Source organism: Notothenia rossii (genome assembly GCF_949606895.1).
Source record: "Notothenia rossii genome assembly, chromosome: 2".
Classification (NCBI taxonomy): Eukaryota; Metazoa; Chordata; class Actinopteri; order Perciformes; family Nototheniidae; genus Notothenia; species Notothenia rossii.
In genome coordinates this window covers 32,247,317-32,318,883 of record NC_136904.1, presented here as the reverse complement: position 1 = coordinate 32,318,883, position 71,567 = coordinate 32,247,317, and the positions used below count along the sequence as shown (strand labels likewise).

Here is a 71,567-nt window from a genome sequence, read left to right as displayed (position 1 = left end):
ATAAGATAATGAGTGGGGCCTCAGCAACCTGCTGAGGGAAAGCTCAAGTTCCCGTCCTGATTACATGGCAGCGGCACGACTGGCTGCAAAGCTCTCTGAGGAGCTGGCTGCAAAAATCCAAGATGGAGAACGACACTGTTTGTCCAACTTCATCATAGTGAATAGAGAGACTTAGCTGCAGTTCATGATCATTTCCACTGTATGAAATGGTGTTTAACAGGTTTAATGTACTACAGAATCAACAAACGAAGCCTAAATGAACAGCGCTTGTGCAATTTTGTAATCCATTGTTTATTGGTCTGACGACGATAACTCTGATGGCAACAACCAATATTCCAAATACTCCTTTGTTTCAAGCAACGGTCATTGTTTTGAGTCTGATAAACAATTTGAGACACAAGAATGGAGTTGAAGTTGAGACAATAATATCAAAGGTGTTCATCCTTTTGAGAACCATCGTATTTTATTGTTTTATTATGTAATGTTCTTTGTGCAGTAACATTGACCTAATTCCATTATAATTCATGTCCCAAGATAACAAATGATACAATAAAGCCCAGTCAACAGGTAACATGGTATGCCACTGCTCCTACACATGTCAGTATAGTAAGAATAGATGTCAGAGTTCAGAATCTGAATTTTTTCAACTTATGAATTATATATTGTATATATTATAATTACAAATGTCTACTTTACTAAGCAAAAAACTAGGTGTAAGCAAGGTTTAAACATATTCCGTTCCTCACACAACTTTGGTCCCTGTTCATGTGAACAACAAAGAGCACAGAAGAAGAGAAAAAATAGCAGCAGCTTTTCTCTTTTTGTATGTGCATAGGACGGACCAGCAAAAACTTATATAATCAGGCCTTGATAGGCAATCGCCGTAGTTATGTGCATAAAATGGAAGAAAATAGACTCGGAACCTGGAAAAATATGTTTAGGGTTGCTAAAAATGGCTAAGAAATGACTTGTTAAGAAGCTTATATTCTGTCAGATGTTGGAAACAATAGAAACAGACTGCTTGTCCAACATAAACCTCAGCGAGGATGAAGTTTGTTTGCAGTTACAGTTCATCATTAGAAATCCATAACCATTTTGGCCGTTTGATCATAGACTTGGTAGCTAATTAACCAACCAATATATTTACCCTGTACTGATTCAAATGTGTCATCAATTCATTTTATACTCTCTTATTAGTATACACATCGCTCGCCTGCAGACTGCACATGTGGAGGAACAACAGACTGTTTAATATCTCATCAGACATCCTAATACACAAGCTTCCCCCTCCTCTCCTGTGCTGCCATGAAGCGTGCTCGCCGTATGTCAGCACCCTGAGCCCCATGACGCCCCGGCTAGTCCACACTCTCACTCCCTGACATGTGCCACCGCTCGCTAATCCTCCTCTGATGCTCCTCTCTGCAGCATCACACTCAAAACAATAAATGACCACTGCGCTGACCTCAGAGGGCAACTGGCCCTCACTGCATCTTCCGTGTTCCCCCTATGTTAGGCCATATTGGTTTTCTATAAAATGACAATGAATAAACAGGAGCTTATTAGACGATTATCTTATAGCAAAGCAGGGAACATAGGGGTGGACCCTTTATACTGCATCTGCTGCCCCATGGAAATACATTATTTTCTTCAGGATTATAACAGTTGGAGATTTGGATTTTTGAAGATAATATGGTTCAAAAAGAGAGGATGTGGATATCATTTTAATTATGCCTGAGCCGATTAGATAACAATATGATGCATTTAGTAAAGGCGGGAAAAAAGTGTGCCAGACAAGGCATCTGTTTGAACTAGGGGATGTAAGCTTTGCATTTCATTTGCATGAGTCATAACGAGCAGCATCTGTGTTATTCAAAGATAAATCTATTGGTAATATTGGTCGGCTTAAGGGCTACTATTGATGGCACAACCAAGGTTTCATGGGCGACTCAAAGTTATTAATGCAATCAATTACATACATGTTTTAAGTAGAGCTGGATTATTGGACCTGCAGCAACCAGTGAGTTCAGTATGAGGGGTTGAATATCAAGACTTTGGTGTGGCAAAACTGTTTTATTAAACTATTATATCCAAAAGCACAGAACAACAATAGGAAATTCATGAGGATCTCACAAACCAATTTAGATTCAAAATGTCCCCTAGAAAACTATGTAAACTGTATACATCTTGTATAAAATAATTCCACTTTATAGCCTTTAAATAACATCCTAAAAATGTTTTCTGAAAGGTTCCAATGATATTTGACTTCATATATTGTACTGCTGGATTCTCTCTCTGAATTGTAGAAGCAACACAAATTAGATAGGTGGATAAAATTACTAAAATATTTCACTTAAGAGCAGTAGAGTAAATGTATTTCATCACTGCAGACAACATAACCATACAGAGGTAAATCACTGATCTTTTTTGGGACATATGGTAAAAAATGACAATACTGAGGACAATACTGTTACCATGCTGCTTCTGTTCAACAGTGAAACTGTTCCTACGTTTATTTTACTGAGGTAAATCTTAAATCTTATGATATTTGCACAGGCAATTGATTTCCTCCCTCTAATTATTATTTGGATGGCAGATGGCGGGTCCGTGGTAATCCCAGCTGCCCATTGGCCTGACCCCGAGCACTCCACCCACCTCCTCCCTAACCAACATGCAGCACCCCCACCCCCCGAAATCTTAACGAACCCGCTGAGCCGCAGGGCCAAAGAGCTGCTTTAAACTGGAGTATTGGCTGTGTCAGCGGTCAGTAGATGAGCCGGAGGGTGAGGGGATGAGTGAGGTATTAGAGGCCCATTAAAGCTTGGTTCTATTGTTAATGGAAATATGTATTGTAAACACTGTAACTGTACACTCCAGAGTCTCACAAAGAAAACATTACCAATTTATTTTACTGTTTAAAAATAAACAAAAAAAGAAAAAACTATTTAAAAAATGACTTGCAATGAGGATGTTTTTGTAAATTACCAAAATAAATGTCAAGACTCGGGAAATTGTGGAAAGGTAGGACCCAAATGCAGACTACAAAAAGGGTAAAAGTCTATAAACAAAAGCGAGCTTTATTACAAAAGCCGATGACGAAAAAACATGACGTGAAACACAACGAAAGCACAAGGAAAAAACATTACTGAAAGACTGACCGTGACTGACATGAAGGGAGACAGGAAAATTAAACAATGAACCGACATGGAGCACAGGGGAAGACAAGACTAAATACAAAGAAGGGTGATCACAGGACAAGACACAGCTGGGCAGGGGAGGCAGAAACACAAGGGCAACAGGTGAACACAATCAGACAATCAGACACAGGAGGGCAAACACAGAGACAGGAATCAACAGACAAGACAGGGGGTGAACACTTTTCAAAATAAAACAGGAAACCAAAGACAGACAAAACACAACACAGACAGACCGTGACAATAAATCAACTTATTTTCATCACATGTTTGTAGTACTTTACATTTTTGGACAGCTTTTTAGTTTTTATTGATGTTTTGATCTTAAATGTCAAACAATAGAACAAAAGCATATCACATATCACCATAACTAAACTCAAAGCGCTATTTATTTTTGGAAAAAAAAATCGATCATTTATATTAAAGAAATGCAAATGTATGGTCCACCCTTCATGTTCATTGTACTGTATGACTGCAGATAATCTCTGTTAACCAATTACTTCTGTTTACAAGCAACATACACCAACAATAAATTGCTATATTTTCAAAATTAAGTTTTGAAAATGACCACAGAGGAAGTGTGACACCTCTTAAACTACAGTACACCTTTACTGTACGTGTTAAAACAAAGCATTGATTGTAGTTTACAGAAATGTATCAATGCTCTTTTCAATTGCCTCATTTGCTATAATCTTCTTGCTTCCTCTGCGTTTTCACGGGGGCCCTACGCTAATCTAGAATCATCTGAACTAATCCACCGCAGCAGCAGTGGTCGAGGTGTATTAGTTATTTGACTGATAGCCATCTGCCAGACCTGTGTCTAATTAGTTTGATTTACTCAACCAATGTGTAATCTGAATTTTTAGGTGAAAATAGGTGTTGAAGTAACTTCAATCTGCATCCTCCAAGCAAAACCACAACAAATGTGTATTTATTCACATTAATAAAACAAAGTATCCAAAGTTAACAGATTTGTTTTAAATGACAAGGGGCAAAATTACTTTTGTTCATAATGAAAAACAAAAAAAGATTTAAATATTAATATATTCTCTGTTATGAAAGGTGGGTTTGGCTAATAATTAAGTAAGGCAAATTTGCTTATCATATGAGAGTTTTTATGTGCCATCGGTCATTTTTCTTTCTTTTGTATGCCTTAAATGCGAACAGCGCTATACATAAATAGAAGTGACAGTAAACAAAACAATGCTGGCAGCAGCAGTTGGCTGCAAAGTGTCCGTGGATGTCCTAAACAAACCGCGGGGCCCTGAGCTGCATCAAGAGGCTCAGCCGAGGTCCAATCTGACATTTATCTCTCCGGGCCGTTCTGCTGATGGCAGCACAATGTCGCTTTATGAAGCAGCTGTTTACTGTCAGAGATCTAGGTCATGACAGAGAGAGCTCCTGCCAACAGTTTACTCACAGACTGCACAGTACATCTGGAAGACCCTGAACGATACAGAGGGGACATTTTCAAGAGGGGCTGACTGTTGTAAATAAAAAAAATGTTTTTTTTTCATTTTTTTTAAACGGTTATTTCAACAACAAACAGTCGTAACCTACAGGAAATGCTCTTAATATTTTTATATCTATAAGAATAACCCTTAAAAAAACCTCTCCGTGTTGGCATTCCAGTGATAGTTCATCTGTGCGGGATGATGAGAGACGTGGAAGATGAAGGTCTGCTGCCAGAGCTGTTCACCTGACACACCTGACACACAGCTAAGAGGCTCAGCAGCCACAATCAGATCCCAAAGGCAGCTTTATCACCCTGTTACACACACACTCGCTCGCTCACACACACACACACACACACACACACACACACACACACACACACACACACACACACACACACACACACACACACACACACACACACACACACACACACACACACACACACACACACACACACACACACACACACACACACACACACACACACACACACACTGATGCAGGCCTGATGTGAGAACCCACCACACAGCAGTCGTCAGCACTGGCCAGATCATATTTAACACCCTCCTCATCTCCACCCTCCTCAGTGTGTGTGTGTGTGTGTGTGTGTGTGTGTGTGTGTGTGTGTGTGTGTGTGTGTGTGTGTGTGTGTGTGTGTGTGTGTGTGTGTGTGTGTGTGTGTGTGTGTGTGTGTGTGTGTGTGTGTGTGTGTGTGTGTGTGTGTGTGTGTGTATTCCTATTATCCTCTTTCATATTTGGGGCCTGCGAGGTCACTGAGTGAGGGCGATTATATAACCAGGTGTTGTTCGGTGTGAACAACAAATGTGATTCAAGGAGGCTCCAACAAACGTGGTCAACATTTAATAGCGTTTTACGGTTTGAGCTTCTGAGAATAGAAACAATGATGTTTCACCTGAAAATAAATTGTAGTTGTTGTCAATCAATACTCATCCTAATACTTACAAAACTACGTTTGTACATCCAAATGTTGGTGATTTTTAATGTTTTAGATAAACTTAGATAAAGAAAAGATCTACTCGAGTGCCAAAAGTCAAGCTACATAAATCTTTTACAACATGTTTGATTATAATACAGTGTCTATCCATCTGTGTACAATTGCTTAAAGCTTCAAAGATAATTTGATATTCATTAACCAACAAAAGGAAATAAAAATGTTTAACAATTGCCACAATCGTCATTAAAAAAATGCTATTTAATCTAATCACAATGACAATTTTATAGATATGTTTCAGCTACGAAAGAATATATAATTTTCAAAAATAATTATTTGACATTAAACAAACAAATGATAAAGTAACATAACAAATATCACTAATTAGAAATCAGAAATGTTTAATAATTTCATTGTTTCTTGACAGTAAAACATTGGAATGAACCATAACCAAAATATTTAATGATGGGGGTTATTATCAAGTCATAGCCAGTACTTTAGTAAATGTAATTAGTTAGATTCCACCACTCTCTATCAGCGTTTGCTTCTTTACTATAGATGCACACCTGTTGATGGAGGTTTGTGTTTGTTTTGCAAAGACTCGTACATCAGATACTCAATAATGTCATTACGTAACACTAACACCTCTAATCATTCTTTGAATCCTAATATAACACTGCTCCTGGGCTAATCTCTTTGTGTTAATCTATGGCCTGCTCATGTAAGCAAGTCTTGGCGTAAAACTTGATATACCACAGCTTATTATTATTATTATTATTATTATTATTATGTAAACCGTCATAATGCTGCGATCGGCATGGCCAGCAGGCTACAGTCTGAGGCTTCTTCTGAACATAGAGAGCAGATCTGATCTGCAGCTCTACACCGTCACACTCCTGAGACAACAAAAAACAGGAAACCAATGCTTGTTTGTTGTTGTTGATGTATCCAAGCATGTATGTGTTCCACTTTTTATGTCTTTCATTCTTCAATATTTTCAATAGGATTTGTCGTTGTTTGTAAGTGAGGAAAGATATCAGTGAAATGTGGAGAAGACCAAGGAATAAGTGATCTGTTTTTGTGAGGATCCAAGTTTATCATGAAGGATTTTTTAATAGGATAGTGATTTATTTTCTTCTAATGAACTTAAAACTGCAATCTGTCTCTTTATTGCTAATTATTCCATTAATGTACAAGGCTATCAAGAACTAGATGCAGATTGACATGAGCAATATTGTTTTTAGGCAGTGGTCTGGTGACACAAAATATGACGCTGACCCAGTCACGTACGCTCATGATCGGCAGTGGCAGCTAAGCGGTTTCAAACAATGGAAATAGTTGCAAATTAGCTTAATGGGCCAGTATTTAGGGTGATCCATCAGCAGAATTAGGAATATAATATTCATCACTATGTTTTTATCTATATATAATCAGATTAAAATAATAAATTGTGTGTTTTCTTTAGAATAACCCTCTTTCGCTGAGTCCATCATGTTGCACTCCATGTTCTACAGAAGCCAAAAAGGAACAAACCAAAGGCTATAAAGGAAGCCTTTTGTTTGTTTAATTTTTTAGGTGAAGATTCTTCTAAAGTAGAGTTATAATTAGTATGGCCTCTGGGCAAAATAAAGGTCCAGCAGGAAGATGTTGTTCTGCATTTGTATTTGCAGTCTTGTATATGGACGGCTGCCAAATATCCCAAGCTGAGCATGAAGCATGAGTTGAAATGCAACGTCTTAAAGTAACTCTAAACATTTTGGATTTACCCAAGCCAACTCATGACTGATCATCAACCTAAAAGGTTGAGTGCTACCTGCATGGGAAAGAGCTGCAGGAAAGCTTCTTGTGAATGTCGCATATCCTAAAATGTTAACACCCCCCATCCTTGTTTATTTTGTGTGATTATGACCAAGGTTAATAATGGAGGGGTTGCAAACCTTAACCCTCACCCTGTTTGCATATCTCACATTATTTTAGTGAATAGTACATGTGATTTCAATAAATAATAAAGCAATAAGGCTATCACTCTTGAGATAATCAAAGGCACCACCAGCACATTATAAGTAAATTAAAGCTGCATAATTCATGAAGAAGAGATAAGCTGGACATGAGCAGGTTAGTTGGTTCTGATCTAAATGTTGATTCTGAGGCCTTTTATCTTTTGGCAATAAAAGGACCTGTAATAGACAGTGTGATGGCAATACGGTCTGTTTTAAAACTTTAAAGGGGTGTTCCCTTTCTTGTAGTGTGTTGTGTGTTATATCTTTGTTCATGTAAATGGTCCGCAAAGGCTAAAATCCCAAAGGGAGTTTCTCTAACACACTCTCCCCCCCTGCCTGAAACGCCTCCATTGGATTCCTTTGTTTACTCCCGTAAGATAGTGACATCACAACGTAACACTCGCGCATCTATTGGCTAGCGCTCCAACACATTACACGTGATAAGCCAAGGGGCGGGGCATCTCTAAGAGGTTGACCAATCATAACAGAGTCGGCCATCCAACCAATTAGAGCAGACTGGGCTCTGTTTTCAGAGGGGGCAGGGGGTAAAAAGAGGTGCTGCAGCACAGGCAGTATGAGAAAGATCAAGAGCTTTTTGAACATTAAAGCATGGATCAAGCTTGTGGGGACTGATGTTGCGCTCTCCGACCATTCCTGTGTTTTCTTTGAGAGCTCTATTACCGTGCATACAACTGTTAAGAAAGAGGTAACCGCTAGACGTCACTTAACTGAAAATGCAGAGGAAATGTTTGCCCAGATGTTTACTCCCTCAATTGTCCATGCTATCTTTTCAGTAAATGAGCTAGTTGATCATTTTAATTCTAAAATAACAAATGTCATGGATACCATCGCTCCCATTAAAATAAAGGAAGTATCTGGCAAGAAAATATCTGCAGAAAAGCCATGACAGTGAGAACAGCAAAAACTGAGTGCAGAAAAGCTGAACGCAGGTGGAGAAAATCAAATCTCCAGGTTCACTTGGAAATATATAAAGAGAAACTCGGTTTCGATAATCAGGAAATAAAAAAGGCACGACAGTCTTTCTTCTCTGACATCATTACCAAAAAGAAAAACAACTCACGTGCCTTGTTTGCTACAGTCAACAGACTAACAAACCCCCCAGTGTCGATAGCCTCAGAATTTCTATCCACCAGGGCCTGCAATGTTTTTGCCTCCTTCTTCACTGACAAAATCATGCAAATTAGACAGGCAGTCAGTGCCACTGCATCAGGTACAGCAAATGTGTTGTCCCTATGTTCACCTAAAGCCAATTCAGACACCATGTCACAATTCCGTCTGATAAATGCTAAAGACCTGGAAGACATTATCCAACATCTGAAATACTCCCCCTGTAGCCTCGACATCATCCCGACAGGATTTTTCAAAACTGTTTTTCATTGCTTGGCCTCAGATATACTACACATAGTAAACAAGTCTCTTCAATCAGGGGTATTTCCACAGGCCCTGAAAATTGCAATAATTAAACCGCTCCTAAAAAAGCATAACCTAGACAAAACCATAATGAATAATTACAGGCCAATATCAAACCTTCCCTTTTTAAGCAAATTGATTGAAAAAGCAGTTTTTCAACAGTTGAGTAATTTCATGTTTTTAACTGACGGTTTTGATGTGTTTCAGTCGGGCTTTCGACCTAACCACAGCACTGAGACTTCACTTGTTAAAGAGCATCTTGCAGGTTTTAATTTTTTCTACATTTATGCTTAAACTTGCTTGAAAATTACAATTAAAAAAGTGAATGCAGGATTTGATATGTTTTACGAGACATAAGGGCAGGAATTCAGAGGGAAAGGAGCAATTTTGAGCTCTGCTCTTAAAAACGGCTTTTTTTTAAGGTCATACGTCAAACGCGTCATATTACATCACACAGGGGACACATCTCCGCTCTCTGACCGCGGGTATAGTAGAGTTGCGTTGAGTAGAGTGGTTGTGTTTTAAGGAGCTGGTATTTTTCGGTAGTTTTACATTGTATTTCACCATTTGTAATCATGGTGCAGTATTGTGTTTGTGCAGGTTGCACAAATACCAGCCTGTCAGGACATCGAGTCCACAGTAAAAAGGACCGGAGCTAGCGTTCGTTCCTGGGTGCGTTGTGCATCCACCTCCCTGCAGCACATACTCTCCACAGCTTTATCAGGAAACTGTATTACTTCTCTCTCTCCCCCCCTTCGCTGCTCTCTCTCTCTCCCCTCCGGTACACGGCAACGTAAGACATAGTGTCGAGTTTCATTAGGTAACGCTGTGGTGGCTGTACTGCTCCAGCCGTCTCCTTTGTCTTTCCCCCTGTCTGTGTTGTTTGTGTGTGCGTGGTGGCTGTCACTCCTGGCTCCCGGCTCAACCTCCACTCACCTGCTGCAATCAGCTGTGCACCCTCCCCGACTACACACCTGCTTTCCATCAAGCCATTTACAACGACATATCAACGGAGGCTCCGCGACCTTTCTCCGCCAGATCGTCAAGTATCAGCCGTATCTCGCGTCTCTCCTCCGGTACACAGCACCGTAGTGTGGAGTTGCATTAGGTAACGCGAGATACGGCTGATACTTGCGCATTAGTTTCTGTTATGGATCAGTATCAACAGTCCTGCCAGTAACGTTACTATATTGTCAATGCTACTTTAGTTATAGCGTGATATATGAGAGCTAACTTTACAATGTTGTGATGTGACGTTAGCTAACATTCTGTAGCTAACGCCGGTCACTCACCAAGATAGCTGCCCAGTTCTCCACTGGTTCTCCTCACACCACAGCTCAATTTCTCTCCGATGGCCGTTATTTCTTCTAATCCTTGGCTGCTCCTGGTCTCTTGGACGCCTAGCAGGCTCATAATTATAAGGTTGTGGTCCGTCATATGCATTCGAATATTCATGTTCAACTTCTTCTGTGTCTCCTGTGTCGAAACTAGCATTGGGATCCATGTTTATTAATACGTTACACCGGCCGCTCTCCCCCTTGTGTCCCCCGTGTTACGTCACACGCGGGAGTTCACGTGCCGAGGCTTTTTTATGCGGAAGTGAACATTTCTTACAAAAACGACGCCAGATGTCACTGTAGTGTATATTTCTGTATATTTAAAAAAAAATCTAGTGTATTGATCATTTTCCTACACATTTATTCACAGGTGTCTTTAACCTGGAAGTTGCTCTTTAAGGTCTTAAATGACATCCATTTGAACACAGACAGTGGCAGAATATCAGTGTTAGTATTATTAGATTTGATACTGTTGACCACAACATATTGTTAGACCGTCTTTAAAACTGGGTGGTAGTTTCAGCAACAGCTCTAAACTGGTTTAGCTCCTACTTAAAGGACAGAACAAACTTTGTCTCAATAGGCAATTACAAATCAACCCTGATAAATATGTCATGCGGGGTTCCTCAAGGCTCCATCTTAGGACCTTTGCTTGCTACCTCTGGCTGAAATTATTAAAAAGAGCGATCTAAGCTATCACATCTATGCAGAAGACACCCAAATTTATTTTAAAATTACAACGGGAGACTACTCTCCGATTAGAACACTGAGCAAGTGCATTGAGCACATCACTAACTGGATGACTCAGAACTTTCTCCAATTAAACAAACAAAAAACTGAGATCATTGTTTTTGGAGCAAAGAAGGACCGATTAAAAGTAATCACAGAGCTTCAATCGGCAGACTACAAAGTAACTCACAAAGCAAGAAATCTGGGTGTAGTGATGGACTCAGACCTGCATTTTAACAGTCACATTACAACAGTTATTAGGTCTGCATACTACCACCTGAAGAATATATCAAGGATTAAAAAACTAATGTCTCAACAGGATTCAGAAAAACTTGTCCATGCTTTTATTTTCAGTAGACTCGACTACTGCAATAGTGTATTCACAGGGCTCACTAAAAAATCTATCAGAAAGCTGCAGCTGATTCAGAACGCTGCTGCTCGAGTTCTCACTGACACTAGAAAAGTGGATCACATCACTCCGGTTCTGAGATCATTACACTGGCTTCCAGTCTGCCAAAGAATTGATTTTAAAATACTACTGCTAGTTTTTAAATCACTAAATGGCTTAGGACCGAGATATATATAGACGACCTACTCCATCACTATGAAGCATCCAGCAGTCTCAGGTCTTCTCGGTCGGGTCTGCTCTCTGTTCCGAGAATAACAACTAAACATGGAAAATCAGCTTTTAGTTATTATGCCCCAACAATTTGGAACAAACTGCCTAAATCATGCACGTCCGCCGAAAATCTTCCTATTTTTAAATCCCGACCAAAAACGCACCTATTTGCCGCTGCTTTTAATTGAGCTGCCCATACTCAGACTACAGTATGCCTTTTCATTCATGTATTCTGTACCTGCTGTGTTTATTTATTTAATTTATTTCATTACCTTTGCTTATTATGCCTGTTTTTAAATGCCTTTTTAATAATGTATTTATGCTGTATTTGTTCTTAAATGTATTTTGCTTTTAATCTGTAAAGCACTTTGAATTGCCAAATGCTGAAAAGTGCTATATAAATAAAATTGCCTTGCCTTGCCTTGCCTTGCCTTGCCTTGCCTTGCCTTGCCTTGCCTTGCCTTGCCTCGCCTTGCCTCGCCTTGCCTCGCCTTGCCTCGCCTTGCCTCGCCTTGCCTCGCCTTGCCTCGCCTTGCCTCGCCTTGCCTCGCCTTGCCTCGCCTTGCCTCGCCTTGCCTCGCCTTGCCTCGCCTTGCCTCGCCTTGCCTCGCCTTGAGACATGTTGCAGTAGAGCAGTGGTTCTCAAACGTTTTCTGTCAGGCCCCCCCTTTGGAGAAAAAAAAAATCGGTCCCCCCAACACAAATAGTCACGCTCAGTGGTGGTGACAGGGATTTATTTTGGGGGTGCTGTGGGGTAGCTTGACGTTTCATAGAGGGTGCTCAAACATTTAGGGTTTCCCATTAATGTACCGGTCGATCTTTCAAATTATGATTATTTTTTTAAAAATCTTTTTTAAAACATTTTTTATAACCATTTTCCCTCCTGGTCTCTCGCGCGCCCCCCTGGCATGCCTCTGCGCCCCCTCTGCGCCCCCCCCCAAATTAACCTGCAAATTAGCATGATATGTCCTCTTTAAGTTTAACCACTGTGACATATTATCATCATAAATATAGAATAGTAGAGTTAAAGGTGGGGTAGGTAAGTTTGAGAAACCGGCTCGAGATACACTTTTTGTTATATTGCATGGAATGCTCTTAACATTCCGATAGCAATGAATATCTTAAGTGCTTTGACAAAAAATCCAGAGCAAAATTTCATCTGTGGAAGCCGTGGCGCCGTAAAAAGCACGACCAATCATTTTAGCCAGCCCGGCTAAAATAACTGGATGGCCTACCTGCCTGTCAGCCTTCCATCTGTGCACAAACTTATCTCGTGCCCTCATTGGTCATGTGCGCGTTCGTGTGTGTTGGAGGAGGGGCTCTGTAAGGTAGTGGCAGATTTTTTCCGGCTGTGTAATTTCAAATTCTAGCGCACTCAAGCTGTTTTTTTCCAAAATTACCTACTCCACCTTTAACTGACTGTTTTAAGATTGTATCCTAATGATAGCATTGCAACCATGCAGGATGCATTCAGGGAACTATAGCCTACAGGTTTGTAGTTGAGATAAAAATAAAGGTTGAGTTCGAAGATGGGTGGGTTCCAAGCAAGTGCAATCGAGGGTATAGAAATTGGAAGCCCCCTTCCCCCTCACACACTTAAACCCACTGGACAGATTAAGCATCTTGACTGACGTGATCTTGGTATTTGAGTATTCTACGTTGCAACCAATTTTTAAATCAAACACATTTTTTTGCAAAAATGTAAAAACTCTAAATCCTATGATGATGATAAATTAAGATTAAATTAAGATGTGAGTGTATCTAACGTGTTTCTTGGCTCTCCTTTTAAACATGAATGACTCCATATCCTGGATGGTAATCAGTGTGTAATTAGGTGAATCCTCGCAGAGAGCCTGCAGAAACACTGACCTCGCAAGCCTAATTAACTGGTAAATCTTACAAAGGTCAACAGTGTGTTGGCCAAGGATGAAGAGAGTAGCCACCATATGGCCAAAGATGACGACAAGAAGTGTGTCTTTACTGCTCTTTTAATCTTTTGAGCTAATTGTGTTTCTTCCCCCCCTGTCTTCTGGTGACTCCGGCTGGTGCCCAGGCAGACAAAATGTGGTCACACTCTAATCTACTACTTAACTGCTTTCCACTTTGTTTTTTCCAATTATGTTCAGGCCTTGTTAAGGTGGAGCTGGAAGTCTCTGGCATCAAAATTAATTTGGCCCTTAGAGTACATTTGATACTTTAGCAGCAATATATAATAATAATAATAAATAATAATCCTTATATTTATTATAGCACTTTATCAATGACTCAAAGCGCTTTACAAATACACATTACATATACAGATCATACATACATGTAATGGTCATCTACTGTGGACAATACCCACAGGAGCAAGTTCAGGTGAAGTGTCTTGCCCAAGGATATATGAGTTCAAGTGTTCTTAAAGTCAGTTTGAATGTTTTCATTCAAATATATTCAAATGTAAAATAACCAATTGTACACAACAATATTTGAGTGTGTAATGTGTTGCTCACGGTAAGGATTTGGAAAAAAAGTTCACAATCCCGCCCCCAAAGATACTTTGAATTATTAATAAAAAATATATATGAAAATCAATTTCTTAATATTTAGTTTATTTATGAATGTTTTCAATTGTGTTGTTTTACATATTATTTCAATCGTTTAATGTTGTGGGTGGTTGCAGTTTGTTCGAGCTCTACCCTCTTTTTTTGTCTCTTTTATGTAATTCTTTTGGGTTTTTCAACAGCAGGCGCATGTGTTCTAAAAACATTCAGTGATAAACCCACCACCTGCCATGAGCTAAGTACTTTGTTGAAGAAATTGAAACATTTAGGGGCAATAAACAGACATACATTTTTTAAGGAATATGACTCCAAGTGCATTTTATCAATGATGACTTTATAACACGATGATATGTCAGATGTTGTGTCTTGAGCTTGCTCTTCCGTGAAAACTCAATCAACACTTTTAAGCGTTCATGTGTCAGTCATGGGTTATTAACAAGCACAGAACAAACAGCAAACAGAAAAACAACAACAGTTCAGATGCCAGCTCACAGATGTCACAAACATGGCAGCTTGTGTCCCCTTTAGATTGAGATCACTCAACTGTGGCAAGAAACAAACGATTAAAATCGAACACAGAAAGTTGCTTTTGAGGGCGATCATGCTGTCAAAAGCAGCAGAATGACACCTGCTTTGCATTTATGAACTGAAAGATTTTCGTTTTGATAGAGATCCTCTGTGACTCTTCTCTGGTTTGTAATGCACAATTGAGTCTTTTTTAAGGCTTGTTTGTTCTGTTTTGAGGCCTTTCTTTTCTAAATCACAGCAATATTGTACTGTGCTTCTCAATTTGCTCTAAATTGACATTTTAGCAAGCAACCAGCCGAATTAATTTAAATTTGATTACACAGCTGCGTGTTTCATATTCTCTGGTCCAGTCTCCCGCATGCTGCAGCCTCAAACCGAGGCCTATGTTAATGCCATATGATTATTCTAGCTTTTTAATAATAAATAGGAGGCCCTGACGAATGAGCTAAACGAATGTCCGCTCAAACATCAGCCATTGAAAACTCTATTATTCCCCCTATGACCTTCCCAGCTAGACATTTTTGGTTCTAAAAACATTCTGAGAATGTTAAAGTCATTGTTCTAAGAAGGTTTTCAGCAGAAAGTTTTCGTTTGGTTGCCAGAACGTTCTTCTGAAAGGTAGGATAACGTTCTCTAAAAACATTCTTAAAATGTTTGGTGATAACAGTGTTAGAACATTATGCCCTCCTATTCTTAAAACGTTTTCAGCGGGAAGTTTTTGTTTGGTTCCCAGAACGTTCTTTTGAAAGGTAGGATAACGTTCTCTAAAAACATTCTTAAAATGTTTGGTGATAACCTTCTTAAAATGTCTTTGAAAACATTGTTAGAGCATTATGCCCTACTGTTCTTAAAGCGTTTTCAGCAGAAACTTTTATTTTGGTTCAGAGAATGTTCTTCTGAAAGGTAGGATAACGTTCTCTAAAAACATTCTTTAAATGTTTTTGAAAACATTGTTAGAACATTATGCCCTACTGTTCTTAAAACCTTTTCAGCAGAAGCTTTTATTTTGGTTCCCAGAATGTTCTTCTGAAAGGTAGGATAATGTTCTCTAAAAACATTCTTAAAATGTTTTTGCTAACATTGTTAGAACATTATGCCCTACTGTTCTTAAAACCTTTTCAGCAGAAGCTTTTATTTTGGTTCCCAGAATGTTCTTCTGAAAGGTAGGATAACGTTCTCTAAAAACATTCTTACAATTTTTTTGATAACATTGTTAGAACATTATGCCCTACTGTTCTTAAAACATTTTCAGCTGCAAGTTAGATTTTTTATGTTGCCAGAATGTTATTATTTTAGAGAAGGATAACATGGTTTATGTTAAAGAAAGTATGCAAATGTTCTGTGGTAACAATTTAATAAAATATGTTTACATTATTAGAACATAAAGACATAATATTCCTGTAATTGTTCAACTCAAAATTCCTGGGTAAGTGGACTGACCACTGTGGTCATTAGGAAGATTATGATAGTTTACTTAACTATTGGAATTTGACTATTAACACATGTAAAAGGATGACTCGGAATCAGCTGGTGAAAGTAACATTTGTTTATTAGAAAATGGGAGCTGGGAGTGGAGGTTGGTTATGGCAGCAGTGGGAAACAGTTGTTCCAGGGTGGGTAGAGAGGCCTGGCTGGTCTCAGGAGTGTGGCAGGCCTTGGATTCCTCCTGGAAGAGACACAAAAATGAGTGTGAGGCAAAAGCAGGCAAGGTTGTCAAAGAATATGCTGGCAAAAAGCTAGAGCGGCACGCAACAAACCGTTCACGGCAACAATCCGGCAGGGAATGAGTGCAGGCTGCAGGTTTTCATAGTGTGGCTGATGAGCAGGTTGCAGGTGTGGTTGATTGGAGATTGCTCCCAGCCGTGTAGAGCAGACCAGCAGGCAGGTGGGGGGGGGGGGGGGGGGGGGGGGGAGGGCACTAACCCACTAACAGGGGTTTCAGGGACGGGCAGTGATAGTCGGTCCATTCTTCTATATGTCTGTCTTTGGTTTTCTAAGTGTTATTTGATCCATATGACAATAGAGATATGTGCATAAACAACAAAAACACTTGGGGTATAATGTTCGAACAATGTTATCACCAAACATTTTAAGAATGTTTTTAGAGAACGTTATCCTACCTTTCAGAAGTACATTCTAGGAACCAAAATAAAACTTCTCGATGAAACCATTCCTAGAACAATGAATGGTAACATTCTCAGAATGTTTTTAGAACCAACAATGTCTAGCTCGGAACTCAGACATGCCTACGCAAACATGCAATATCATGAATTACGTGCTTGTTTTTTTCTAAAAACGAAAATGTGGTGACATCCGATTTCTTTTAAACATCCTTTTCAAACAAATAAAGCGCACTACAAATAAATCTGACGTTGACCATGACTCTGTTAATATTTCGCATCACAGGAACATTTTATTAAAAAAATTACCTCCTGAAAACATTATCCAAATGTTGCTTTCAAAATGTTCTTCTTTGGTTTTCATGTAACATTGAGGGACCGTTTTATAAAGAACATCTTTAATGTGTTACCCAACAACGTCCAAAACACATCCTGAGAATGTTGCAGGCAAAAGGTTCCACCTTTGCTGACTTATCACATTAAAGGAACATTTTATAAAACACTTTGTCATCTCAGGCCTCAATAACATCCTGAAAACATTTGCAGAATGTTGCTTGGAGAATGTTCTTCATTTGTTATAATGTAACATTAAAGGAACATTTTATAAAACCCTTTATGTCATCTCAGGCCTCAATAACATCGTGACATTTTTTGCAGAATGTTGCTTTGAAAATGTTCTTCATTTGTTATAATGTAACATTGAGGGAACGTTTTATAAAGAACATCTTTAATGTGTTACACAACAATGTCCAAAATACATCCTTAGAATGTTGCAGGCAAAACTTTCCACCTTTGCTGACTTATCACATTAAAGGAACATTTTATAAAACACTTTTTCATCTCAGGCCTCAATAATATCCTGAAAACATTTTCAGAATGTTGCTTGGAGAATGTTCTTCATTTGTTATCATGTAACATTGAGGGAACGTTTTATAAAGAACATCTTTAATGTGTTACCCAACAACGTCCAAAACACATCCTTAGAATGTTGGAGGCAAAACGTTCCACCTTTGCTGACTTATCACATTAAAGGAACATTTTATAAAACACTTTGCCATCTCAGGCCTCAATAACATCCTCAAAACATCCTCTGAATGTTTCAGTTAAAACGTTATGTCTTAGTTAACCTTAAACCTTATAGGAACATTATTTGAAAAAATAAACATCCTAAAAAGGTTCTTTGAACATCAGATTAAAACGTTTCTTTAAAACCTTATTAGAACCAATAGGTAACGTTAGCCAAAGTTGTGAGAACGTTCCCCGCTAAATGGGTTTTTTTCTTTTGGCAGCCAAAAGGAAATGGGTGATTTTCAGTTCAGAGAGAACGGGAGTTAATGGTCAGCTTCTCGGCAAACACTGGGGGTCATTATGAATGGGAGGCAATCACACAGATCAAATATACAGCAGTATGAAATGGAGCTGGTATTTGGAGTCAAAAAAAGAGGGGAATACAAATTGAAGAGGTTCGTACATATAATAATGTGCTCCTCGTGTAATCATCCCTTAAATGCAGATACCGAAGAGGAGCGTTGACTGAATGTCCTCGTGGACGGAGGAGACACGAGGAGACAGAGCTGCATGGGAACTGCTCTAAAGTTACAACTCTTCCAGCAGACGGTTTGAGGAGTCTTCACTGTTGCTGTTTTTTATTCTGTTGTTGTTTGCAGACACAATCAAAATCCGATCAGCACCAATGTTCTTGCAATGTGACTGATTGATCCAGATGAACAGTAAAGATTAAGAGGATGACAAATAGGCATGCTGCTTACACAGCGCATGGGGCTAATCCTCCCCCTGCAACCCCCCCAAGGGCTCCCTTTTGAAGAGCTGCCCCCGAGGAAGCACCCGCAGAGAGTGACGGACCCCGGCGGCCACACACAACCTGTTGATGTGCAACAAGTGTGAGCTCCAGCTCATGACAGGACCCCAGCCCACCTGCAGCCCCACATCAGAGGCTCAAACCACTATCTACCAACTGGACACCACTGGAGGCCTGACAACTTTTTCAAAACACACAAAAAGGGCTTGAAGTTTTTGTGTGTCAATCCTGGAAATTGTATCTTGAAAACTTCATAGAAGAGGACTTTTTTGCAACCTGTTTTGCATCTCCATTTGCTCCTGGAGACAGTTTTAAGAAAGACATGATGGAGGATCACCAATTGAAGATCCCCATGATGTCGTCCTCCTCCCCAAGTGAGTCTTCTGGGAGCGGCGGTACAGACGACAGCAGAGCAGGTAAGAGTTTCACATTTATGTAGTGATTAACTTATGTAGTGATTAACATTCATCTTTTTACTTTTTTATTCCAAGAATCTATGATTTGACGTCACACATGGCTAAACGGTAATTAATTAACAAACATTAATTTTACACAAATCTACTTAATCAATTTAGAACAAGGCAAGAATATCATTAGTATAATTCAACTGTAACTGATGCCATATTAATGTATGTTTAATTAATGGGTTTATTTGGATTAATATCAGTATCCCTGCATCGTTTGTCTTTGCTGTTAATTTGCCTCCGGCCATGTTATTGTTTGTAATCATTTACTAAATGAGATTTTCAGGCCTAACCGGCTGTTGCAGTAGAGTGAGCTGGCAGTACAGATGGCAGGCACACTTATGAAACAATACCAGACCTCATGAATGGCACTAACCGCTCGGCCCTGTGTGTTTTGACTCAAAGCCAAGAGTCCGTCCCCGGGCAAAGCTCTGAGCCCGGCTCTGGTCTGCAAAGTGTGCGGAGACACCAGCAGCGGGAAACACTACGGCATCTACGCCTGCAACGGCTGCAGCGGCTTCTTCAAACGTAGCGTGAGGAGGAGGCTCATTTACAGGCAAGAGAAAGAAACTCCTTATTAACTTCATAGATAAAGAATAACCCAAGTTCACCATCACTCTCAAGTCTTATGAGATGCATTATGGGAAGCCAGCATGCTTTTTTAAACATCTTATCTGTAACATTTTCAAAGCCAATAAATGTAGTTATATCAAACAAATCCAACATGTATGTTAAATAAGCTCATGCTCTTTTAGAACAAAATTAGGATGCATTAAACAGTTAAATAAATGAATTTGTCACCTGAAAATATACACTTGTATTATTGAAAATGATTGAAAAGTGCCAATTAACATGAATTACTATAATAACTATTAAGCTGTTGGTGAGGCATGTTTTATTTTTGGTAAATTGTAAACTAGTGTAATTCATGGTTTTTACAGGTGGCCTTTTTTTCATCTAAAAAGGAATGTGAATTTCAGATAAAAATCATAAATCTGTAAGTGTGTATTTATAACTACAGTGTTTCATGTTGGTTGTTTGTTAACAGGTGCCAGGCCAGTACAGGCATGTGTCCTGTGGACAAAGCTCACCGCAACCAGTGCCAGGCGTGTCGGCTGAAGAAGTGCCTGCAGGCGGGCATGAATAAGGATGGTTAGTGTTTTTAAACATTCAAAAACATGCCTCAAATAATGCTTACAAACTTTGACTGTTAGAATCTAAATTTATTTCAAAATGATTTCCCTCTTTTCGCGCCCTGTCCTCTTCCTCTCTGCAGCAGTACAGAACGAGCGGCAGCCCCGCAGCACAGCTCAAGTTCGCCTGGACTCCATCGACGTGGACCATGAGAAGGAGCACCTGGCCACCACGCGGGAGCCCACCTCCTCTTCCTCATCCTCTTCTTCCTCCTCTTCTTCATCGTCTGTCATCACGTGGCCCCACATCACCTCCTCCCTATCCATCACCTCCTCTGTGGCCCCCCAGCGCTGCACCAGTCCCCAAAACAACCACCGCTTCATGGCCAGCCTCATGACGGCAGAGACCTGCGCCAAGCTGGAGCCCGAAGACGGTGAAGAGGGTTTTGATTTGACATCACATTAGACAGAATGTATCATTTATTTGGAATTGGAATTATTCCATGTGTTTGTAACCCCAGCTTTGGCATTTTAACCGGTCATGTAGGTAAATTCAAGCCATTCATTTAGAACAAGAACGTTATAGGTATGTTTATTGGATAGGGTAGGCAGGATTTTGTCTAAAAACATTTAATATATTGAATTTATTTAAATGTAACAAGGTCTATAGCTACATTAGTGTTAACATGAAGCAATACCATTTAATTTGAACATTTCCGCTTTTCAGTTGACGAAAACATTGACGTAACGAGCAACGAGCCGGAGCGAGCGTCCTCGGAGTACCACATGGCTCTGTACCCGTCCAGCTCGGAGAACGTGTACGAGACCTCGGCCAGGCTGCTCTTCATGTCGGTGAAGTGGGCCAAGAACCTGCCCGTGTTTTCAAACCTGCCCTTCAGAGACCAGGTAGACTCATAACACACTGCAGGTCTTTAAGTAAAATAAAAACATCTTTATAGATTCAAAATATAACCCAATCGCTGTTGCAGAGTCAGATTTGGGACCTAATTAATTTCAGATTTTTTTTTGTGTTGGTAAACAGCAACTAAAAGTGTTAAAAAAAAAGTCCATCTTCCAATTAATTATTAAATTGAAGTAATTAATTTGAATTAGAATTTAAAAAAAAATCATAATTCGTGCTTGATAGTTAACTATTAGCAAAAACTATACATGATCATTTAACAACTTTTTGGCAGTAATGGGCTTCCATATAACTCTGTAACAGCTTTGACTCACCAGTGAGGTTCCAAACAAAGCTACATTTGAATCACAGTTTTTACATTAGGACTCTTGTTGGTGTCCACCAGGTGATCCTGCTGGAGGAGGCGTGGAGCGAGCTCTTCCTGCTCTGTGCCATCCAGTGGTCTCTGCCTCTGGACAGCTGCCCACTGCTCTCCCTGCCGGACCTCTGCCCCGGCATGCAGGGGAAGACCAGCTACACCGGCCTGGACCTTCGCCTCCTGCAGGAGGTCTTCAGCCGCTTCAAGACCCTCGCTGTCGATCCCACTGAGTTCGCCTGCCTGAAGGCCATCGTGCTGTTCAAGCCAGGTGAGGCCAAATCATTTATTACTTATCCAGAAGTCATTCAAGAATCTGTTTAGTGTTATCATTGCAAAGCAACAATAAGGTTTTGTAAAAAGATTCTAAAGGCCTATAATTAAATGTTTACCGTGAAAGCTTTATCAGCTTTAAAATATAATAATATAAATATACAAAAAGATTGCCGTAACATTTACTAAGGACATTCATTCTCCAAAGAGGATGAATCCCTCACACTTTCTTTGAAATGTCCTCTGGTGTTACCCTGTAAAAAACATCGAAAATATTAGCTTAATATTACTATTATAATATTTTATAATTTGTTAACTTTCAAATGTTATTTGATCCCCGGAGTGAAATGCCTGGCAGTCAAGGGGAATCTTACATTATACACACATGTGAATACAAAATACATAAAACCTTTGCTTCCAAAATCCTAAAAAGAAAACGTTAATATATAAAACATAACCTCAAACCAACCACATGATCAGGTTTTGATATTTATTGAGGACATAAAATGTTATAACTTTAAAGACTTCATTGTGTTTCCTCTGTTCATTTCAGTTATCCATTTCCCAGCTGTTAATATAATTGAGTGTAGTTATGTGGAGAGAGTAGCACCAGCTCATATTGCAAAGCCATCTTTTCAGTATATTTCTGCAGTTTGTCTGGATATGTGTGGCTCATATTTGTGTCTGCTCTCCTCCGCAGAGACTCGTGGTTTAAAAGATCCAGAACAAGTGGAGAACCTGCAGGATCAGTCCCAAGTGATGCTGGGACAACACATCCGCTCACACTACCCCAGTCAACCTGCCAGGTATGTCCCCTGTCCTGTGACATCACTGCCTTGGTGCTGCATGGATACTAAAATATAGACCTTTACTTTTACTCTTAAATGTATATTAAAGGGCAAAAAGGCCAAATTGACGTTATACACCAAACATGACCAAAACATGAAGATGAAGATTATGTTTTCTGTCTATCATCTACCAGTCTGAAAGACAAAACTCCCTGAATCATCCAGTGTTTCTATTATTTTGTAGTTGATTGCTCTTCTTCAAATCTGTGCTTAAAATGATTAAAAAACACATATTACAGTTTCTAGTATGGAAACCCTTTAAATTTAGCTTAGGAACTCAAACAGGTTAGAGCAAGCCTCGTCTCAGATCACTGAAACTTTTTCTGCTACCAAAAATCTGTGTAGCTTTTGGGAGGGATTTGATTTTTTAATACATATTTGTTTATTTTGGCCAGCTACTTAGAGCAGGGGTGTCAAACTCAAATACACAGTGGGCCAACATTTAAAAATCGGTACTAGTCGAGGGCCGTACTGGTTCAATGTTTATTGCAAAACTTATTGAAATGAACTTATTGTACATATTAAACAAAAACAACATTAAACATTAAATAATCAGTTGCATTCATTTCTTATGGCTCTATCTGCAGCTTTTCCAGAGTCATTTCTTATGATTACATTTTTCCACAGGCCAACAACAGCTTCAAAAAAACTATTTTCCTCAAAGAAAAACCAAACATGCCGTGTTGTCGCAAGAAAGAAAGTGCAAAAAGGAAACATCTATGTAAACTCAGTGTGCTGCTCTGTGATGCTAGTTCAAGCCAGATACTTGGCATCTCATCTTGGGTGCAAGCTCATCAATGTTTGGGCTCAGGCTCTGAGCTGAGGAAACCCTCAGGATTGAGTGAAGGTGTGCGTGCAATATACCGGCGGGCCAGATCTAATAGTAATTAGAAATGATCCTGCAGGCCGAAATCAAATCCACCACGGGCCGGATTTGGCCCGCGGGCCTTGAGTTTGACATGTATGACTAGAAGATTCATATAAATGCTCCATCCAACTTATTTCACAGAAATGAGGACTTGACTTACTTTGACTTACATTATAATAAATAACATATAATCGTGTAAGGCCAGCTTAAATGAATGCTAGGCTTGTGGAGTTTTGCAGTACTCTTAAGCCCCAAGCCTGTTTTTCAGGTTTCAGGCTCGAAAATGACATTCCCAGAACAAATGACCATATCTTCCCCTCTAAAAGGGTTAAATTAATAATCTTTTTTCTCAAGGTAATGTTAACCTGTGAGTTGGATGTAGAAAAGTCAGAATCAATATAGATGTTTTTTATTTTAAAGAAAATTCAGATTGAACATGGTAAAAAACTGTAAATTATAGTGTCCGTCCCAAAAATATGTTGTACTTATAGTGAAAACTAACCTTGGATGATGGGTTAGTAGACTAAAAGCTTTAGGAATCCAAAGTACAACATATAATAAGTACCCTGTATCAAGATTGATGCAAAACAAGTGATATTTGACCTATTTAGACAGATTTAGCAAAGAAAACCTCTTCTGGGGCCATTTGGGTGGATTTTCCATATCTCTGGCCCCCCTTCTTCGATTTTGACATGTGACATCTCTTTCTGATTGTTACAGCCAATAGAATCGAAGGGAAATCGTCCCGCACACACTCATGTTAAAAAAAAGACGGCGTCTTCGCGCATTCAATGAAGCTACAGAGCGTAAGAATGGCCTGCTCTACTATTTTAAAACGGAATTGCAGTTTTATTGCTTATAGATTATGAGAACATTTCAAAGGAGACACAGACACATTAGATATTAACCTATGGATTAAATACATCATCGTTGTTATCGTTTTAATGCCATTGAAGACCAGTTTAGACCAGACAAAGACGAAGGTAAGCCATGTTAGCGTTGTGGGCTACCTAGCGCCACTTGTTTTGATGTACGTTTTTGTTGATAACGTCGCGAGTTTGTATTTTTCAGTGTTGAGGTGAGCACCGTTAGATTCTGTGTCTTTACGATCATAAACGATGTGTTGGATGTGCAGCTAGGATAAGTAATAAGGGAGCTCGGAGTGATTTTCGGTACAGTAATAGGTTAGCATTTTTCGCTCGGGGCTAATTCAGAGGCTCAATGTTAGCATTGTGTGTTTTTTGTTTTGTTTTTTTTAAATGAAAAAGATCAGTTAAATGAGATTTTTTCCGTTATATGGATATAAAATATTTATAGTTTATAAAATATTAAGGTTCCTTAGACGTTATTTCCTGCAAATGACGCGATTTCGGCCCCGGAACCGGGTCCGTGGGGCCTAAGAGGTTGTAACAGTCCAAGCTATTTTTGGACAGGTTGTCAAATGTTGTTACATTTTAATAATCAGCACTAAGCACTCACAAAGTTGTATGTTGACTTGCAATTTTCTTATCAATACTTGTTTTCTGAGTTGGTTTAATGATGAGCAACTAATTGTTTATACATGCTGTTGATAATATGTTTCTTCCTTGTGTTTATTAAAGGTTTGGAAAGCTGCTTCTTCTTCTTCCCTCTCTGCGTTTTGTGAACTCGGAGCGGATAGAGCTGCTGTTCTTCCACAGGACCATCGGAAACACTCCCATGGAGAAACTGTTGTGTGACATGTTCAAAAACTAAAACCATCACCCCAAAACCCATGCACTCACTAATGATCTCCATGTGTGGAGGGATGTTATTTCACAGTTATTTGCTTTGTATTCCTGTATATATATCAGAGGTTCTGCGTGCTGTTATTTTATAAGGCCACTTTATTATTTGTTTGTTGTTTTCACATCAGGTCATTCTGAAAAGGAAATTGAATTCAGTTCTTATCATCATGCTTGCTATCTATTTGTATAATATTTAGACTTTGTGTCAGAGGTGCAGATCTTTATTTGTTTGGTGATAGATGGACTGTATCCTGTTGTTATTAATGTGTAATATTCATGTTGTCATGCCTTGATAAAGACAAAATGCTTGAAAATGTTTTTTTACTGTTTTTTAAGAGTTTCACAAGAGATCATATAGCCATCAGACGTTCAGTTATAAGGGTTCATAATTAATAAAAGGGGTAAATGTTCATTGTATAAAAATAGAGATAGACATGTTTAAAGAAAGAAAATCATGAATTATGTGTCAGCTGTAATGCATGGATCAAAATTGAATTTACTGAGAACTGGACACACTGTAATGCAGTGAAATAGTGCCCTCTTCTGTCTAGTTTTAACACACACACACACACACACACACACACACACACACACACACACACACACACACACACACACACACACACACACGCACACACACACACGCACACACGCACACACACACACACACACACACACACACACACACACACACACACACACACACACACACACACACACACACACAGAGTTGGGAGTTGAGTTACAGTTTGTTTACACATCTATCCAGATGCACTGTTTGAAACAATTTACCCAGTTTGCAGAAGGCCAATTTCTTCTTCTTATAGTTCCAATTTGAGTATGGAACAAACTGATTAGTTTTAAGGGCCTGTTAAAGGCTTTTCTTTGATATGAACATGAGTTTTATCTTTAGGTGATTAACCTTACTTGAGAGGACCTTGATAATAGATGGATAGAAACATAGAAGAAAGAAGGTTTAAATAAGATACAGTACTGATACTGCTGTTCTGTGCTGCCACAGATAGCTTTCATTTGAAAATTCATGAACAATTTAGGAAATTTAAAATTGCTGGTCTGACAAGCAAAACAGCGTTTATAATATTCGACCATGTCCTCACAGGTCAAATGATCAGGAAGCAATCTGAAAAGTGAAGCCAATATGGACGTACGTACATAGCTACAGTGTAGTTATGACAAGGAAAATCTTAGGTCACAGGCTCCTCCAACAGTGCAACACAATAAAACAAAAAAACAGAACAAATAGTGCAAGTAAATACAAAAAGAAAAATTGTGAAATTGTGAAATTGTGGAATAGTGCAATAAGAGTCTATATACAAGTGATTGAATATGATAAATTAGATAAATAATTTCGAAATTGCAGCCAGATGAATGTTGTGGATGTTGTTTCAAAAGTTCAGGTGTTTAACAGTCTTATGGCCTGTGGGATGAAACTGACCCTGGGATTTTGTATTACCTTAGTAAACATTTTTCTCATTGGGTTTATGGTCTCTATTGTTGGCTTCAATCTTTCTTTATTATTACAGCATTTTCTCCACTTTGTCAAATCCTGGTCCCATTTAAAGGGCGGGGCAATGTTGTGATTGACATGTTACTACCTCAGTGTTGACTGGTTTAGGTGTCCGTGTGTATGACCTTTAACCCTTTCAAAGTGTGTTTTCAGTTCATGAAAGTTTAAAATGATTTGTTCCCCTTAGAAATAGGCATTAAGTTGTACTTTGCTCTATCCTCGCATGTTACTTCTAGAGCCAAGAATACCAAGATGCCTACGGACTTACATCGACTCCTAATGGCCCAAAACTGGTTTGTAGAGCAGAACTTACAGTACGCTAAAAAGCCTACCTGGTACTTTGAGGTGAAGGCTTACCTCGGCCTGCAATGACAATGTTGACATGCAGATGTTTGCAGGTTTGATGTTGATCAAGTTCTCCCTCTTATTTTAGTATACTAACATTTGCTAATCAGAATTTTGGAGCTAGAGAAAAAGTCAGGGTATTACCAAAGTAATTGGGATTTCTCCTCTGGGAACCATGTTTCTACAAAACTTCAAGGCAATCCATCTGAACCAAAGAGGTAGAGACTAGTATGGCTAAAAAGATTGTGCTTAGAAGCAAATGGCAAAAAAGTAGACAGCAGCAAATCAAAAAAACAAAAGGCATCACTTAGAAAAGGACAGACATGTCTCCTGTCTTTCTCTTGATCTACAGAGTTAAAGTTGAGGCTATATTTTTTGTTTTTACATCTGCATAGTGACATTATAACAATGTAATGGAAATATGGTTCCCCACTTTGAAACGAGTTGTGAAAGCAGACGGTTATAGTTGAAGCGAGTGTTGGTGTTCAATAAAATGTCAGTCTGATAAGAGATGTCACTGAGTATTACTTTACCCTCTGATTCAAACACATTGAAGACATCAAAGGAGCAGAGCTACATGCATACAAATATTTGTTTTAGTTTGTAAGCGAGTAGTTCAAGTGAAATCTCAACAGACAGCTCTGGGAAAGAGCTTTGCTTGGTCTTTTAAGAGCAACTTCTTGGTAAACCTTTAAGAGCCTCCAGCACATGTGTCTGCGTTTCATTGGTTTTTATGTAGCAGCAACAGTTGAGTGTTTTAGCCTCACGTGCAAGGCCCTCAGTCAGAAAATCCTGGGATCAGATCAGCTGGCCCTCTGAGGCCTTTTTCATATGAGTGAGCTCACACATCCAGATTAAGACCCTTTCAGCTCTCAAATGGCCGGAAATGTAAAATAATCTTCATGATGCAAGTGAAGAACAAAATGTCCTGGAATCACTGAATCCATCTTTATGCTCCAGTTTTCAAAGATTAAAGGTCTGTGTACGTCTTCAGGTGATCAGTCAATCTGCTGCTGGCACCTTTAATACATTTCTTTCTTTATATCACAAGTAAAACATTAGTTTGGAGTGATTCTAATCTGAAGTCTTACCTCACGTGTCAAACCATCCACATTCTCATTTTGGCCTTTCCTAAGCTCTCTTCACACAAAGGTTGCCCCTGTTTAAATCAGAGATTTTCATCTTATTATAAGATTAGTCTCTCTAGTAACAGGCGGAGCGAGGCAAACAGGTTAGAACCACGTTGCATTGCCTAATCTTACCAAGAGTGCTTCAACATGAAAACAACACACATATAACATTCAAATGTATCAAACATCATTCTTGTGATTGAGGAAATTAATGAAATTAGTTTTTTACTTTTGTTTGGATAGTTTGGTGTTTGAATTCATCAGCAAAAACAGGAAAATGTTCATAGGCACAAAAAGAGAGATCAATATTCATGACATTTAGGCATAAACCAAAACTTTCTTAGATTAAATATATTTAAATAAGGCTGCAATTAGTATATATAATCTGCTGACTGATTTTGTATCTATTAATACATTACATTTTTGGTTTGTAAAACTTAAGAAAAGTGCCATCACAATAACTGAGATAATAACTAAGTAACTAAGTAGATTAACTTAAGTACAATTTTGAGATACTTTCCTTAAGTATTTACACTTTCTGTTACTTTGTACTTCTACTCCACTACAATACAGAGGTAAATGGTGTACTTTTACTCCACTGCATGTATTTAATACGTTTACTTACTTTACAGATTTGGATAAATGATGTGAAATATAATCAACACTTAAATAAGACTTTAAGTCTTTATTTATTTGTGTTCCCTCAGTAGTAGTACAAAGTGGCATCAAAATCAAATATTTTGAATTTGAATTATAAAGCCAGGATTATAAAGATTAACTTCCGCATCAAAGAAAAACAAAATCACTTAAAAAAGCACCTTTTAAGTTGATTTCTGAATTTCTATTACAAGCTGTATTGTTGAGCCTCTCTCTCCCCTCACACTCCCCCCTGTGCAGCTGTTAATCTGCTGTTGAGCTCTCTGTTGACCTGGAATGTTTCTGGGTGTTTTGTCCAAACTGTCCCGACACGTTTCAGCACCAGCAGGTCGCTGAGCGAGGGTTCCTGGATCCTCTGGATCTTTAATCATCCCACTGCATCCTGTTTGACTCGACTGAACAGCGGCCATGAATACCAGCAAGGTGGAATTTGAGCCTTTTGAATATTCTTATTATGATTATTCAGACTGGTACTCAAATAACGCAGAGCCAACCCAACCCCCCAAAGAGTGAGTATAAAACCTGAAGATAAAAAAGAGCAGAACTGACGGTGTCAAAGGGTTGTTTGGTGATTTTGTGCAGAAAAAAGTGACATTTCTTTTAATTGGAACATTTTCAGAGATGCAATCATATACATTTAAAGATATAGATTATATGTACAGTACATATACCCATCAATCGCAATTACATTTATCAAATGGGAAAATCATAAAACTGTGGCACTATTTTGGCAGTAGCAAAATTTGGAGCAATTGAAATTATAAGTGTCTCTTGTTTTAAGTATTTGCATGTTGTGCCATATCTGCAAATAACTCAGCTTTTACTTAATTTCAATGTGTTTTGCATTTTTTTATCAGAGTTATATTGCCATGTGACCCCACAGCGGAAGGCAGGCTCTTCCACATATGCATGCTGTCGATATCTGTAAGTATATTGCACATCTGCTTAGTGTTGGTGTATTAGAGTGCTGGTTCCCAACCGTTTAGTGTTGTGACCCTTTATAGCCAAGTGATGTCAAATAAATAAACTATTGAAGTATGAAATTAAAACAGAGATATCAAAATTGGAAAAGGAAAATGCCCCATCATTTGGCCATAATGTATTTCACAGTTAATCAGACCGTTGTATAGCAACACATTAGCCTCAGACAGCTTACAAAGTGGCTGGCTCTGCTCTGTTTGCACAAATATTAAATGAGCAAACCATAAAACAACTCTAGAAAACAAAGGGTTTAGGTTTTGTTCTAAAGTTTTTGCATCCTGCTTCCTTTGATTTAGGCAGACATTTCATTTAATGATGTTTGCCATATTTTGTTCTTAGCCATTTAGAAGTCAGGGCCACTTTACCTTGGTCAGAACATTTCTCATACTGTAGAACGGACATTGACCGATTTGCCTGTTCAGAAAATAATGTGGAATACTGGGTCACTGCAGCAGAAATAACAAGGCATCATAGTCTGAAGTATCCTCTTTGAAGAATGAGTTTCTGATGCACGTTCTCATGTCTGATTGGTCGCTTTATTACAACTTCCAATTGCATTTTCAAAGCTGCTTTGCTTTGTTATTTCGTGAATTGGATTTAATGAGATACTGTAGCAGGCAAAAGCTATATATAGCACTAATTAAAAAGAAACACAAATAAGTTCACAATATTTACCTAAAGGAGGAAGAGTAAAGTATGACTTAGAGAGGTGATATTGAGAATTGGAATTTTTTCCAAGACTTTGGTCAATCAGCTTTTGACTTTAGGCGCGTTCACACCGCAGTACTTTTCCCACTTTAGTTCATCAGAACTCTTTAGTTCTGATGAACTATGTACGGATCGCGTTCACACTGGAATAAATCCCTGGGGGTGGATTAGGCAAATGAAGACGCTGACGTCACTTCTTCTTCTTCTGCTTTGGGTTTACTGGCAGTACGCTAACAACTTCACGGCGCTGCCGCCCAACATCCCCGGCCGGAAGTCACCGGAGTTAGGGACTGGCGATTTCTCTGGCGTTCTGGCGATTCGGAAGGCTTCAGTAGAGGCTGCTGGGAGTCCCAGCAGCCTCTACCGAAGCCTTCTGAGTAAATCGCCAGAACGCCGACACCTCCTCATCTCCACCGCTCCCATGTTTTATTTTGTGTTGCCATAAGTTAGTCTCTCTGCGTTTCTGCGCTGGGCTAATGCTAATGCTAATAATGCAATGCCAGGATAATAAAATGGCGGCTTCACAAAACTTTTTACGGAGTTTTACGGGGCGTGGTTTGCAATCCGCCCAGCCAATCAGACACAGGAACCTTTTTGTCCCACGAAAGTACCTGCTCTCAGGGACTGAAAAGGGGGTAAAAAGGTTTTCATTAACTAATTTAGTTCCTGGGGCTTTTTGGTGTGAACGCAAATATATCGTAGTTCTGGTGAACTATTGTGGGAAAAGTACTCCGGTGTGAACGCGGCTTTTCAAGACAAAATTCAGCAGTAGCTAATCAAGACAAATGTTTTAAGTGTTCACAAAAACAGGTTTTCCAGTATTAAAGTTAATCACATGTTTTTCTTTAAGCATTATAAAGTCTTAATGAATGTTGTGTGTCCCTGTAGCTGGTGGTCATGTTAATCCTGGCAGCTCTCTCCAGGAAAAACAAATTATGCCAAGGCTTCACAAGAGGATCGTCCTCCATCTTCAGGTGAATTTGGGAGGTCTGGACATAAATAGGACTTTAGATTGCAGGTTTTGTCTACTTTTATGTTAAGGTTCGTGTTTATGATCACACAGTCCTGCCAACTTCCTGGACCAGACTCAGCACAAAGGCCTGGTCATGGCTGTTTTTGGGCTGTTGTTCAGCAAGCTGTCAATGCTGGTGATCGCCCCGGACCCGCTGCCTTTCTCCAAAGATACTCCACAGGAGATTAAAGGTGGACATTTTTATGTTTGACTCAAAGCAACTCAGACTGGACTTTGCTCCGTCTTTTTTGTTTGTCCAATATCGGGTAACCCATGGGAGGCAACACATCAGGGAATAACACATCCTCTTCTTATGCCCCTTGATTTTCAGAGTACATGAAGGTAATTGCCATCTTCTACTACCCCATCCTGTATTATCCTCTAATGGTCTGTTGCACTCTGCAGCACAAAGCAGGTTATGTGTTTGGGACGCTTCTCTCCTTCAGTCATTTCGCGGTCCTCGTATGGCAGAAGTTCGACTGTCCAAAGACTCCAGAGGTGAGACACCAACAACAACATGTTTATTTTTCAACACTGTAGTTTTATATTGACATTTTCATTAATGGTTTAACTGGACTGGAATGTCTGCCATAGACTAACCCCTTGAATTTAAGGGCCTTCGTTACATTGATTTACAAATTGAAACAAAATCCAATATTGCCAGCAGTGCTGCCCCTTGATTTCCATTACCAAAAGGACTTATTACAATCAGAGCTGTTTTAGTTCAAGCTAAACCTCTGATGTTTGCAACTTTACATTGCCTCACAGTTTGTAAGATCATTGAACCTCAGTTCACATCGAATTATACACAATTAAACAAACTAAAGCTGTTTTTTAATTGCATTAGCTTATTTTTTTGGGCCACTTGGGGGCAGCAGTCGAAGCTTTAAATGTTATGGTATGTTATGGTATATTACCGTAAATGATGTTATGTTATAGTAAATTTAGCCAACAGTAACCGCACAAACCGCACAAGCACAAAGCAATCTACTTAGAACCATATTACAATCCACCTTTGCTCTACTTTTAGCTCTTTTATTTTGGTCTCCCAAATCCCCCAACAAATAAATCTAGACTTAGTTTGTTCTGTTTGCTGATCGGTGTTGTTTGAATGAAAATAGCTACCTCTAACAGCAGAAAACCACTTTAATAAGAGCTTGGAGACTAAAATAAAACATTAAAGTTGCAGTTTGTTAACCAACACTAAAACACAAAGAGTCTGGTGATATGTATTTGTGGTGACAGAGCTACAGTCAGAATAACTTTCATGTTTCACTTTACATTTAAAATACTGTTCATATAAAAATATGGATTAGCCTACTGCAGCTTTAATCTTTCTGTAAAATAATTTAAAGAACAGATTATCTTGAACAACCTCTCTTTATTTCCCTCCTCACAGATCTATACATACTATGCTTTGCTTGCAAGTCTTCCCCAGTTGGCCTGCTTCGCATATATCTGTGTCCAGTTCATTTTGCTCTTCGTCAAAGGACCAAAGACTGACGAGGTGAGAAGAAAATCTGACAATACAAACAAATAGTATTTGTCCTTTATGTAAACATTCAACATTTGTTTGTATATATGTGTATCCTATATGTGAAAATGCCAACATGTAAATCTCAGGCTCATGGTCAAACTGAGGAAAGAACCTGAATTTCAACAATGTAAAACATAACCATGATTACTGTAAGCAGCTTGAGTGGAACAGCAGTGGGTTTAAATCAGCATCCTTGAGCAGATTATGACGAGGGTTGTGATACTTTCTACCTTTCAAACTAAAAATACAACAGAGTTTTTGTTTAACAGTGGCTTTAATCTGTCTGCGGTTTATTTCTAATGATTTTAAAGGGACATTCTTGTGGCCTGGAAAAAATCCGGAAAACACTAAACTGGTCTTCTTTTATAATGTTTACAACAAAGGAATACAGTGTTTTTTATCTTCAAATTGTGATAATTTGATTACAACGTGTTTGTTCACAGGACCTTGACAGCAGCTATTACACCGACTATGTGAAATCCCTTCTAAAAAAAAAGTCCTCAAATGCCAGGTAAATGGAGATAAAGCAGACATCAATAATAATATAAGAATATAACATTTAAAGTACCTTTATTACACATTGAGAATGGTTAACCACGTAACTTGATTTTGGTTGTATAAACAGATGTATTCTTGTAAATACTGAGTTTTTTCTAGCAGAGTTACAACTCAAACCAATATCCAAGTGGTTTTCTCGTAAATGTATGACTTTCTTCTCGGGAAATATGTGTTTCTTCCGGGAATCCCTCCCCCCCAGCTCCCTAATTGTTTGACGCACAATGTCCTTAATGCTCCATCGTAAACATAAGGTAGATTTTGTCCTTTTGTAGCTCTTCATCTGCGGACAAACCAACACTGGCAGAGAGAATACTGAAGGTGCCAAAGAGTTATATTTATATGCCAGAAAAAGGTGTGTACACCCTTACCTGATGAGCTTCTGTTTGTCATATTAGCCATTTTCTATTTAAGTCATACTCTGCTGTAAGTTGACACCATCATTTAAAGTATTTTTCTATAATGATTCTAAAATGTCTGTGACTGAAATAAGCTCAACTGTGACAGTAGTTTTTTTTGTCTTTCAGTTTTTAGATTTCCACTACAACTGGCCGTATCGGCATTTGTTGCCCTTGTGGCAATATATCATGTACGTTTTCAATAAACCATCATCATGACCTTGAATTTTAAACATAATAAAGCTTTGCTGGAGCATGAATTAATAGTGTGTAAGGGAATGTGTTTATCTTTCAGGTTGCATTGTTGTTGGTGGTCTTGGTGGTCCCCGTCCTCCACATTGTCCGTGCTGGTATTGATGAAAACATTGCCTTTCTGTTACTTGGGTTTGGGATTGTTCTGTCAGACGACAGGATGGAGGTCGTCCAAATTGTAACATTTTATACTTGGTTACTTGAAGGTATGTGGTGCTGCTTTTTCTTTCTTGGAGTGTATTGTTATAAAAATACGCGACTAATTTATTTTTATTTTCCACCATGCTGTTTTTCAGTGTGCTACCTCTGTGCAATGACCCTCTCTTGTCTGGTCAGTCTTGTCATGCTCATGAGGTCCATGATAGTTCACAGGTACGTGCACTAAAACCTTGGGGTTCATCCATTGCCTATCAACCCAGTCAGAGGCAGGACCATAGTTTGAGCTGCTTGGTAAATTAACCAAAATTCATATTTTAGAGCAGTCGGTTAATTTACTTGCCACTTGGGGGCAGTTCAACAAACCCACTAATGGTAAAATGTATATTCAATTTATAAAGTTGAAATTGTAAGTCGCTTTGGATAAAAGCGTCAGCTAAATGCAATGTAATGTAATGTAAAAATTGTGCTTTTATCTGTCAACCCTTTAAACTATAAAATGAGGTTTGTATATTACTGTACAAACAAAAACAAAATGCAAAAAAACTACTAAATGATGTTTTGAATAGAAAAATATAGCTTGGTGTAAAATAAGTGCATGTGTTATGTTATAAAGTTAGAGATGTAAAAAAAAAAAAAAGGCAGAATATAGACAGCGGTTTCATGGGTATTTAAAATGGCCCTGTATTTGTTTGACCCATACATCGATACATCCATCCATACCCCAAACGTTACGATTGAGATTAGATTCTCATGCCTTCTGGTCTGGATCTAATTTATCACTTGCTTTCCATTTTTCAGGTCAAATCTGAAAGGATTGTATAAGGGAGACGTTTACAGCATTTATAACAGCCAGAAGACCATCCGTCCTTCTAAACCTGGCATTGTCTGCTGGATGGGTTTGACAGGATACCAGGCTGCGATCGTCTGCCTCGGTAAAGCTCAAAAACACATGAACATCTTCACTGATTTTCACCTTATTGAAGGACAATGCTTGATGCCGTGCTTCCTCAAACACTCACTAGAGCACCAAATCTGGATTCATCGATATTTACTCAACATATATGTAATATGATTTAAAAACATGGTTATAAGTTGGATGATTTGCACAGACCGTCTTTGGTCTTTAATGCGTTGAAAATAAATGTTGGATACTTTTCTTATAATGGCCTGTTTCTGTGTTTCTTTTTTACAGGTATGGTGATTCAGACTGTAGTGTTTTTCATCTGCTTCTTGTTCCTGGTGTTTTTGATCATTATCCCTGTTTTTTACGGTCGTAATATCATTGCTTTCGAAATTGCTGGAAAGTCATGGTGAGGCGGCAACGTTTCATTTAGCGCTATTTCAATGTTATAATTAATGATCAAAACACTTATTACCTTTAACTTCTATATTTTCACTTGTTCTGTCTCAGGCCGGGTTGGGTCACACTGATCCTGGTTACAGTGCTTCAACATGTGACTGCGAAGTTTGCGTTCATCAAAAAAGATGCCGGTACGAGAGACTTGAACAACAGGTATGTGAAGCTTCTTGATGAAGTATGTTGATTAGGCAATTGACAGGTAACTTTTGTATTTTTGGGCTACCACTGTCAATGTTGATTCAATAAAGTGCCACTGAAAGGATCAGATTGATACAAATAAGTGTCTGAGATTATCATGGCTAGGAGTCCTAGCCATGATAATCTCAGACACACACTGGTTCTAGTGAAAGGTACAGTAATGGTCCTAGCCTAGGACCATTACTGTACCTTTCACTAGAACCAGTCTGATTTTTAGAGTTTCTAATCAAAGCCTCTAGGAAGTGCGCTGGACATTTAAGTAGTGTTTTCCGTGTCAGTCTGGGACTTTATTGGGCCCTACCCTAATTCAAACAGAAAGTTTTAAAATGTGGTAAAAGCCAAACCTATTTTCCCTCTCCATTAATTTGACTGAGCCAAGTCTGGCTGTGACGGAGTGGATATGTGGCGAGGCTTAACAAAAACGCAAGAACGCATTGTGGGAGCTAAGCGTAGCTTTTCTCGCGGTGTTCGCTGCAAAAGTTGAGCAATGTTCAACTTTTGAAGCTTCGACGGAAGCGTCAGCCAATCGAATCATATGCCAGTACAAGCTCTAGCCAATCAAACCGCTGCTTGTGTGTCCGGGGCGGGAGATTCAGGTGATTGGTTGTTGATCTAGCTTCAGACATGCCCGCTGGCAAGCGACAACGCACCTTTACCTGTATAAAGAAAATAAAGGCAACCATCTTTATGATTTCTGAATTTGCTTGGGGGTATTTGCAGAGAGAGTTTGTTCCTCTTGACTTATCTGCTGTTCCTGATCAACATCATGATGGGACTGGTAGCTGCAATTTGGAGAATAGTGATAACAGCTTTGTACAACATCATCCACCTTGGTCGTATTGACATCAGTCTTCTTCACCGAACTGCAGAGTCCTACGACCCAGGTATCATCTTTGATTGTTTTTTAACAGTTTGAGAGATTTGAAAATGTAAAAGTTTTAAGCCACATTCTGCAAACTTTGATGCATTCCAGCCTACCGATACTACGCCCACTTCCTGAAGGTGGAGGTCAGCCAGTCACACCCGGTGATGAAGGCTTTCTGTGGCCTGCTGCTGGACATGATGGTGGAGGGAGGCAGAGCTGGACAGAAAATAAGAGACGCAGAGGAAGGTAGAGACCTTGAAGAAACACACAAATATATAATACATATCCTCTTCACCAACATTCACCCCCTTTGTTACTTTAAGTCTTCAATAATATTTTCATACTCAGGCATGTAAGCTATACTCCTGAAAAAGGACAAAGGTCCGCTAAACCTGTGTTCTACATTTAGATGCAGAATTGCTAGCCAAGATTTTAGATATACACCTAGACAGGGATTAGGGTTAGGTTCAGTGCTTCAACCCATAACATTTTGGGATCAAAGAAGGTTTTATAAAAATAGACATTTGTTTGTCATTCTTCAACCTTCATATCATGTTATCCCAGCAGTCCTGTATAAAATCCTCAAGTACTTATATCCATTGACGAATCGAAAGCGTTCGACCGGGTTGAGTAGGACTTTTACTTTCTGACCGTGTCAAGATTTTGGATTAGACCCAAATGTCATATTTTAGATGAAATTACTTTATCCATCGATTGGATTATGTTCCTTTAGGTACCACCAGACAATGATGTCTTCTCTGTCCACTCCTTTTCAAAGTGTTGCCATGCTGTTTACAATTTCTTCCTTTCTTTAGTATGGAGAAGGAACATAAAGTGTCATTATATGCTGATGATTTAGTATTGTACATTTCCAACCTTTCAGGTTTAATTCCCGATATTAGGTCTGTTTAAGAAAGTTGAATCTCCCATGGTTTCCCTGGCGCCTCCTAAAACTGTTTATTGAATATGAAAAACAATATGATAAGTTTTGTAAGATTTTCAAAACATACAAACAGCTGTACAGAAACATGCATTATATTCAGTCGTTCCATAGTCCGGTGTCTCGTTCTGCCCTGACTGCCTGCTCCTCCATGCTTTCAGGGATTCAGGTGAACAGGCCAAACAAGGCTACAAGCCGTCGGAGGATTCAATGTCGCTGGCAACTGGTGTACACACTGGTCAACAACCCATCCCTGCTGGGCTCCAGGAAGCACTTCCAGACACTGCAGACCTCAGAAAGCACCCTGAACGGGACCCCCAACCGCAGCTCCAGTAAAGGCAGTAGGAAAGAGGCCGCTACGCCTGCTCCCGAGCCAGTCCAGTCCACTGAGGCACCAACAAACCAAGATAAAACTGAATGAAATACCTTTATCTGCTTAGTGTGTTCCGCAGTATACTGCAGGCAACATTTTATTTGGAAAGTATGCCGCTCAATAACGATATATGTCATGAAGGGCCCCAAATAAAATGGTTTGGCGTGTAAATAGAGAAATTCAAACTAACAAGGTCACCAATTCCCAAAAACATTGAAAATAATATGAATGACAAAAAGACTAGACTGTATTGTGATCTGCTTGTACAGTACTGTTGAGGACTTTAAGTAATGAATTATTGACATGCACAATGTTCAGGGCTGTAACTGAGTACACTTTGGCTCAGGTTATGTCGTCATGTACTGGTTCTAAAAGTGTACTCAGTGCATACTTAATATTAATTCCGCTTATAAATCCCCATGTACAGTAAATTTACCCCTTGAGGGAAATAAAAAGGATTTATGATTCTGATTCTGAATGCTACACACTCACCCTTTAAAGCAAAGTAAATAAAGTAATTTACTAAGTAATAAACTGCAAAAATGTGCCATAAAGCACAGTGTTTTTGTTGAATGTGTGACTTCATATTTATTCCATTTTAAAGTTAAAATGTTGTGTACATTCATCGACATGTATTGCTTTATTATTGAATCATTTGAAGGTTGTTTTTTTTGGCGTCAGTAATCAGTGTAATAAATGGTATATTTACTAGTGGTTTAGCGTTTACCCAGCCCTCTTGTTGTCATCCCGCTATTTTTCAATTAATTAGTTTATTACTTGACCTATTTACAATGTATTATCAAATCCAAAAAGACAAATGTATTGAATGAACTTCATTCAAAGCATATATCATATACAATGATTATTTAAAATCTAAAGGTTCTGAGGGAAAAAGAGAGACTGAGAATTGAGCAATCATTCAGTATTCCTTTCTCAAAACTTTATTGAGGCACAGTTAGTGGAGAGTAAGCGAGGATATTTCAACACTTTGGTAAATCCTACTACTATCTTTGTTACAGGGGTATAAAACCAATAAAGACAAATACAGGCCCAAAGTTACTCTTTAAGTCAAGAATATTTACCCAAGACGCAGCATACAGGACAACAGACAGCATGCAGGCCTCCTAACATAATACTCTTGGAAATACGACAGGATGGACACATGACCCAGGTACAATAAGGCAATAACTTCACAGAGGCGCTCATAAGTGCCCGTACTGTTACACACTGCAGTACATTTGGTGGAAAATACTGAGCTGTCCACATTTACCAGCAACATAGAGAGCTTTTTTCAAACACCAAGTTTTATTCAACATGAAAACCGTTTTTTCTTCATAGAAATTGCTCACAGTACAACTGAAAAGCTCATAGCTCTGGGACACATTGTGTTTCTCTTTGAAATAACACAGTTTTTCTAAACGTTTAAACTCTCATGAGATGACTAAAGCTGGTGAAGGGAGTTATTTTTGGCATTATTGGACAAATAATTCATAACAATCTTTTAGCACGCTTAAATCCATGTTGTACCTCAACAAAAACATATAATTGTTGATAGTTTAATATGATGCTAACCATTGCCGTTAATGGCTGTATCGAAGGAGTAGATCACAGAAGGCTAAACTATAAGTACATTTTCTCCAGATCTCTGAAACTCTTCTCCTATATCGTCACTCTCTTTGTGATCAGTTTGTGTTTCATTTTTGTTTGTTTTGCAGTGCAGGCAATTGTTGCCAATGCTGGCATAGCAACTTTTGCCCTTCTTTCTGGCCTTTACCGAAGCTATGTGAACGGATAGCTATTTGAAATGACCTTTGATTTGCCCAAGTCTTTTGTCATGGGCTAGATGAGACAATGAGCTTTCCTTGTTGGCCTGTCTGAGTTACATTATGCTGAAAGCTTATGATAGAATATTTATCCAATGAAGCCAAAATAAATCATCTCCAAACTACTGTACAGAGTATTGGTATATTTTAGTTACAGTTAGCACATTTACTACTGCCTAAATCTAGTCGATTTCAGTTTGCAATGCGTTATATTTGTGACACAAGCTTTGTTACATTTTTACACTCTGAAGAAAGTCCTCATCCTGGTGCCATATTGGCAGCAATCAGAGGTTTTTCGTGTATAATGATACATTTGTAAGATTGTTTTCAGGCCAAAGAAAAACTTTTCAGGGTTTTTGTCTGAAAAGAACATTTTGGAAATTCATTTAAAACAAATAAACAATAAAGCCTTTATGTTCACTGATACACATGTGTATTATTACATGACTGTTTAAAACTCTATTCTGATTTACAGTATGTTATTTCTTAATTGCAGGCCGCTGCTATAAATAACATAGTCATGGACGCAGTTCTGATCTCACAACACAGCAACTAGACTATTTCTTTAAGCAAATCAATAAACATTTTAAACTCTATGAAATCATTTTTAATAAAATAATTGCGTAAAGACAGTGGTTTCTTAAGTGTGGAGCAATGTATTCAGCAGTATAATGTACAGAGAGAAGGTAATTATTGCAAAAATGAATAAATAATGTGTTATTCGATACTTAGAGCTTGGAGGTTATATTTTCCAGTTGTTCTATTATCAAGTGGAAATCCAAACAGATTATACAGATATTTGGTATAGGTGGACTAAAAGATAGTTGTGCTAAAAGATTCAGGTTTTCTTACTATTGTAATTCCTTAAAGGTCCCATGTCATGCTTTTCCGGTTATTACCATATTATTACCCGTCCCCTTGTGTGTTATGAAGGTTTTTATTCATGTAACGGTCTGCAAAGTCACAATCCCTCAAAGTACACCCTGTAGCGAGTCCAATCCGTGGAGCAGGTTTAGTTCCGTTAGTACCCTTGGTGTCGCGTTTCACACCAAAAAGAGTACTTAGTGCCGGGAACTTTCACCCCCATTTTCAGTGCCTGCTAGAGAGGTGGTACCAAAAAAGTACCAACAAAGTACCAATTTATATTGGCTGGGCGAATTGCAAACCACGCCCCGTAAAACTCTGAAAAGTTTTTTGAAGCCGTCATTCTATTTGCTTGCATTAGCATTATTAGCATTAGCATTAGCCCCGTGCACCAACGGAGAGAGAATAACTTATGGCAACACAAAAAAAAACATGGGAGCGGTTGAGTTATGAGGAGGTGTCTGCGTTCTGGCGATTTACTCGGAAGGCTTCAGTAGAAGCTGCTGGGAGTCCCAGCAGCTTCTACTGAAGCCAGTCCCCAACTCCGGGGACTTCGGCCGGGGACTTCGGGCGGCAGTATACGTTTGCGGCCTGCCAGTAAACCCAAAGCAGAAGAAGACAAAGTGACGTCAGCGGCTCATTTGCGTAATCTTCCTTCAGGGAAAAGTACTCCGGTGTGAACGCGATTGGTACTTAGTGCCCTGGGGTAATGAGTGCCGGGACACTAAGTGCCGGGGCACTAAGTACGGCAAAGTACTTGGTGTGAAAGCGGCTAATGTGAGTTTGGAAAATTGCACAATGTAAATCTATTTTAGTAGACCTCAACAATGGAATTAGGATCAGTAGAAATGGCCATGACATGGGACCTTTAAGAACACAACATATCTTGTTCATGCTTCCCATGATTGTCTATCACTATTTGTATCTTGGCAAAGATCTGGATCCAGACCCACTTGATGGGAAATTAAATAGGTTGCCTATTTTGAAAGAATAGGACAAAAAGACGTGATATTTCCAGCTACAAAAAATATGGGCCAGTATGTAGTTCAGCTTTTACTAAAATGTTTGTCTGGAAAACATCCCCGGACAATATAAAGTAAAATAAGATAACCCTTTATTAGATAGAGCCTTGAATCTGGAAGCCTCTGTAGTGACTAATTGATGCAGCTCTGCAAGTAAAACAAGTACATTTATCTGAGTCTTTTCAGACAATATGTCTTTGCTGCCATTGCAAGGCTAAAGCAAACTAAAACCTTTGGCACAAACTAATACTAAAAATGCTTTTTACCTAAAGGCAAAATAATTCAATATCATAATAACAATTTCTGGTTTGGATAAGTGTAGTTGCTTGTAATATTTACTGCTTCAGCTCCCAAAGGTAACCTATCACTAAACTCAGACCCGACCTCACAGTTGTCTAAGTTCCCCCTGCACTGAGACAGAGAAAAGGACTCAGTCATCACACTTTCTTCTGTATCCGCCTCTTTGTCCTCGTCTCTGCTCTCCGTGTCCCCCTCCTCCTCGTCCAGCTGGCTTCCATTAATCTTCCTCCGGGACTCGGTGTGAGGTGCCCTGAAGTTAGGGGCGAGATTCCTCTCTATGTGGTACTGATCTTTGGCCTTCAGGATCAGCTTGTAGGTCTTGCTGCGGTATTTGTACACCAGGTGGAAGCACGTTGCACCGAGGAGAGGCACGGTGGACACGGTCAGGAGGCAGATGCTGACGGAGATGATGATGAGCAGGTTAGGTACCCTCCTCCTGGTGCTGAACAGAACCTGGACCTCACAGTCCTCCCCTCTGTACGTCAGACACAGGGAGTAGTTGGTGTCGGGACGTAAACCACTGAACATATACGTGTTGACGCCATCTTTGATTCTTGACCACTGCACGGCCGAGTGTCTGAGATCAGCAGCAACGCAGAGATACAAGCCATTTGAGTTTTTACCGACAGCAGAAAGGCCGTGATGCTTTTCACTGTCAATGTGGAAGCTTTCATTAGACGTTGCGGCAGTTTTTGGGGCTTGGTTGATGCCACTGTCTCTCGGTATGAGAAGAGGATTGAGTCGCACTGTTGCCTCTGTTTCTGACACTCCTAATGCAATGACTCCAAAGTCAAATGTGTACTGCTTGAAATCTTCCACGCTCTCATTAAAGACATGACTAGAAATGTATCTTGTGTTAGCAGTCAAGCCACATTTACTAGCATGTGATGGGGATGTTGTTGACTCCTCAGAAGACTTGATCTCCACAGTGGGCGGGAAAGTAGGTACTACTTTAATTAAGTCTTTTCTCTTGATTTCAAAGTGATGCACAGAATCAAAAAACAATGGTTTGCCTGTTGTTTGGCGTAGAGATGGGTGCGTTTTAGTAAAAACAGGCGTCGTGGTAATTGATTTTCTTGGTGTTGGTTTAGGTAAAGCCACCACGTCCACTGACACAGAAACCTCGCTTCTTCCAAACTCATTTGTGGCCGAGCAGCTGTAGTTGCCACCATCTTCTTTCCGGATGTGTGAAATGATAAGAGTGCCATTGTTAAAGACTTTGAAAGGATTATAGGACATCATGGAGTCCTCTTTCGATTCTGCTGAATCATCCTCAGTGAAGGACAACACAAGCTCTTGCCTCTGGTTTTTGCTTTGGATATTCCACATGACCAGAGGTTTTGGATTTCCTACAAATTCACAAGTCAAGACCAACACACCGCCCTCGTGGAAAGTCATGTTGTGGACATTTGGCTTGATTTGTATTGTCACATTCGGGCTTGTGCACTTTGACTCAGGCAACTTTCCAATCAGTTCTCCTCTAAGTTTGGGTGGAGTTGCACAAGTGATTAAATTCTGCTCTGGGACCGTGATCATGGTCTTTGAAATCCAGTCTCTGAGCCAGTCGAGGGAGCAGGTGCATGCAAAAGGATTTTTATATACCTGCAAGTGGGACAAAGACACCAAACCGTCAAACGTCCCATCAATTATCGTAATGAAATTGTTATTGTTGAGTCGGAGTGACCTCAGGTCTTTGAGGTTGTAGAAGGCTTCCCTCGGCAGGTGGACCATCTCGTTGTGGTTCATCTTCAGCAGATGCAGGCCTGTGAGGTTCTGCAGATCCTCCCAAGGAAATTCTACGATTCTATTGTGGCTGATGTCAAAGTTACGCAGATGAACCAAAGGTATGAGAGTCCCTTCTTCGATTCTGACGATCTCATTGTGGGCCATCCACAGCGATGTCACCCAAGTGACATTGTCAAAGCTCCCCAACTGTATCACACTGATCTTGTTAGCGGACAGACTCACAGTCGTCACATTAGCAGGCAAACCTTCCGGTACCTCAGCTAAGTCTTTGTAGGAGCATTCAGCAAAGTGGCGGCCATATTTATCTGTGCAGGAACAGAGCGCAGGGCATCCGAGTCCAGTGGGAAAGACTGTGGCCATCCACAAAGTGAAGAGGATACCTGCGGCAGCCATTTTCTGTAAAAGAAAAGCGTCACAGACCATGTTTCGATCATTGGATTAATCAAATTAGCATATATAATGCAGCATGATTAAAGATAATATTTTTAGGAATTTAAAAGAAACAGGTTTTGGCATTAAGAAAGTAAGCACAGAAACAAAGACTAGCTCTGCTTCAGCCCTTGGAAATGACAGAGCAGAAAATGGAGCCTGACAGGTTTTCATTTTCAGTGGCAGATTCATACATCATTTAGAGAATCTCCCATTTAGATCTTAAACAGACTGAAAGCTGTGTAAATGATAATAACTATACAAAACAGCTGATCCACAGTGATGGAGCCTCATTCAAGATAGTGAACAAAATAAAGGGAACACAAGAAGTTTTAAAAGCTCATCCGCTAACAAGGTCATAGATCATAGTTTAGGATTATTTTACTGGCAAACTGAATAGAAATAAAGACAAATTAAAGGAAAATCTTCATGTTTACAATGTTTCTCCCTTCTGGTCGGGTCTAGTCATGAAGAACATAATGTTGCTCTTTCATTTGAAGGGGTGTTGTACCATTTAGTTCTGATATAATGAAAAAGCTTTTAATATGCGTCATTGGCTGAAAACTTGCTGTAACTGGAATTGTGAGCTCACTGATTTTGGTTTCTTAATGAAGATTCATTTTTATTTTCAGTGCAGCCTTAGCTCCTTAGTGGTAAAAAAATAAATGCAAATAAGACAATAATTTAGGTTGTTTTCTTCACCACTGCCTCTGATATTGATGCCTGCCCATTTACATAAACTCTTACCTGTGCATTATCCAGAGTAACAAGAAAGAGATTGACTGTAAACTCTTTTTTAATGATTCAATTATGTGAGCACTGCAAGATAAATCTCTGATATCCAAATACCTGGATACAAATTAAAACCCCTATCTGGATGGCCAGAGACAAGAATCAACCGTTTTTGTCAGATACTGGGAGTTGCTAGACATTTCAAGATCCTTATTATTCTTATCAGTTTATATCCACCTTACAGTATCATCCTGATTTTCCATATTGTACATTTCCTATTTTCGTCTTTCCTTACGGAGAGTCAGGATAGAAAGTGTTTTTAAAAGCTCATACCTCTTATGATAATATGACAGATTATGTATTTAATGGTTATTCTCTTCCTGTTGAAAAAACAGCTACTGTAAATTAACATGTAAGTCTGACAGAGGAAATCACCCACCTCATACCTTGTGGTTTCTAGGAAAACAGAAAAAAGCAATCTCACAGCTCAACCCAAAAGAGATTGAGATGTTGGCTTTGAATTTTAAAACAACCTCTCGCTGATAAACTAATATAACTGCCTCTAATTCACAGAGGGAGCATTGAAGCGGTATGCTGTGTTGCCAGTTCTGCATCTGGTTTCTCCCTACGCAGCAGCGTCCGGTGTTTTGTCCTTGGTGCTGAAAGCCAGCCGCATGTCTGCTCTGTTTGTTTACAGCTGTCTACTGCGTGGCATGCAAACCTTTACCGTTATCTGCTTTACTCTATCTGTAAAATAAAACACAATAACTGTCAATGTAATCTGACGCCGCAGGATCGAAAGTTCATCCCCGAAAAGACCTGACGTGAATAATTGATGCGGGGAGAATAGAGGATGCAATAGGAGCACACAACTGAGTGACATGCTTACCTGCGTTAGTGTTTTTGTTGATCTCTGCAGAAAAATCCGAACACGTCAGCCGGTGTGTGCAGTCAGAGCAGGATACATGCTGGATTCAAGTGTGAATGTGAAGCTGAGTCCATCTGTTAGTCTGCGTCTACATGGTGGAAACGTGTGGTATCATCTGCCTGTGCATCTGTCATTCTGAGGTAAACCCCCTGTCTCCTCCCCTCCTCATAGCTCTGGACAGAACAGCATCGACGCTTCCAAAAAATATTTTAAAGGGGAAACGACTTTAAATACGACCGTCACCGTCTGCATTAACAGGAGGGGGGGACTGATGTGATGTCTGGCTGTCGCTATGAACAGGAACATATGCTACTAAATATACTAATTCAAAGTTTGTTTTACAAGTTTATACACAGGGAAGTTTTGAGGGTGTGGATGTAAGGAAGTCCAATTAGTCATCTCTGCTGCAGGGTAAAAGCTACAGTACCCTAGGACTGCATTATGGGTAATGTATGCGCCATGTTTGAAAAACAGAAACATTTCTTTGCATTGTTCTTTTAATTGAACGCATGTTAAATTTAGCCTATTTTAGGGTAGTCTACTATTTTAAGGAAACACAAACATAATAGCAGGCATTTTTAAGGTGCACTAATCCATGTGTTATGTTAAAGGGTTAGTATTGTAATTAGGTATTGCACTTCTAATATTGACTTTAGATTAAACAAAACGATGGTAAAAAATCTAGCTGCAGATATTCCTACTTCAAGTCTTTATTTATAGGTCCTGCCAGGCAGTCTCTCAGCCTGTTAATCTTTCTCTGTGTAATCAAGCTATGTGAAAACAAAGCTTGATTATAATAAGATTTACTTCAGGGCTGATTTCATTGTAATAGGCACACCTGATCATGTTATTGTGTCCTCATAGTATCATAGCGACAAAAGATAATACAGTTGTATCAAAGTGTGAGCTCAGCAGGGCAACCACACCAGAGGACAAACACAGGAACGTGTGAGCAGATGCAGTACTTCAAGGCTGGATTATTGTAACTCCTTATTATCAGGGTGTACCAAGAAGTCAGTCAAGTCGCTTCAGCTGATTCAAAATGCTGCAGCTCGTGTACTAACCAGAGTTAGGAAAAGGGACCACATTACTCCTGTTCTGGCTGCCTTACACTGGCTCCCTATAGAACACAGGATAGAATTTAAAATTCTTCTTCTTGCCTACAAAGCCCTTAATGGGCAGGCGCCATCTTACCTTAAAGAACTCATTATACCCTATTGTCCTACTAGGGCATTGCGTTCCAAGAATGCAGGGTTGTTGGTTGTTCCTAGAGTCTCTAAAAGTACAATGGGAGCCAGAGCCTTTTCTTATCAAGCTCCACTTTTGTGGAATCAGCTTCCAGTTTGTGTTCGGACGGCAGACACCCTATCCGTTTTTAAGAGTGCGCTTAAGACCTTCCTTTTTGATAAAGCTTATAGTTAGGGCTGATTAGATTCAGCCCCTAGTTTTGCTGATATAGGCTTAGTTTGTCGGGGGACATCTTACTTCTTCCTTCTCTCTGTCTATACCTGTGTGCTCTCATGTTCCGATTAACCCAGCTTCCCCAAATTTCTTTCTTTTTGGTGTCTATATATGCCGGGATCCGGAGTCATGGATGATCCTGCGGTCCTGTGTCATGGATTGCGAGTCCTGGATCTTGAGTCGTGGCTGTGGTCCTGGATCATAAGTCCTAGATGGATATACTCATGGATTCATCTTCTTATTATACACACATGCATTTCCAAACATTTGGACTACCTATGTTGCAAATGTATTATCTTTTCAATTTACACACGGCATCTATTGCACGTCTGTCCGTCCTGGGAGAGGGATCCCTCCTCTGTTGCTCTCCCTGAGGTTTCTCCCATTTTCCCCTTTAAACTGGGTTTTCTCTGGAAGTTTTTCCTTGTACGATGTGAGGGTCTAAGGACAGAGGGTGTCGTATTGTCATACTGATATTCTGTACAAACTGTGAAGTCCACTGAGACAAATGTAACATTTGTGATATTGGGCTATGTAAATAAACATTGATTGATTGATTGATTGATGCAGTACTGATAAGAAATGAGAATCCTCAGAAGAGATCTTTATTCATTCAGTTCAGATTTCATCTCATCTTCATCATCCTTTCTGAAGTATCTTTGCTTCATTACAACATGCAGGACTGTGTTTCTTCTACTCATCTTTCCTACTCCTTTACTAATGTTATGTTAAAAAGCTCTGTAATACACTAGGACAAACAGCAAGCTTTTAAGTGTTGAGAATTTATTTTTAAAATAACAACAATTTGATGTGTCGTTTGAGTATTTCAATGAACGTGTTAATTTAGAACAGCATGCCCCCAACACATTCAAAATATAAGATATGAGTTTTCATTAAAGCTCTGTTCACTATGTGTAACTGATTATTTTGAGCAAGGACACGGCTTCGCTTGCAGTCAGTTTGCTGCTGTTGGGGAAATATTTTCCTAGGCCCATAACTTTGACCAAGTTTATCAGTTTGTACTGCCCTCGCTGAGCACAGCTGCCCTCTCAGTGTTTGGTCTCCCTGTTCCTGCCTGTTGGCGTCAGCTGATAGAGGTGTTATGGTTTTATCCAGTAGTCGAGTTGAGGGGGGATGGGGGGGGATGGCATCCCCCTTAGGTATTAAAATGGTCAAAACCATCCCCCTTATGAAACGGCCATCCCCCCTTCCCATCCCCTGTTATTTGATCAATTAATGTGGAAATATTGCCAATGTTTAATTTTCAACATTCTACATTTTATATGTGCACGTCACGTGCCCCTCGTCCACATTATTTTAGCCGCTAAAATACTGTTGACGAGGGGCTCGTGCACATATCACGATCACGAAATTGATGTCAAGTCAGTCAGCGTCAACGATAGCAGCGCAGCCTGTGCAAGCATAATGGCCAGTAAGCGACAAGGACAGCTTGACCTGAGGGACTACTTCGGCTTTAAGAGGACAAAAAGTACCACTGAAGGTAAGTCAAGAATACTTTTGATATGTCACCAAATGTGTAATCTCTGGACAGAGGCGATAACAACAGAGTTATAGTTTGGGAGCTTACGTTTTTTTTTCTTGTTAACTAGCCTAACGCCAGGCAGCTAGTACTAGCTGCTATAGTAACCAACGTCAGGTTAGACCTTTCTTATATTCACAAAGTTAATGTCAGATTTGATTTATTTTTCACATGGAATATCTCGCAGGGTTTCCCACAGCTCTTTACTGCTTAGGCGACCGCATAAGCAACACACTTAACTAGCCTAGACATGTTCAGTCGGGGAAAAAAATTCAATGTAATTTAGGATGAGGCAGAGCAAGCTAGTGTACAAGCAGAGACGACAGGGGCAGAAGAACACAGAGAAGAACAGGTGTCGTTGACGGTTCCTGAAACAGCCGGTGAAGTTCAGTTAAGGATGGTAGATAGTCCAAGTTTGGGATTCTTCAGTATGAAAACTGGTTCCGAAAGAACCCATTTGAATTAAGGTTCCTGGAGGATCTTTAGGCTGATTTTGTGTATCAATTCGATGATCATGTATCCACTAGTGATTTAAGCACTTTGTTTGATAAGCTTTCCATTCATTTTAGTGAGATCATATAATATAAATTAAGTGTGAAAATTGCACCTTTAGTCACTGTGAGCGACCAAAATGTATTACTTAAAAAGCTTTAAATGTGATGCATGCCTCCGAATCGTGTGATAGCGGCTTCTGGTGGTTGAATGTCATCGCTCTTATTTTATATGAAAAAAAAACACAACTTGACAGTAGGCCTACTTCACTGTCTGCTCATTCTAACAAAACCATAATGCCGTTGTTTTCTTCATATAGAGGATAATCATGGCGAGGAAGCAGGAAGGAGAGCAGAGGAGACTAGAGCTGGAGAAGGAACAGGTTTGATATTTCTAAATAGACACTTTTCTTTTTCGAAGAGGGGGAAATGTAGCTAATCCTACCAAGGGGGGGTTTTAACAGATTTTATGTTTTTGTGGTAGAAAAAAGAAGAGAGGAGGAGGCAGAAGCAGAGGAGCCTAGAGCTGCAGAAGGAACAGGTTTGATCATTCTAAATAGACACTTTTCTTTTTCGAAGAGGGGAAATGTATCTTACCAAGTGGGGTTTTAACATAGATTTTATGTTTTTGTGGTAGAAAAAAGAAGAGAGGAGGAGGCAGAAGCAGAGGAGCCTAGAGCTGGAGAAGGAACAGGTTTGATAATTCTAAATAGACACTTTTCTTTTTCGAAGAGGGGAAATGTATCTTACCAAGTGGGGTTTTAACATAGATTTTATGTTTTTGTGGTAGAAAAAAGAAGAGAGGAGGAGGCAGAAGCAGGGCGAGATAGTGTCGATGATTCTGACCAAAATAACCAGGGAGATAATGAGCAAGATATCCCTGAATGCTGGACATCTACCAAGTTCAGGGAGAAAAAAAAGTATTATCCATGGCTAATATGTCAAAGCAAAAAACTTGGCTGCCTAACCTGCCAGAAAATGAAAGTGGTTGGGCCAAGTACAGGTGGGAGCAGCCAGTTGCATATTGCTGAGGAGTGGTCCAACGTTAAGGTTACAGCCTATGGTACAAACCGAGCAGCACAGCTGCAGTCTCTTCGTAAGAAAATACACAAGCATAAAATGTCAGACTATCACCAAGCAGCTGAGAAAACCATGGAAAAAGCAAAAGAAAAGACATTGGAAACATTGACTTCTGAAATGCAAAGGGATCACTTCTTAACTACTGATAGGGTATTTCGTACAGTTTACAAGATTGTGAAATCTGGAAGGCCTTTCACAGATCTACCGTCCGATATTGATCTGCAAGTCTTGAATGGACTAGACATGGGAAGAACTTTACATTCAGACTATTCCTGTGCAACAATCAGCCAACACATAGCAAATGAAATGCGAAAGAGAGTAGTTGGAAAGGTCCTTCAAAGTGGAACAAAACTTTCTGTTATGATAGATGAAGCTACAACTGACAGTAAAAAATCAGTATTGATCATTTATATTAGAGCGAGCTTAGGGATGAGTGAAGAGCCCCTAACATTCTTCTTGGATCTAGTTGAGCTTTCTGCTACCAATGCAGGTGAAATCTATCAAGCTCTAATGAAAAATCTGTCACATCATGGCTTCTCTGAAGCTATTCTGAGTGAACGCTTTGTTTGCTTTGCATCAGATGGAGCTTCTGTAATGCTTGGAAGTAAAGCAGGTGTTGCAACCAAAATCGTAGAAAAGTTTCCAAACGTAATGGTGTGGCACTGCATGAACCACCGTCTTGAGCTGAGTGTTGGAGATGCTGTTGAAGAAACTGTAGGGATGAATGACTTCCAGTTTTTCTTTGACAAAGTGTACAGTCTCTATCATGCATCGGCCAAAAACCGCCGTGAGCTCACTGAATGTTGTGAGGAACTTGCTTTACAGTGTCTGAACATAGGGAGAATTCTCAGCACTAGATGGGTGGCATCCAGTTACAGGACCATTAAAGCTGTATGGCAGCAGTACCCTGCAATCCACAAGCACTTTTCCAATGCCTCAGTTGATCCTAAAAGAAGTTCAACAGAGAAATGCATGTTCAGTGGTTTAATAGATCGCCTTTCTAATGTCACCTTTGTGCACAATCTTGGAATCATGTATGATGCTTTAGAAGAGTTGTCTGAATTCTCTCTCTCTCTTCAAGACAGAAACATGACGCTCCCCAAGGCTGTAGCAATACTCAGTCGGCAGGTCCGTGTGTTGAAGTCCATGGCAGAGCAGCCTGGACCAGCGGCAGAAGTGGCTCAGACTGCAATCGGTTTGAAGCTATTCAAAGGGGTGCCACTAACAAATAATTTAAGACACAGCAGAGAAATAAACCACCAACATTTTTTTCATGCTTTGGCTGCTAAAATTGAGACAAGAATGGGATCACTGCCTGGAAAACAGAGAAGCAAAGAAGAGTACCAGAGCTTTCTTGACAATGTCAAAGTGCTGCAGCCATCAAACTGGCCAGATGTGTGCGGTGTTCGTTATGCCGAAAAGGAAATACAGGAACTCTGCTCCTTTTTCAAGCTTGATGATGGCAGACAAATTCAGAGAGGAATGAGGGAATATGTTGATATGGTGAAACTCAAAACTGTTGATGAAATGACACCACAAGCACCAGAAGAGCTAAAACCCCTCCTTCAAGCAGTGAACACACTGGTCATCTCCACAGCTGAGTGTGAGCGTGGGTTCAGTCAGATGAACATCAACAACTAGAAGCACGCTAGAGGTAAAAAGTATGTCAGCCTTGCTTTTCATCAAGTGTGTTGGCCCTCCACTACAAATGTTCAAACCAGAAGTTTATGTCAAGTCTTGGCTTCAAAGTCATAGCTTGGCTAATGATCTGAGAGCAAGAGCCCGGAAAGTTGTCATTAAAAAACATGATTATGAAACTCTTTGGAAGATCCTATGAGATACTACAGTATAGGGGAGAATTGGGTTGGTAGCCATTGAATAAAACTGTTTATTTGTATTTGTATATCATATTATATGTATTATTTTCAGATTTTGTAAATAGTATATTTGTTTAATCCATGTTCTTGCACTTGAATTAAAATGGACTTGACTAGAGAGGATTCATGTTCGATGTTTTGTGAGGTTTTGTTTCAACATTTAATGGATGAATTCCCAGTAGATTTATAGGTATTGTGAGTGTGAAGTTGAAGTTGAAGTTGCACTTGCACCCAGTGGGAAAATGTGTCCTCTGCATTTACCCTAACTATGTAGGAGCAGTGGTAGCCATGGGACCAACTCTAATTCTGAGGTGCCTTGGTCAAGATCAATGACAGGAGTATCTGACACGTAATATATCCATAGCATGCAAGTTGTTTTACAGTAATAGAATATAATAATTATCTTTGTGCTTAAACACTAATCAAAAGGGTACAACGTTGGTCTCCCACCAAATGCGCTGTCATCAGATCAAATTAAGGGCCCTTAAGGCAGTCAGCACCAAACATATATCCAGTCTACTCAACTACCCTGAATTGCAGGTTAGTTTTTGTTTTTAATCTCCGGGGGGGGGGGCATGCAGATCCACCATCCCCCCTGGCTTTTTTTTACAACTTGACCACTGGTTTTATCTTGTTATATCTCTCAAAGGCTCCGCCCTCTACTGGACTCTATGGGTACTATAATGCAAGCATTCTCCTACTGAGACTAGAGGCGAAGTCCCTCCCCCTCCGGGAGCCTCCATGGGACCCCGGAAGCGGAAAATTATACATTGAAGTCAATGGAGAGAAAAGTTATCTTTTGATCCCGTTTGAATTGTGCCACGAATGACACATACTATGTTTGTCAATCTTAAACAATCATTTCCATGTGAAAAAAGTCACAGTTTGTCGTAAAACTGTTGAAATATAAAACTATGAAAAATACGCAACGAGAAAGACTACAAATCCCAAATCGCATTCTAGTAAGTGATGTCATAGGCGATAATGCTCCAAGACTGGTTGCGACTAGCAATTAAAGCAAAGAAGAAGAAGAAGATCTCATAAAATCAAGAGAAGAAGAAGAAGAAGAAGAAGATCTCATAACTGATTTATTCCTTCCAATAAATATAAGAGATTGCTCCAATAAATTCACTTTTACAAGATGCCTGTGTGCTTTGGACCAGGTTGTAATCACAAAAGTGATCATACCACTTGCTCGTTCTATCGCTTCCCGTCTGGTGAAAGGACCAGGACCAAACATATCAGGTAACAGCCTGTCATACTCCAATGTAACGGAAAAACAACTAAAGAAAAACTAAATAGTAATAATAATAAAATGTCTCCACTGATCTGTGTTGTAAATGTGCTTTATGTATGATTCCAATCGCTTTTTAAAGTCAAAATCAGCAAATTTGCCGAGCTCCGCTACAACTACGGGTAGCGATGACAAGTGAGGCACAGATGAGCTCTGCCTCACCTCAAAATGCGTCACCCCACAGAAACTGGCTGGAGCGCGGGCACTAAGCGCATCCCTGTTACCATCTCACTGTATGTCACCAATGTAATGTTTGTAGATCCCTTTATTACATTTATCCTCGCCATCCATAGTCTCTAAATAACTTATTTCACGTATATATGATATTTAGGCTCGCTGGTCTCATCATACAACGGCAATGAAAAAAGCACCAGGGGAGGCAGCCATAACCTCTGCCGCACTGAAGGGGGCGCACATGAGCCCACAGGTTCTTGTTGCTACTGTTATTCTACGCAGAGACAGTAGTGTCTACGAACAACAAGCTAGACTTTTCAAATTACAGGAAGATAAGGAGGACTTTTACAAAAAAGTAATAGAGATTGTTGTCCAGAAGGATAGCATGGACTTCATCTTCAAGTCAAGGTAAGACCACAATTGTAATGAAAATGGGATCTTACTAAGAAAGAACAATCCAATATTTAGATGTTTGGTATCCTTTTGTTGCACGGTCTGTTTAAAATGAATTGAAGCATCAGACTAAAAAAGCTTTTGAAAATAGCCGAATATTTTGATTAAGGTCAAAATATAATATTTGTAAATCTGACTCTGAAAGAGTCAGTGCCTCACCAGCCATGAACCTCACCGCACGTCACTGTCAGGTAATATACATGTTTTGCATGGAACATAGTCAAGTTAGCTACCTAGCTAGTAGCGAGCACGTTAGTTTGCATTACATTACATTACTTAGCCTTGTCATTTGTATCAGCTTTAACATGAAGTAAACCAACATTTTAAACAGTAAGAGTAGTCATGATGATAAGTATTTTGTGAAACATTTGAAGAGTAGCCTATCGCCCCCTCCACCAGGTGCTAAGGGGGCGGGAGGTAGGCTCACGCCACATTAGCATCGGGGATCTTTTCTACTTCATGCTATCTGCACAAATGGATAACATTGAACATTAAAATATCAGGCAGTTCAGGGAGAGTCGAAGGAAGGAAGGCAGGCAGGCAGGCAGCTTTGCATGACATTCTTCTGGACGTGTTTCATTGTGATGATAGTGATAATCTGTTTGTTGGAAAGACAGTAGTTGAGTGATTACTGAGAGAAAATTATTAAAAGAGATAATTATTCAGTGTTGTTACTTTAAAGTGTTGTTACTGACCTTTTTCTCTTTTATTTTCTTTCCCTCACCTGTAACTGCTGAGACCCTGAGGAACATGCACACTGGACTGACCTGCTCTGGCAACCTGACTTCCAGTGTACGTAATAGTATTTGGTTATGGTATATTATTTATATACATCAAAGGCACAATGCACCCCCCAGAGACACACATGTATTGAGTGTGATATTTTGCATTGGTCATGTGAAATCATCTTTACATACTAGAAAACTGTAGGAGCGGCAACTTGTTTTGAAATTGAATTTGTAATATCCGATAATAAAGTTGATCTGTTTTCTTTATTCTTCTCTCTTCCCAGCTCCATCCGTCACCATTTTCTGTTCCTGCAGGTCCTGCTTGCTAATCAATGCTCATATCTTTTTACACAATTACAAATAAAGTCAATGTACTGTATGACATGAAGTTGTGCTTAATTCTGAGTCAATAATAAATTAATTCTGCCTTCAACTGCAAAATTATTGTGGACTGCACCGACATCCATGTAGCTGCCCCCCAGTAAGATGAACCAAGCAAAGTTGACACTCAACATACAGCTGTGCTCTTAAGTTTACATGAAGAATTTGTGAAATATTGGTAATAACAGGTTTAAATGATTATTAGTAATTAATTATGTAATTGTCTCATTGTAGACGAGCAGACAGGGAGACAGATGAGAAAAGCAGAATACGCAGGTGCCATTTTCCACATGGAAAAGAGAAAGGGCCAAGTGTATTTGAGTGGACAAAAGAGAAAGGGAGCTGAGCTGTTAATCAGTCCAGGGAACTGAAAACTACTAACTCCACTAACCCACTGAAAAACAGTCCGTAGAGATTTAAAGGCGTAGTTGTAGTTCAGTCCAACGTTTCATTTGGATTCATTTGACAACAGTCAACTATTTTCATAAAGAATATATATATTTTTCAAAGTCAACTTTATTGTCAATCTTACTCAGTTTGTGTTTATAGACAGAGAGATCAAAAAGACGTTTCCAACAATCCCAAAAACTCAAAATAAAATTATACAATTTACAGATATGTATACAAATATATATATCCTATATACACCATGTATAATGATGGTGTATGATGTAGAAGGAAGTGTGGTAGATAACAAGTAAATATAGAGTTACATACAGATCCATGTTACAGCAAAAGATGGAATAACTAAGAAGCATGCAGTATAATAATAATTACATGCAACAATTACATAACTGCTCAGCATCTCCACCACAATCCCAATCTGCTGTGTCCTGTTTTCCTCCCCTCTGCATAACACCCCATCACACATACGAAACACAACGCAGAGTCCGAGGGTGTTAAGAGTATGTTTATTTAAATGTCCTCCTCTCTACTGGCCAACACAGGGAGCATATGCTGGGTGTAGAATTGTTCCAGGAGGAGGAGATTTCCATGCCATGCAGGGTCTTTGGGGATGGGGATGATGATCGCCTCCTTCGTGGTCCACAGTAGCAGAAACTCCGGTCTGTGATGTGCAGCTGTTATATAATATACAATACATTTTTGAAAAACATTTGATCAACAAAAAAAAAGGATTTGGTCAGGATCTAGAGTCAGTGTGTAGTTTATTAATTAATCAATGCTCTCCACATTAGGAAAACACATACCAGTGTACCAGAGGGAGTCACACACAGCTGTGCCTAGATAACCAAACAAATTGACAAGATAACCAAAGTCCTTGAATCTACACACAGCAAATAAACTCAAATGACACAACGAGATGTAAAAGGGGATCACACATATAGTCGATATAAAACTGGCCGCTTCAATCTGAATAGCAACTAAAACAAAACACGGGAGTGTATCTTGTTCTTGTGAACACTAATGTTATCCACAGCATACACAGAGACCACAAAGTTCTTAAGGAGAAAACTAGTTACTAAAACAAAACACGTTAGTGTACCTTGGTAGCTAATGTTAGCTAGCTGACACTAACGTTAAACATTGCACTCACATTATTCACTGAAACCTTGTAAAGCCGGTCCCGCATGCTGGCTCTTACAGAACCGACTAACTCCCCTTTCGTGTATGTACAGCTCTCAACATGCCCAGACTTATAGTGATTTTCACCTCGTTTATACTTTTTTCGCGTCATTCTGAAAGAAACAGGTGAAATATGTGTCATTCGTGGCACAGTTCAAACGGGATCGAAAGATGACTTTTCTCTCTCCATTGACTTCAATATATAATTTAGTAGATGGGCAGGACTTCGCCTCTCTATAGACGTAGCCGGCCCCGGGGCGGGCCTACCTGAATGCGCGTGCATCTCACCGTATAAAAGGAGGCCTCGCTTCCTGACTGTCATCCCTTTCTCTTCAGCGAGTGGAAGTGAAACACTGTGCAAAGGCGTGAAAGAGAAAAGAGATAAAAACAAGCATGGTACCACTCCTTGAGCACCGGACCTGGCCGACATGCCCTGGCCTGATCGCGGGGGCTGATCCGCACCGCCTGTGCTTCTAGTGCCTGGGGCCGGACCACGCAGAAGACGGCCTAAACCAGTCACCGGCCTGTAACGCCTGCCGCATGATCCCTCGGCTAAGCCGCCGACATCGTTGCGAACATTTCCGGGTGAAGTTCGGCCCGCAGCTGGAGGATCTCAAGGTGGTGGAGATGGATGAACAGGATGACGAGGTGCCATTTGAGTTCACCCTCCCGAGAGGCCGGGTGGCCACGTTCACGGAGGAGGAAGAAGACGAGGATGCCTCGTTGTCTGGTACCTTAGATTCCGGCGGTCAGGGGGGTCCAGCACACAGGTCTGCGCGTCTGAACTTCCCGGCGGTGATGACCCTGGCGGCAGAGCGTGTGGGCTTACCGCTCCCCCCACCGCTGCCACCGAGGCCTTTAAGCCGCCTTCGGCAGGGGCTTTACAGCCCGGTGCTTCCGGCGCAGCCGGCCTTCGTCTCGCCCCCGTTGCCAGATATCTGGCAGTGTGTGGAGGCGACGTGGCGGCGGCCATTGAAGACGAAGGCCCCAATAGTAGCCATGGCGGGTATCATCAGGGTGCAGGGCCGCTCGGACACGTCGTGTCCCGGTGTGCTCCCCCTTGATGAGAGCCTGGCGGCCCATCTGCTTCTGCAGGCAGTTGGTTGAGCGGAGGGAAAGAAACCTCTGCCCCCGCTGCCAAGGGACCGAGACACCCTGGAGTATTTGGACAAAATGTTCAGGCTCGGAGCACAGATGGCGGCTGCGGCTAATGATCTTGGCGTGTTGGGTGAAGATGAATAATCTGATCCATGGAGTGGCCGCCGCAGCCGGGTGGATGATGTCCTTGGCCACAGTGGCGTCGCGTTACGTGTGGCTAGGACTCACCGTCCTATCCAAGAAGGACCGAGAGGATCTCCTTGGAGCCCCCGTGTCCACGGAGGGGCTCTTCGGGTCGATATCCTCGGTCACCCAGTGCTTCAGTCGCCTAGAGGAGGAGAGGGTGCAGCTTAGCCGCATGCTACCGCTGGCTCTTCCTCAGGCACCGCAGCGCCCTCCTCCACGGGCTTCCCTGTAGGCGAGGGAGCGCAGCGCGACGGTGAGACGAAGGGAGAGGCGCCGACACGGAGCTCCCGCTCGTCCGGATCTTTGAGACAAGGAGTGAGTATTTGATTGTTTGTGTGTTGATATTGTGTTTGGAGGTGAGCAGTAGTGTGTATAAGTCTAGCATTGGCTGTGAAGTCTCTTACTGTTTAACAGCTTCCTCAGTTTAGATAGGGGAGTGTCTAGCTGGGCTGAATCAGTCCTTTCTTCAGGCACTCATTTATTATGTTGCCTTTTTTATTTTCGGGGTAATCGTGGGTGGGGGGTTTAGTCCCTGTTGCGGGCAGGCGTTTTAGGGTTTCGGCCAATGAGGTTTGCCTTTAAAGTCGCCTCGAGCCCGGCACGCTGCAGAAGATAGTTAGGTAAGTTGTGGTAGGCAGGATCTGGGGAAGTGTGTTATTGGGAAGACTGGTGTCAGTGTTTGTGAAGCGTTATTGATAGGTTGTTGTGTTAAAAAAAAAAAAAGTATATAATGTTGTAAGTAGCCGTTGTTGAGTATGGCTTTTGTATTGGAGCAGTTTGTGGCCAGTCCTACTGTGTGTCAGCTAGACCTGTGTAGGGAGGTTGACTTGCGGTTAATTGATGACCACTATCACGTTTTTTGTCTCCACTTCAGTGGAGTGATCTCAAGGCTACTTTGCTATATGGACTAGTTGAACAGGGGGTTTTGAGTCTGCCTAATTCAGTGGAATCTCCTGGCGCGCTGGCCGGGGCTGTTGAAGCAGTATCTCCTAGTGGAGGCCACGTCAGAGTCCTGCACGGGTCTGATTTTCAAGACCCGCTCCCGCCCCGCACCCGCGACGTGCAATACCGAACCCGCCCCGCTACCCACACATATTGCCAATAGTTCCGCAACCCGACCCGACCCGCCGGCACAAGACCCGCAACCCGACCCGAACCCGCATATATATAAGCAGTGAAAACGTGCAATTATTAACACACGCAGTTGCATATTTGGCTCAAAAAGCCTGGGAAGTTGGTTATTTTCTGCATCTAGGATGACACCAAAAGCCTCCCAGACGTTGGATTTCGCTCTTGAGGAAGAGTTATTGAAAATGCTGTATTCTCAGAGAGCTTCACCTCAGCCATTCAGAATGTGGCGCGCTCAGCAGCAGATAGATGCGCTGCAGAGGTTATGAATATGCTCGGTCCCGCGGGGGAGAGGTCTGAGGATTTAAACATTAAACTAAATTATTATTATTTAAATATATTTATTATGCAACACCCGCAACCCGACCCGCATCATCTTTGTTTTACCCAGAACCGAACCCGGAAAAAAGCGTTTGAAATAATACCACCCGCAAATCACCTTTTTTGCGGGTCACCCGTCGGGTACCCGCGGATACCCGACCCGATGCAGGACTCTGGGCCACGTTGGTGTTACTCCTGGTGTTGTCCAGATTTGGAGCCCCTCTTTAGTTTTCCACTTGATGAGCCCAGAGTAAAATGCTTTTTTGTTCACAAACTATAAGGGAACAGCAAACACGAATGTGATTTTGGTGGGAGTATGAATATCCTGGACAAAGTTACTGGAGGGGTGCCAAATCTGGCAGCACCAACACCTGCTCTGCCAGATTTGGAAGCCCCTCTTTAGTTTTTCACCACATGAGCAGCGTAAAAGGCTTTTTTATGCACAAACTAAAGGGGAAAAGCAAACACCAGTGGGATTGTGCACAACAGTGCATATCTGCCCTATTGACACCAGGATCAACCTTGTCTAAAAAAAAGGAACATTAACAGTGTAAAAGAGGCACAGATATGATAACAACAATATATTTTATATGAGGGCACATTTAAAAACATTCAATGTCACCTTACAAATCAAATACGAGTGGCATTACAATACAAAAGGTGTAGGAAACCACAGAGGAAAGTTACAGGCAAAGGAGCAATTAAAGTGAGTATACCTAACACATTTTTTTTTTAGGCTTGATTTGAAATAACAAAGTGTCAGACTGTCTGACTAAATCATAAATGTGATATCATTACTTGTCATTTTGTATTATTTTAATCAGACAATGAACAAGAGAGAAGGTTTTAGGAAATAGGACTATACTGACAAATGACCTCTTATCATTTCATTATCTATTCTGTAGAAAGGAGGAATAATAACAGAGTAGAGTCGACCTTCACTTAAAAACTGATGTTTTTTTCAATACGAAAAATGTTACAGATTTGGGTAGCACTTTACAACGAGACTACCCTTATAAAGGATTATTAAAGGGTTTATAATTAGGTTATTAATCATGTTGTAAACACTTTATTAATCATTAAGAACCATTTATAAACAAGTTAGTTTTCAAACATCAACACAGGCGCACTAGATGACGCAAGATGACTAAGCCTTATATTGGCTACCTAGCTTACTTCGTCTTCTTCATCAGCCAGCATCCTTGGTATTTGTTGTTCACTGAGTTGATTACCCCCCATCCATCTTGATGTTTCTTGGCATCTCTTTATGACCATTTATTTATGAGTTACTAACATTTATAACTGCCAAAAGGGAGCCTTGTAAAGTGTAAAACGCATTCCCATTTATTATTAAGTTACAACCATTTATAATTTGTTTAAGTTATATTAAGCCTTAAAGTTATGCATAAGTTAGGTCATGGTCACATGAGTGACAGGTCATTCCAGTGAATGCTAACAACTGCTGTTGTTAGCTTTCTGTCTCTCTGCTATCTGCTCCGTGATGCTACAGGGAGTCTGCCTGCTCAGCTCATCCGGGGAACATAACTTGAACTCGGCCGTGTTTGTTGTGCTGGTGCCTTGCCTTATATCGGACTATTGTGACTCGCTCTGCGGTTAAAACAGACGGTGCATGAATGCGGTTTTGCGGTAAGTGAAATTTGAGTAGCCTACTTTATTTATGTGTTGCTTATATTTTGAGTCAGCTAACGTTAATGAATGTTAAGGCTTGGGTTAGCATGTAGTAAGTTGGTAAAATAAGGTCATCCTTGTAAGTTGGAGAGATATTTTATTAGGTAGGTAACTTTATGCATTGATAAGGTTCATTTAAATTTGCTATGATCGATTATGTAGACAAGCTAACGTCAAAGTAGTGTTGAAGAGCGGCCTAATGTGAAATTAATCTCACAATAAGATGTGTGTATATTACAAATATTAATGTCATATTTCAAGATGATTACTTATATGTTACAATATGTTTGGATGAGCTGGAGTTCATTATTGAGCTTACACGTTAACGTCACAGTCATATCTGAACAACGAACCCAAACCGTGTTCTTTATTGAATGTGGTTGAATGGTCATCTTGGCTTGGCTCTGCTCACCCTGATGGACTGCTTGGACGCTTGTTCAAGGATATACACTAAGCCTTTCCAGTCTGAGTACCATTATTTCTTACCAAGTCTCTAATTTATGTCTGAGAAAAGCTTTTATGTTTAAATATGTGTATCAGTCATACTAAACAGCAGGGGCGGACTGGGAGGAAAAAGTGGCCTGGGGATTAATTCACAGACAGGCCCAATTAATGCGCGGCATGTATCCGCCGGCCGGCGACAAAAGTATGTTACTTAACAAAAAACCCTATGCATTTAATGTTATTTTGGACCATTATTCATATAGTAATCACATTACCTGAGCCCTTGAGTTGCCTATAGAGCAAAAATAGTTACAGCATATATTTAGTGATTTTAATGTTAACAGATCATTGATGCAATAACATTTGGACCCAATTTGCCTGACTTGACGCATGGAATAAAACATGAGCGTAGGAAGCATCTCATTACAGGCACGTGCACACATACTGTAGACCTCAAAGTGGTCTTGAGCCCCTGCCCTTTTTCTTCCTCCAGAGAAAGTACCCTTTTTATGGGGTGCTTTTTATGTTATTTTAATTTTTTAAAATAAATGAATATGTATCTACTGCTGTTTGCGCACACTTTCCAAAAATATATTGTTTGAATAAAAAATAAAAATATCAGGTCGGGAGATTAGACTGTGAAGTTCCGCTGCTCTCTCTCTCTCCCTCCCTCCCTCCCTCCCTCCCTCCCTCCCTCCCTCCCTCTTGCCACCAATGAATATTTGCCTAGATCCGCCCCTGATTTCAAGACATTGTTAAATTATTTCAGTAAAGTTGCAGTATTTTTGCATGCTCTTAATAAATATTTTTGCACCGTTTTTTCAGCATTTGTGATGTGTTTTGTCCAATTAAATTAAGTAAATGAGTAGGAGAGGAGAGCAGAATGCACTAAGTGTAATTGTTGTAACTAAACTTAGGCCTACTTTTAGTTTGGAGTGTAGGTTGGTTTGCGTATTTATATAGAGAACAGCCTTTTTCAGTTTTGTGTGAAGATATTTGTTGATTTTCAAGTGTTATTTATTTTAATACCACAAAAATAATTCAAAGGACTTAATGTTGTGCTAAAATAAACTAATTATTATAGCAATGAACTAGTAGCATAGAAAACATGCACATTGAGGCATAGTTTCCTTTGTTGTTGTTTGCTCTTGTGCATAGTGATTACTAAATAAGACCATTGTCTCTGTGTTAACTGATTCTTTTGTAGAACTATGTTGAGTATTAAACAATTGCGTGAGTGTGAGGGTATTAAAATGATTTGGTCGGTAAGCCAGAGATGTGCAACTATATTTAACTTTTAGTTTTACATTTTTTTAATAAATGATTAGGGGATGTGCCCTTTTTCTCAATTGAGCCCCTGCCCCCCAAAATGTCTGTGCACGTCCCTGATCCTCAATGTGGGTAGGACAATTTAACAGGGAGTGTGGGCAGGTGGTGGACCTAGCCTCCTCTAGGGGGGTCCGGGGGCATGCTACCCCGGGAAGACTTTTTTTTTAAATGTTGAAGTTAAATACATCAATCTGGTGCAATTTGAGAGCAAAATTAGGGACTAAATCTATGGATACATCTCTCAACACCCATATGAAACAGAACTGTAAACAGATTTACTTTTTCTTTCAACATTTATTTGAACAGCAAGTGGAGGCAAAAGTGACTGCCCCCAAAAACAATAAACCTGCTAGCTAACTAGCCTAAACTCAGTAACAGAATGTGGGCAACACGTTCTTCTCCACAGCCGCGCAACCTCTGAGTCAGACGTCACTTCCCCCTTTTCTATCCTACGGGTACAGCCACTCCCCCTGAACCCCGTTTTCCTGCCAACCCCCCCCCCCCCCTCCCCTATGCAAGCCCCTCCCTCTGAACCCACGGCTCGCTACAATACTGTATACTATACACAAACTATACAAAAACGCCTTTACGCTTTGGAGCTTGTTTATCCCGCAACTGCCAGCTAGGTCTCTCAGTCACTCACTCCTGATCGTTCACTGCACAGTGACAGCTGCTACGGGCTGTGATGTGTGAAAGTGAAACTATCTGATAGATAGAACATAGGTAGCCTGTCAAAACGGCCCAGCCCAGCCCAGCCCAGCCCAGCCCAGTGGGGTGTGGGTCACACCCCTCCAGGGAGTGGCCGGAACACTTACAAATGTAACAGGGGGTGAGATCAGGTGGTGAGGTCCACCACCTGCCCACACCCCCTGTTACATTTGTACTATCTACTACCTGCACTACCCGGTAGGATTTAGGTAAGCAAAAAAAACTCCCGGTATTTCCAGTGGCCAGTCCGCCCCTGCTAAACAGTCATTACTTTGAGTCCTAATTTACTTCATTTGTAGGGATGTAACAATATATCGAATATCGCGATATCGTGGTAAATAGATCTCTCAATACCGTCGTGAGACTGACAAAATCTACCGCGATTTAAAAAAAAATGTTTTAAATATATATATTTTTAATATATATATTTTTTTAAACCTTTATTTAACCAGATGGTCCCATTGAGATCTTCGATATCTTTTGCAAGGGAGACCTGTCCAACATGGTTACAACATGAACATAAAACAACAGATAACACAAAAGGACATCGTATTTACAGGGCTACATGTACATACCTAGAGACATTGACAAGTACCAACAGTATATTTATATCTCGCCCTGTCAATAAGCCTCACCTTCTTGGCAAAAACTGTATTGTTTTTGAAGCGGTGGAGAGACAATGCACAGTTTTACCCACTGCCCAAAGCATATCTCTCTGTCCCAGCAACATCAGTACCAAGCAAGAGAGATTTTTCCACAGCAGGTGATATTGTAAACACCCAAACATCCCAGCTTCTACCTGGAAATGTGGACATGCTCATATTCCTAAAAGATAACCTTGATGATGCTGAGTGAGTATGTTAGTGAGTTAGAGTTGAGTTACTTGAAAAACTAAAGTGAAACTTTATTTATTCTATTGCACGGTCTGATTATTATATTTTTGACACTTTAAAATACTACTATCCTACTAAAATGCTGTACAAATCAGATGTATTATTTATTAAAGAAATAAAAATTTAAAAAATCACATTTTTTTCCTTTATTTTTCAATATCGCGATAAATATCGTACTGTGGACTTTTTATCGCGATATTATCATACTGTGAGTTTTTGGTATCGTTACATCCCTATTCATGTGTGAATAAAATGTTTTGCTTGGTTCTGTTGCATCTTACTTTGCATTTCATGTGAAAAATGTGTATTAGGTCAGCACGAATGTTATAACTCATTCATAAATGGACATGTGTATGAAACTTAAAAACAACGCAACCTTTCGGTAGTTATAAATGTTAGTGACTCATCAATAGATGGTGATGTGTTTAACACTTTACAATAAGGCTCCCTTTTGGCAGTTATAAATGTTAGTAAACTCATTCATAGATGGTCATAAAGAGATGCCAAGAAACATCAAGATGGAAGGGGGAATAATCAACTAAGTGAACAACAGATACCAAGGATGCTGGCTGATGAAGAAGACGAAGTAAGCTAGGTAGCCAATATAAGGCTTAGTAATTAGTTTACTATGATGCTGTATTTGAACAAAACATTATAGGCCATATCTAGTGTTTGCTCAAAATACCAAACAGATCACCCATTCTAGCCATGCCTCATACCCCTCTATTTCAGCCCTGTTACAAAAGTGCTGAATCTGGGTATAGCCCTTTAAATGTAACTGCTGGCCACCCCCCTTTGGAGCCGCATGCAAGCAGTGAGCTCTTTGAAGAGAGAGGTGTCTACCAGCAGAAAATAAGCTAAACGCTGCCGCGATTAAACGGCCGCCATATCATGTTCCAAACCACATCAAGCATTATTTCTGAAACAGTATGGAGCTCAAACGCTTTCGCTCTCTCTCTCTCTCTCTCTCTCTCTCGCGGGTTTAACCACAAGGTGAGTACCTTTTTATATCCTGCTTTTTTACACATACTCTCTCCAGTAGGCTACAGCGTTAGCTCTGAGTGTTAGCGATGCTTGCTAATGTAAACAAAGACCATATTACTTCCAGAACACGTTGCGCATTGTTTCTGATACAGCTACGTTTCTGATAGGGGACGATAGGTTGGGACATGGGTGGAATATTGCCAGGAGTTCAACGTAAAGTCAGCCGGAGCAGGTTAGGTGTTCAGTATAAGTTACCATGGAGATCTACCCCGGTAAGAAGTGATCCAGCGTCGTAGGACCGGAAACCCAGAGTTAACCCTGAAGATACCTCGCTAACCCCAAATATTGCTTCGTCGTACAAGCCACCGATCAGTCTCCTTCATCTGAAAAAAACCAAAACAATTACAGGTGATTGATAATGAATGCACACTTATTTTATAAGCATGTTTGCACCAAGCTGCACATTCAACCATTTTGATGGATGAACACAGCTGAAGTGCTATAAAAAAAAAGAATAGAGTAAGTTTAAGGGTACAAAAAAAGTCAAGCTTCTGATTAACTTTAATTGTGTTCAATAAAAGTGTATTTGCAGCAGTAGCACAATTTGTCAAATTATAAAATGACTTATTCCACGTTTTGGCTCAGTTCTGATGAAGGTGTTTGCATAAAGAATGGATATGTGTTTTACCATAAGGCTGAGTTTTGAACAAGGTTCAGTTTTGTAAAACACTCTAAGTCAGAACATTTACAAATAAGGAGGCATATTGAATTCCATAACCAACACTGTGGTGCCTGCCGAATACTTAGTAAGTCAATATTGCTAAACTAGTATCACAATGTTTTACGTGTTTATCATCATTCCTTATGTATCTATTTGTATTTAATTAAGAACACATGCATTGCATGTGCCCAAGGAAATAAGTTCCATAGGCTTTTGTCATGATTTTAGTTTTTGTGTTAATAGTTTATTGTTTTATTTGTATTTGTTGTCTTGTCTTGTGTTTTAATTCCTATGTTTTCCCTGCTGTGCCTGATTGTCTCATTGTTTTCATCTGCTGCCCTTGTTTTTCAACTCCACTCCCCAGCTGTGGCTTTTCTTGTGATTGGACCTGTGTGTATTTAGTCTTGTCTTCCCTAGTGTACTCTTTCAGTTTTTCGTTCCCTCTTCTACCCCCTGTCTTTTCTGCACGTTTTGGATTCTTCTTGGCTGCCCTCCATTGTCTCCTAAGTCTTCCCGGTTTGTTTCTGATTTTGTTTGCTATTTTTCTTTTGCTTAACGTTGCTTTCCCCTTCAATCTTTGATTTATTAAGTAGTAGCATTTATTTAATAAAGCTTGCCTTTTGTTTATATCCTTATATCTTACTCCCCTGTTTTGTCCTGCATTTGGGTCCTGCCTTCCTTACCCCACCGTGACAATTTGACCTCCAAATACATTTGTAGACACAATATATGAATGATAATGCTTGTTTGAAGTAAATATGTCAGCACTGTTCATGTTGTCCTTAGTTTGAATTGTTATGGTTTATTGCCCTTACTGTAAGTCACTTTGAATAAAAGTGTCAGCTAAATGCTATGTAATGTTAAAAAAACAAACACAATGAAGGATGTAAATCAATGACTGATCCAAAATATGGAAAAACATAAAGAATATCAAACACCACAGCATGCTACGAGTGGAAGGAATGTAAAAAGTACAGGAATATACTAAATATTCCTGGATTTATCCCTGGTATGGTGCTCCTGTAATTATGAACCTGGTTGTCCAGCAGATGGCCCTACAATCATTTTAGAAAATAAAGAATTTTCCATTCTAGTAGAACCATTGGCTAACTTATTTTTAACACTATACTACTAACAATGAGCTCTGGTTTTTGTGTGTGTGATGTGATACAAACAAAATATATTAAAAGACACAAAGTAGATGAATGGCAACTTGAAAACATATACCTTTTAAGTAAAGCATATTTTGTATGAGTGTTTGGTATAGCTTGAGTGCAATTAGGACTTTAATTGCGTTCACAGGTGTCTGTCTCAAAGCATTCAGTGTTAGAGTACTTTGCATTGACTGCTGCTCTCATGGTGACCACATGATATTAAAGACTGGGATGCTTTCTGAGATCAGAGCATTTCTTTGTTAAATCTAGTTTATTTTGTGTTGCTATCTCAGATATGTTTGGATTAAAGGGGATATATATTGCACATTTTCAGGTTCATATTGGTCTTTTTGGTTTCTACCAAAACATGTTTACATACTTTACTATTAAAAAAAACTCTATTCTTCCAGTCTGCTCTGATTTTCTTGTGAGAAAAATATGGGACACCTTTGCAAAGGTAGCTCTCAGATGTGGAGATACATAACTGGGGGGCGGTATATTCTAATGAGCCAACACCTGACATAGCCCAAGTTGTTATGTTTTCTGACCTGAGAAGCCCACCATATTGGTTATCATAGGAATCTTGTTTTTTTTTGTGCATGCACTTCAGCTATCCAAAGCACTGAACAAGTCCGATTGAACCTTAAACTGCTTCATTGGACCACCAGGGGTCAGTCTTTGCAAACCCATGTGTTGTAGACAAACCATGCTCCAAATAATCTGTCCCAATTCACAAACCTTTCCCATCCAACTATCACAGGTTCACTTTAGAAGTTGATATGGTAAAATCAGTGGCTTATACATACAACCCGCAGATATGGAGCAATATTAACATTGATTTGGAGTTGGGTTTGTCTCCAACTCATGAAAGCAGGTCCAGTATTTGCTCTCTTCCTGTTAAATGCATGGACCTTTGTTCAAAAGTTAGTGTTTAACTTTGTCTGCTGTCTGGTGCTGGGCAGTGGAGCGTACGATGGATTTATCAGAGCCTTGTCACTGAAAACAGCTGGCTGCTGTTGCTCTAATCAGGGTTGATGAGAGCATGACAGGTCCCATGTCATGCTTTTCCGGTTATTACCTGTCCCCTTGTGTGTTATGTAGCTTTTTTTGCATGTAAACAGTCTGCAAAGTCACAAACCCTCAAAGTACACCCTGTAGCGAGTAAAGGCCGCTACACACCCACCTGAGACCAAAGAACGCGTACCGAAGGCGTCCCGAGTTTTACGTCCGCTACGTCGCCTGCGTCGGCTATGCCGCCCGCCTACGAACACACCGCAAAGACTTCAGTCGAGGAGTGGCAATAACTGTCCTTACCAGCAGGCAGCGGTAGTGTGTATTCGTCATTCAAAAGAGGCAACAGCCAATCAGAGTGATTTCTTTGTTGAATCGGCCACGGGAGGTTTGAAAATGTCCCGTAAAGCAACGACGGTGCGGGACACACCAACCTGAGTAGGCGCCGCGAATGCCCGCCTACCTCTGATGGCCTCTGATGGCCTCGCTGTCTCACAGACCCCACGCAGCAACCAGGAAACGACACCAGTAATCCAGCTCACACTGTCCGCTCCTCGAGCCTCAAAGGGCGGAGCAGCGAACCCCGCAACGTCCCTCCACCACGGCACCCAGACCCCATGCAGCATTCTCATCTTTTTGTCATTACTGGTGTCATTTTCTGGTTGCTAACAAACGCCATCGTAACACATAATCAGAGCAAAGTGGGCTCATAGGGGGGGGGGGGGGGGGGGAGTCAGGAGCTCCAACAAGGCGTGTTGGACAGAGAGTGAATACACATACTATACAGAGATGCTGTATGAGAAACCAATGTGAGTTTGGAACATTGAACAATGTAAATCTATTCTAGTAGACCTCAACAATGGAATTATGATCAGTAGAAATGGCTATGACATGGGACCTTTAAAAAAAAAAAATGTTTCTCTTGACTCCTCCTGTCCTGAGTCTATTCAACATTAAATCCTCCACACCCTTGGTTTGCGCCTCTCTACTTTACTTATGCTCTTTCATTGGGAATTATACTGTAAATTGGAGGTTTCCTGTGGTACCACCAGCCATAGTATTAGCTTTAATAAAAGCTGGTGTTATATGGTTTCAATAATGCATATTGTCTACCAATTTAACACACAGCTCCTAAGCTGTGTGTTACATATGATAATGCTAAAAAGCATTTGAATCACTATGAGATCACTAACAGTAAACAGGTTTAGTGTTTGCCTTGGTCATAATTATTGTTTAGACTTTTAGCATGCTAACATACTAATTGGCAACACACACAGTGTAAAGCTAATGTTTATTGGATTTAGTTAGTTTGTGGTTAGTCATAAATAACATTGACCTGTTGGTGGCATGAGAGTATAATCTCCTTATCAATAATGTTGTTACAATTTTTGAAATCATCTGAATCAATTTGAGGCCATTTTCATGACAATCAATCAAATAGTTGTTGAGATATCTACTCAAAAACACAGAAGTCAACCTTGTGGTGCAACTAGAAGAGGAGAAGTCATAAGGTTTACCCTCTGTGTAACATAAATGTATGCCCAAAGTGTGTTGGCATCCATCAAATATTCTTTCGTACTGTCAGAATTTAAGAGAAAAGTAGTAATCCTTTATGCTAGCATGGCTAAAAGCCACAGATTGATGATTTAAAACAGTGTCAGAGAGTCTGAGGGAGCACTTTTCCCTTTAACACTTGAACTAACAAAGGCAGACGCAGGTCCACAGTCAGTGTGCTGCTCTGCATCAGAATCCTGCTCAGGCAGAATTTAATCAAGTCATCTTCCATAATTCACACAGCCAGAAAATTAAAAAGAGATCACAAGTGTCAAAGCAAATTGCATAAAGGCTGAGCCTCACTCCCTCCACCCTCACCTCCACCACCACCTCTCCCACTGTGCTCCATCCATTCCCGGGTAACTTACACCCCTCAGTAGCAATGTGATTTTGGCAGTAATGTGTTTCTATTGCTCTTCCTGTGATCCCCTGCGGTATGGCTGCGCCGCTGTGTGGAGAGCTTGGAGGGCTTTGGAGAGCCTCATTTACCTCCATAATCTTCCACAGTCATCGACCTGCTAGCATGGTGTAATGCTCTCATGCACAAAAGAGAGGCAGAATAAGTATAAACAAAGAAATGCCTTGCATATGCTTCAGTTGAGGGGGGAATTAACATAGTGAAGATGCTGCATTATGCAAATGTGTTATGGTTCCTCTCTGACGGTGCTGGTAAATTGGATGATGGTTTATGATGATGTAAGAGTGAGTTAAGGCACGACGGATCGGTGCGTTTAATACCTCTTTGATATGTGTCTTCCTCCTCGAGCAAGGCCCCCCCCCCCTTAACTCGCCCCGATCAGAGATGCCGAATTCTTCAACTTGCCTTCGTGACACTTCCCACAAGCTGTTATGATTCTTGCCATTCAGGCTCACAGAGTCAATAAGACAATAAAACAGCGTTGGATTAGTCTGCGGATGAACGGGGGACGAGGCTGACTGTAGGAGCTGAGAGTGTTAAACCTTACTAAGGGGATAAAAGGATTGGAAATGTGTTTTGGCTGCTGAGTTGCTCACCCGGCAGTCATTTTATTTAGTAAAAAAAGAGAAAAGATTGGACTTTTTTTTGGTGAGTTTGCAGTAATGAGG

General features: G+C 40.1%; 4 protein-coding genes and 1 long non-coding RNA gene across 6 annotated transcripts; 4 read left to right on the top strand and 1 right to left on the bottom strand.

The window, feature by feature from the left end:
- Window positions 1-18,244: 18,244 nt before the first annotated feature.
- LOC307030789 (photoreceptor-specific nuclear receptor-like) lies at window positions 18,245-25,573 on the top strand. Its single transcript, XM_079667440.1, has 8 exons — window positions 18,245-19,143; window positions 19,597-19,747; window positions 20,240-20,343; window positions 20,468-20,758; window positions 21,052-21,230; window positions 21,632-21,872; window positions 22,575-22,680; window positions 25,192-25,573. The coding sequence occupies exons 1-8, from the start codon at window positions 19,050-19,052 to the stop codon at window positions 25,322-25,324; spliced, it is 1,299 nt and encodes a 432-aa protein (XP_079523566.1). The 5' UTR covers window positions 18,245-19,049; the 3' UTR covers window positions 25,325-25,573.
- Window positions 25,574-29,368: 3,795 nt separating this feature from the next.
- Window positions 29,369-38,828, top strand: LOC307029527 (receptor for retinol uptake stra6-like). Its single transcript, XM_079665616.1, has 17 exons — window positions 29,369-29,525; window positions 29,874-29,940; window positions 31,594-31,679; window positions 31,769-31,908; window positions 32,049-32,215; window positions 33,117-33,224; window positions 33,698-33,765; window positions 34,085-34,164; window positions 34,337-34,398; window positions 34,503-34,665; window positions 34,756-34,831; window positions 35,417-35,550; window positions 35,811-35,928; window positions 36,030-36,131; window positions 36,897-37,060; window positions 37,150-37,287; window positions 38,143-38,828. Exons 1-17 carry the CDS (start codon window positions 29,425-29,427, stop codon window positions 38,400-38,402), a joined length of 2,034 nt encoding a protein of 677 aa, XP_079521742.1. The 5' UTR covers window positions 29,369-29,424; the 3' UTR covers window positions 38,403-38,828.
- A 439-nt stretch (window positions 38,829-39,267) lies between these two features.
- On the bottom strand, window positions 39,268-46,314 carry LOC307030766 (immunoglobulin superfamily containing leucine-rich repeat protein 2-like). Its single transcript, XM_079667409.1, has 2 exons — window positions 46,160-46,314; window positions 39,268-44,505 (listed from the first exon to the last, which is right to left on the bottom strand). Exon 2 carries the CDS (start codon window positions 44,500-44,502, stop codon window positions 42,352-42,354), a length of 2,151 nt encoding a protein of 716 aa, XP_079523535.1. The 5' UTR covers window positions 44,503-44,505; window positions 46,160-46,314; the 3' UTR covers window positions 39,268-42,351.
- Window positions 46,315-48,783: 2,469 nt separating this feature from the next.
- Window positions 48,784-52,770, top strand: LOC307030583 (uncharacterized protein). Of its 2 annotated transcripts, XM_079667084.1 has the most exons (5): window positions 48,784-49,160; window positions 50,011-50,073; window positions 50,175-50,231; window positions 50,328-50,384; window positions 51,856-52,770. In XM_079667084.1, the coding sequence occupies exons 2-5, from the start codon at window positions 50,020-50,022 to the stop codon at window positions 52,000-52,002; spliced, it is 315 nt and encodes a 104-aa protein (XP_079523210.1). In that variant the 5' UTR covers window positions 48,784-49,160; window positions 50,011-50,019; the 3' UTR covers window positions 52,003-52,770. The 2 variants fall into 2 exon arrangements, with proteins under 2 accessions (XP_079523210.1, XP_079523209.1); XM_079667083.1 differs by lacking the exon at window positions 50,328-50,384 and having other exon boundaries at window positions 51,852-52,770.
- Window positions 52,771-53,899: 1,129 nt separating this feature from the next.
- Window positions 53,900-55,729, top strand: LOC307030373. The gene is made up of 2 exons (XR_013805637.1): window positions 53,900-55,360; window positions 55,581-55,729. It is a non-coding gene; the product is annotated as an uncharacterized lncRNA (long non-coding RNA).
- Window positions 55,730-71,567: the final 15,838 nt, after the last annotated feature.

Coding starts and splice junctions, on each gene's coding strand:
- LOC307030766 (XM_079667409.1), bottom strand. CDS start 44,502: ATGGCTGCCGCAGGTATCCTCTTCACTTTGTGGATGGCCACAGTCTTT.
- LOC307029527 (XM_079665616.1), top strand. CDS start 29,425: ATGAATACCAGCAAGGTGGAATTTGAGCCTTTTGAATATTCTTATTAT. Junction 32,216..33,116: donor ACTGTCCAAAGACTCCAGAG/GTGAGACACCAA, acceptor CCCTCCTCACAG/ATCTATACATACTATGCTTT. Junction 37,288..38,142: donor AATAAGAGACGCAGAGGAAG/GTAGAGACCTTG, acceptor CCATGCTTTCAG/GGATTCAGGTGAACAGGCCA.
- LOC307030583 (XM_079667083.1), top strand. CDS start 48,896: ATGTGGAAATATTGCCAATGTTTAATTTTCAACATTCTACATTTTATA. Junction 50,074..50,174: donor TAGAGCTGGAGAAGGAACAG/GTTTGATATTTC, acceptor TTTTTGTGGTAG/AAAAAAGAAGAGAGGAGGAG. Junction 50,232..51,851: donor TAGAGCTGCAGAAGGAACAG/GTTTGATCATTC, acceptor TCTCTCTTCAAG/ACAGAAACATGACGCTCCCC.
- LOC307030789 (XM_079667440.1), top strand. CDS start 19,050: ATGATGGAGGATCACCAATTGAAGATCCCCATGATGTCGTCCTCCTCC. Junction 20,344..20,467: donor GGCGGGCATGAATAAGGATG/GTTAGTGTTTTT, acceptor TCCTCTCTGCAG/CAGTACAGAACGAGCGGCAG. Junction 21,873..22,574: donor CATCGTGCTGTTCAAGCCAG/GTGAGGCCAAAT, acceptor TCTCCTCCGCAG/AGACTCGTGGTTTAAAAGAT.